The 53057-nt window shown below is 37.3% G+C and overlaps 1 protein-coding gene across 3 annotated transcripts; it reads right to left on the reverse strand.

Moving 5' to 3' along the window:
- Positions 1–13650: 13650 nt before the first annotated feature.
- Positions 13651–52042, reverse strand: ICE1 (interactor of little elongation complex ELL subunit 1). Of its 3 annotated transcripts, XM_077179529.1 has the most exons (19): positions 51842–52042; positions 51035–51093; positions 49426–49461; positions 48962–48979; positions 48095–48206; positions 46943–47019; positions 41735–41772; positions 39798–39880; positions 39503–39542; positions 39358–39414; positions 37614–37703; positions 31122–31474; positions 25557–30005; positions 23639–23807; positions 20601–20761; positions 17814–18004; positions 16499–16605; positions 15476–15574; positions 13651–14544 (listed from the first exon to the last, which is right to left on the reverse strand). In XM_077179529.1, the coding sequence occupies exons 1-19, from the start codon at positions 52025–52027 to the stop codon at positions 14363–14365; spliced, it is 6507 nt and encodes a 2168-aa protein (XP_077035644.1). In that variant the 5' UTR covers positions 52028–52042; the 3' UTR covers positions 13651–14362. The 3 variants fall into 3 exon arrangements, with proteins under 3 accessions (XP_077035644.1, XP_077035651.1, XP_077035654.1); XM_077179536.1 differs by lacking the exons at positions 37614–37703; positions 39358–39414; XM_077179539.1 differs by lacking the exons at positions 46943–47019; positions 48095–48206; positions 48962–48979; ... (1 more) ...; positions 51035–51093; positions 51842–52042 and adding an exon at positions 41870–42708.
- Positions 52043–53057: the final 1015 nt, after the last annotated feature.

A 53057-nucleotide genomic window follows, 5' to 3' on the forward strand; every position in this document is an offset into this window, starting at 1 on the left:
TTTTTTTGACTATAGGGACAATCATGAGAAACTATTTTGAGTGAAATGAAATAATTTTACCTAAAAGAAGTTGTGTGTCTTTTATTAAAATAAAATTTCCTTTGGAATTCTTAGGGAGGAAATGCTTGTCCCTCTTTGTACCTTCATGGCAAAGTAATTCACATTAATTTTCAGTCAATGAACCTTGTTTATATGCTGCCTACATGTTGCTTTGCTTTTTGGGTTTAATGTTAAAGTGAGCAAATCACATAAAACATCTAGGGAAATCCTGCCAGCTTGCAGAGAAAAACGTACCAAATGAAAAAATAATATGCCAGATCTACAGACAGGCTGATTACATGAGAAGAACCTGTCTCTATTTTTGCTCATATTTATTGTAAAAAAGGGGTATAAGGAGGGCCAAAAGGACTCATAATTTTTTTAACATATGTAGGGATCGTATCTTCAGCTGAGACTTGCTTTTGGGCCAATATTCCAGCGGTTATGAAGCTGACTACTAATATTGAAGCATAGAAGCAGTGAGCAATTTGTCCCTAAAATACTGTGATTTAAAAAACATCCTCAAACAAAACCCAATCGGGTTACTGCCTGTGTATTCAATAATGAATCCATCATCATTCAGCAAATTAGAGAGGGGAAAGCCCAGTTAGAACTCAAACTGGCAACTTCTGTGAAGGACAGTAAAAATATTTTCATAAATACATTAATGGCAAAAGGAAGGGCAAGGACAACCTCCATTCTCTATAAGATGTGGGAGGGAATTTAGTAACTGAAGATAAGGAAAAGGCAGAGGTTCTGAACACCTTCTCTGCCTCAGTTTTTAAGAAAGAGACAGATTGTCCTCAGGAAACTGTCCTCCTGAGCTGCTAGATGGTGTCCGGGAGCAGAATAGCCCCCCTGTTATCCAGGAGGAAGCAGTCAGTACCTGCTGAGCCGCTTAGATGCTCACAAATCTATGGGACCAGATGGAATCTATCCCAGAGTGATGACGGAGCTGGCAGATGAGCTTACAAAGCTGCTCTCCATCATTTACCAGCAGTCCTGGCTCACTGGCCAATGTGATGCCCATCCACAAGAAGGGCTAGAAGGAGGATCTGGGAAACTACAGGCCAGTCAACCTGACCCCAGTACCTGGCAAGGTTATGGAGCAGATCATCTTGAGTGCCATCACATGGCATCTACAGGATGACCAGGGAATCAGACCCAGCCATCATGGGTTTAGGAGTGCTTGACCAACCTGATCCCCTTTTATGACCAGCTGACCAGCCTGGTGGATGCAGGAAAGGCTGTAGGTGTTGTCTACCTGAATTTCAGCAAAGCATTTGACACTCAAAGGTCTCCCACAGCATATTCCTGGAAAACCTGGCCACCATGGCTTGGAGAGTTGCACCCTTCACCGGGTTAAGAACTGGCTGGATGGCCAGGCACAGAGAAGATGGTGAATGGTGCTGCATCCAGCTGGTGACCAGTCACCAGTGGGGTCAGTGCTGGGCCCAGTCCTGTCTAATATCTTCATTGATGATCTGGATGAGGGGATTGAGTCCACTATCAGTAAATTTGCAGATGACACCAAGCTGGGAGCATGTGTCGATCTGTTGGAGGAAAGAAGGACTCTGCAAAGGGACCTGGACAGACTGGATAGATGGGCTGAGTCCAATAACATGAAATTTAATGAGTTCAAGTGCCGAGTCCTGCACTTTAGCCACAACAATCCTCTGCAGCACTACAAGCTGGGAACAGAGTGGCTGGACAGTGCCCAGGTGGAAAGGGACCTGTGGGAACTGGTCAGCAACTGACTGAACATGAGCCAGCAGTGTGCCCATATGACAAAAAAGGCCAATGGCATCCTGGCTAGTATCAGGAATAGTGTGGCCAGCAGGACCAGAGAAGTGATTCTTGCTCTGTACTTGGCACTGGTGAGGCTACACCTTGAATGTTGTGTCCATTTCTGGGCCCCTCAGTTTAGGAAGGACATTGAGATTCTTGAAGGCATCCAGAGGAGTGCAATAAAGCTGGTGAAGGGCTTGGAACACAAGCCCTATGAAGAATGGCTGAGGGAGCTGGCATTGTTTAGCCTGGAAAATAGGGGACTCAGGGGTAACCTCATGTATTTGTTTTGGTTTAAGGCAATTTTTGGAGAAAAGCTTATAAAGGGGTTTCTATTAGAAAGTAAATTTAAGGGGCTTCTCTTCTAACTCGTTTGGGAAAAGTGGAAAAAGTTGTTTATTTAACAGGTAAAGTATTTAGTAGTATAAAAAATGAATAATATTATACAATAAAACTTCTTGCTGCTTTAAAAGAGATCATAAACTCGGAAAGTCCTCTTTGTGGGCTGTAGCTCAGTTTACTTAGTCTCTTATTAGGTTTTCTAGCATTGGAAGTGCTGCAGCTTAGGCCTGGCCTGGTGGGCTAGAGGTGTGAGTTGCCGGTGCTCTTCTGGGTGTTTAGTCTAGAGTAGGTTTAAAGAAAAGAAAAACTACAGTTTAGGGTATTTTTTGCCTTAGTTAGCTAAAACTAACTAAAAGTAGAGATCTGTCTTGTTGTCTGTTTATCTGCAGACAACACAGTTTAGCAGTAGGAATGTGGAGGAGTGAGTGCAGTGTTTGAAAATAATTTTTTTTGTTTCTTCTCTCTTCTTCTTTTCTTTTGGAACTAGTTTTGAAGGTATAAAACTTATTATCTAGTATAAATAGAATAGACGACTGGGGATATAAGTATTCTATAGCTAACTCAGGACATTCTACCCTTTATCTCTATATTGTTAGTTTGTTACTAAAATTATTATATATTCTAACTCTACAAATACATATATAAAAATATAGAGCTATATATAGACAATAGTAGTAATACTTAGTAAATAGTGACATTTATTCATAGTTTTCACTTAACAATTAGATCTCTTTGAGGTATACATTGTGTTGTTTTATCTTTCAGTATTATTTACTATGTGCAACTTGGTCTCTGAGCAAAGATAACTTTATGAATGGGTTTGCTTGTACTTGAGGTAGAATTTATTTAAATTGTCTTTTTAAACAAATTTTTGATATGCTCCACTGGGAATTTGTCTCTACTGTATGCAAAGGCTCAGATTCAGTAGGGTTTGTTTGGCTGGTGGAATTTTGGGTGTTAACTAATTAGGTGGTTTTTGTTAGATATTGCTCTTAATTTTTGAAAGATTTCTCACTTAATATTTTTAAGGTAGTTTTTAACAGTTTATTGTATTTTTTTATTTTGCTTGTAGCTGGTGTATGGTAGGAGTTACTTAATGTTATGTTCTCTAGTCTAGGTGTTGATAAGGTTTTTGAAATGAGTTTTGTTGTTTGATTTAATCTTCTTAAGGGTACAATGTTTCTATAGGATTTGGTTTTTTAAGGTTTAGGATGGTGTTTTGAATAGTGTGAAGTACAGGGTAGGTTTCTAACTATTTTGCACTGTTTTTTTTTAATTGTGAGCACATAGGGCTTACTTTGGTGTGTCTGGGGTAGTGTAATTTAATTAACTACCATGGCGGCATAGATGGTGGGAGTACCATGACCTTCCTGAAGAAGCGTCTTGATAACAGCTCTAACATCTCCGGGCACAGGCACAATCCCAGCCGGTCAGCTCTCAAGGTAATGCAGAAAAGAGGGACTAGGGCACTGTGTGGCAATTCCACAGAGTGGAGGTCTTTATTAGAAGTACGAGCCTCTGTGAAGAGAGCCAGGGACAACAGCTCCCTCTCACAGGGCAAAAAGGGGGCTTTATACAGGGAAAGAGAGGGGCGGGGAGAAACTGGCAACAAATAGGATACAAGTAGCTTGGTGGGGTGGCAGGGAGAAGACCAATGGGTTACAAGGAATCAACATATAACTTGCAAAGGATTCTGCCTGGGAGATTTTCTCACCCTGACTAAAGGTGTCTTGCTCAAGGGTTGGCTCTCCAGGGGATGGCAGCAGCCATTTTGCTGGCTGATTCTTCGGCCCCCACAATTATTAGGTTTCTCTATATATTTGGACTACTGCTTATTATAATGTTATAGGGGTTTTACTCGGTTTGTTTGATGGTGGTATATGTCTTATAGACATGGATAACTTGAGAAGTATTGTTTATAGTTAGATTTACTCTTCGGTTTCATGCCCATTTACAGGTAGCATTTTTATTTTGATAATTTGAGGTATTATGAGCCCATCTAACTAGGAATAATGTTTTTTGTGTTGTCAATTTAAGTTTATTTAAGTTTATTTTTGATACTTCTATTTTTGTAGCTTGATTTATTTGTTGATTGTTTTGGTGGTTTTTATCGGTTTTATTTTGGGCACATGGGTATTTATATGGTGAACTTCTACAGGTAATTTCTTCTAGTAGTGATGTCTTTCTACTCATTAGCTTTATCTGTTAATTAGTACAGTACAGTACTCTTTATAGAGTACTGGCTGTTATTTATGAATTTAGAAATATAGTATGTGTAGATATACAGTTTTGGTTACTTTTTTAGTAATGTTTAGGGTTAGGTGAATGGTTTTGACTTTAGTGAGTTGGCTTGATTTCCTTTTTTCTTTAGGAGCTTTTGTGATATGTTATGTGGGGTTGTTTTCTATTTTAGTTTTATTTCTATAATGTGGTAAGAACTATCAGTAAAAAGAGCATAATGTGGGGATTTTGTTGGTAGTTGGTTGAATGGTAGAGTTTTTTAGTATGTATTGTTTCTTGGGGTTTTTGCCAGTGACACTAAAGTTTTTATTTTTAGGTAAATTTGTAATGATTTCTAAAATTTCAGGGTGATTTTGGTTTTTAATATGGGTGTATTGTGTGATGAGGGTAATCTACGTGTTTTATGTCGTATTGGTGGTATGCTGGGTAGAGGGAATTTTTGAATATTTACTTTAGCGTTGGTAGTTGGGGTGTCAGGAGGAGTTGTACTTCAGTGTTTATTACTTTTAAGGTGGTTTGGATTTTTTTATAGGTTGCCTTTTTTTTTTTTTTTTAGTGTAGTTGGTTTTAGATTTTCTGTATTTTTGATTTAAAAATCATAGTGGTTGGTTTTGAGTCTTATTAGGTATTTTTTGTTAAGGGCCTTAGGATAGATTATAGGTTTTGGTTATAGAGTAGAGCAGGTTTTTTACATTTGGTTTTGTTTTGATTGGGTTATTGTATGAGTGATTTTTTGTTTGTTTTGGGTAAAGGTTTGTTGTCATTTAGGGCTCTATTGGAAAGTGGGTTTTTTTGTGGGTGATTAGGTAGAGAGGGTTTACAATTTGGTTGTATTCAGGAATATGTATTCTTTAAAAGTTTACGGTGCTTAAGAAAGTTTGTGGTTTTTGCTTGTTGGTTGGTGGAGACGTGATTTTGTTGATGATATTGGTGGGAATCTGATGTTGTTTGTCTTGTTATTTTATTTTTAGGAACTATCTTTTGAGTAGGTTTCAACTTTTATTTTTTGGATGGTAAAATTGGCTTTTAGGAGAATTTGGATTATTTTCTCTCCTTTTTTAAACACTTTTGTTGTTGTGTTTTCTCACAAAATGATGTTATCAATGTATTGTAGATGTTTTGGAGCTTTACTTTTTTTTAGTGTAGTACTTTTTTTTAGTGTAGATTAGTCTATGGTAGATGGTGGGGTTGTGTTTCCACCCCTGGCGCAGTCAGTTTAGGCATATTGTACGTCTTTCTGGGTGAAAGTAAACTGAGGCTTGTATTTTGTTGCTAAAGGAATGGAGAAAAATATATTGGTAATGTTAATAGTGGTGTACCACTTTGCTGCCTTGGACTTTAGTCTGTATTGGAGTTTTAATATGTTTGGTACAGTAGCTCTTAATGGTGGAGTTATTTCATTTAAGGCACAATAGTTTACAGTCAATCTATTTTCTTTCAGATTTGTGTATAGACTAAATGTGGCTGTGCAAGGGTGAGTGGTTTTTGTTGACTACTCTTTGGATTTTAGTTTACAGATTATTTTGTGGATGGGGATTACAGTATTTTGAGTTGTTCTGTACTGTTGGTGGTGTATTGTTGAAGTGGAAATTGGTACTCATTGCTGTTCTGCTTTCAGGAGTCTTATTGAAGATGGTTCTGATAGTCTAGGTAAGGAGTTTAATTGCTTGATATCTTTTGTTTTTATAGCTGTTATCTTAAATGCTCACTTGAGTCTCTTTGGGTCTTTGAAATACTTATTTCAGAGGAAGTCTCTACCCAAAATGCATGGGGCTTTTGGGCTGGTTGCAATAGGATGTTTCTTTTATTTATTTCTAGTCAGGTTCACTTTAGCTTCTATTAAAGTTAAATTTTGTGATCCCCCTGTCACATTAGCAATAGAAACAGATTCTGCCCCCACAGGTTTTGATGGGATTAATGTGCACAGTGCACTACTGTTAACTAAGGCTTCATATTTTTGTGGTTTTGATATGTTAGGCTAATGAGTCTACACAGTCTAAAACCCACAGTTTTTCCTTGACTCTCCCTGGCTAGAGGCAGGGCTTCTGTAAGCTTGTTTTTTTTTCCCCGGACATATGTTTTGGTGGTCCTTTGAGGGGATCAGACATGTTGTCATTATCATAATACATGGCAGTTTGGTTATGGGTTATTGAAGCTGCTATTTTTGGTGGAACATTTTCTCTGAGTTTTGCTGTTTTTTAATTCACACACCCATTGTGTTAGAGTAGCAGTAGATTTTCTATCTTATCTCTTTATGTTTTCTTTACAATTACACAGGAAGGCCTACAGCTCAGCTCATGAGGTGTACCTTCTCTCCCCATCTGCGGGATGTTTACTTGTGGTACTAGAACCGCTGATCTGTATTGTTGAGATTTGGAGAAGGTCTTTTTTAATCTCCTTTCTGAGTTTTTTGTGATTTTATCTTTTAATTTCTGCATAAGTCTTTTTAAAGCGGTGATTTTTGTATGTGTTGGATTATGTACGGTATTTGCATGTTTGGAGCTTCTTCACCATATTAAGTACCTCCTCCCTGTCATCCCACTTCATTATTGCTAAAGCAGAAGTGTATCTTTGTGGTCTAAGTCATATAAATTTTTGCTACATCATGGATGTATAGGTGCTAAGTCTGGATTTACAGTATGTAGGTTATTTGAGAAGACAGTATCTGCTACTGCCATTTCTCTCGAGTGTGGAATCTCTTGTTTTACAGTCTTCTATTAGGTTTGTTGTATATAGAGATCGTCGGCACACAGATCTCTTTGTCACACACTTCTCAGGATCTGTGTCCGAGACTGTGAGAGTCAGCTCCCTTCATTATTCTTTGGTTGATAACTGGATTATGTGACAGGGATCCCAAATGCCTTGCTTCAGTACCATCCAGAATTGTAGCCTTGCCTGCAGGATCTCAAAGATGGACTAACTAACTAATTATAGATTTATCAGGTCATTGAGTGTAATTATTTCTTAGGTTATGAAGGTATTACAGGGAAAAGGACTCAAGAGTGACCTCTCTAACTTTGTTTTTGGTTTTGAGGGTCTTTTCTTCAGATCATCATTTTCTATTAGTTGATTGGTTTTAAATGTGTGTTTTCCGCCTGTCATGATAGGAGCAACAGCTATTGGTTGAGGCTTATTGTTTGGTTTAGTTGTGGGCTTAGGTTTATTGTCTGGTTTAGATGCGGGCTTAGGCTCACTGTCTGGTTTAGCTACAACCTGAGTAGCTGGGGTGTTGCCTGTAGTCTGAGTGACTGGGGTAGTTGTTGATTTATCTTTGCTCTTCTGCCTCTATCTGTTGCCTTACAGTATCTAGCAGTGTGTGGCTTAGGCCAGGGCCCAGTTTATTGCAATGATCTTTTTCTCTTTAGAGTCATCATGACAATTTTCTTTTAGATATTTTCATACTTCATCTGGGTTCTGAATTTGTTCATGTGAAAATTCCCAGGCTGGAGGATCAGAAAATTCCTTCAGGGCTTGACCCATTCTCCCTCATTGTCTACACCACTCAGGATTTTTTACACCTGGGTCTATTTCTGGGTCAGGGGTTTCATCATTTCTTCTGGACATCTCAGCCCTCACTTTAGACAAGCTGTAAACTATATAGAGGAAGTTTATTAGATTAAATATTAAGAAGGTGGTTTCTTTAACATTTAGGGGAAATTGAATATTCTTAAAAAGTGACTTAGGAGATTCGAAGGAATAAAAGGAAAGGAAAGGCTGAAAAGCCTCATCCCCTGCTCCTCCTCTAACAAACTGGGTGCAATTACCTATAAACCCCTAAAACATGTTATTGGAACTAGGACGCAGAGTAGGACGAATAAACCAGAAACCATACTTATCTTGACCAGAATCTGGTACCTTTGTGTCCTTATAGAGCACGACACAGTACAAAGTACCACGACTCCATCAGAAGGGTGCAAGAGAGATTTATTACAGCAACATGTTGTATAGAATATTAATCCCAATGTTTCCGGGTGTGTCCTGCCTGGCTTCGTCTAGCCCTTGCTGCTGGACCAAAGGCTGCAGCTGTGGCGTTTCACCCCAGAGATACCTTTGGCCAGCTGGATGCTGCAGCTAGGCACACGGAACAAATCCAGGCAAAGTAGGAACTCAGTTTACCTCTGGTGGAAAAGGTTCAGGCGACGGTGAAGAGAAAAGAGCAGATTCTATTATAGAGTCTTAATCCAGAGTTTTATTTTAGGATGGTAGACCTCTGAATGTTGTAACAGCTCTCAATAGAATGGCCGACTGCATGGTCTCGTGTCCTTTTAAGCCCCGGGGACAGGGGGAGGGGAAGGGACAGGTGAGGGCCAACCAGGTGTGAGGAGGGGAAGGCTCAAGGGATAAAGACACTTGGACAGGCCAATGAGCCTGGCATCTTTTGAACTTCTGCCAACCACACGATGCCCTTGCTGGAATGTTAAGATTGATGGACAGCTCTTAGCAGAAAGGTAAAAGGGGGAGGGGGAAGGTTGGCACACCTGAGAGGTTAGGATAGGTGAAACAGGAAATCACACTGCAACAATGTTGCTTGTATACTTTTTCAAGATATTTACATTCATCCAACATATACATTCACTGCCCATTGGTTATAGCAAAGAAACAAAGTTCTCAGTGAGTGACCAAGGAGCCACTTCATTCTGTGAACCAGCTAGAGTCTGTATCTCTTAACTTTCTCTCCTTCATCACATCTCCATGGTGACAACCTTGGTGTCTTCCTCAGGAGAGATATGGGGCTTTCCTTTTTCTTCAGGAGGCCTTTGCTGGCTCACAAGAACAGCACAGAATGTCTCTCCTACACCTTTGTAAACTCTCTATAAATCATTATTACAGAGATTAGCAAAATAGCTATTCTGTGTCCCTGTACTGTAAAAACTACTTTTTAGGGAGAATATTTGAGTTATTTTTGGATAGAAAATAATCCTAGGGACCAGAAAGGTATTAAAACCTCAAGAAAACTAAGGGATCAGAAATACAAGAAGGCCTCCACCCTGAGAGACATTATGAATTTCAGCAACATGGTTACTGATTGCTTTATCACAATATAGAGTAAGTACAACTAAAATGTAATCAGTACAGGATTCTTCCACTTTCTGGAGCTCCACATTGGGCGTTAATAACTGTATTTGTCTTTGTTTAGGGTAAGGCAATTGGGCAATTTTGGGAGAAAAACCCCTAAAGGTGTTTCCTCTAGAAAGCAAATTCAAGTGGCTCCTCCCCCAGCTGGTTCAGGAAAAAAATTTCTTTGGAGAAAAGTGGAAAAAGCTGTTTATTTAACAGGCAAAGCATTCACTAGTACAAAAAATTAATATTAAACAATAAAACTTCTTGCCGCTTCAAGGAAAGAAAAAGAAATTACAAACTCCTTAGTGGGCTGTAGCTTGGCTCACTCAGTCTCTTATCAGTCCTTCCCAGCACTGGAAATGCTGCGGCCCAGGCCTGGCCCGCTGGGCCACAGGTGCGAGCTGCCGGTGCTCCTCTGGGTGTTCAGTCCAGAGCAGGTTTAAACAGGTCCAAAGAAAAAGACAAACCACAGTCCAGGGAACTTCACTGCCTCAGCTAGCTAAAACTAAAAGCAAAGGAGAGCTCTGTCCTGCTGGCTGTCCATCTGCAGAAAACACAGTCCAGCCACAGGCATATGGAGGAGTGAGTACAGTGTCTGAAAACAAACTGCACGCTTCTCCTCTCCCCTCCCTCACTCTCAGAACAAGTCTTAAAGGTGCAAAGCTTATTATTCAGCACAATAGAACAGACGGTTGGAGATACAAGCGTTATATAGCCAATCCAGGACACCTCATCACTCTCTACAACTTCCTGAAAAGTGATTGTAGTCAGGTGAGGGTCAATCTCTTCTCCTAGGCAACAACTGACAGAATGTGTGCACAGTCATAAGCTGCACCAAGGTAAGTTTAGGTTAGATGTTAGAAATTCCTCACTGAAAGAGTGATTGTGTGCTGGAGTCGTCTGCCCAGGGAGATGGTGGAGTCACCACCCCTGGACGTGCTTACAAAAGACTGGAGATGGCACTTAGTGGTTGATGAGGAGGTGTAAGACCATAGGTTGAACTAGATGATCATTAAAGTCTTTTCCAACCTAGTTCATTCTGTGATTCTGTGATCATCAAAAGCTTTTTGGAGACAGGCTTGTGACTGTAAGCCCCAGGAGACAAGTTGTGTCAAGTACTTGGTTTTCTCCTACTTGGTGCTTAAACCATGTCAGAATTCATTCTATTCTAGTCAAAGCATGGCAACAAGATGCAGGTTTTATTTAGAAAACACAGGCAATTCTCAGTAGCAAACATTTAGACATTTCTAGGATGATGTGGCAGCTGAAGGAATTTGAGCCATTTGAGACTAAAATTCAAAATAATCAAACTCCAGGACATTTGCATAAATATCTATCTTATTTTCTTTCCAACTCCCATTACCTACCTATTTTTTTAATTAAGTTTCAGAATGTTTTTTTCTAAATTTGAACTTAAATAGACCAAAAAGTAATTTTGTAATGTGAGTTGCATTAAATTGAATGCAATAGATGGGCTCAGAGCACCCAAAATCATTAGCATTTCATGGATTTATAAACTCCTGAACAGTTAAATGAGTTTCAGAATTTTGCAAAACAAGACTTCAGCCTATTCAGGCAAGTAACAGTGCAATTGCAAACCCTGTCTCTGAAGAAATCCTTCTTGCTAATTTGTCCAACTTTTGAGAGTAGTCTCTGACTTTTCTTGAAGTGAAAAATGAGGTATAGTGGGAAGAATGCAAGCTAAATGGTGATACTCCAAAGTGTTTTAACCATGTAATTTCAGCTTCTTTATAACACATCTTCAGGTTTTCTGGACTGGTTTCCACTCATACATGCAGTTTCATTAATTAAAACAGAGTACATCATATAATTTCATTAGTCATTTCAAACTGGAAAACTCGCAACTGCTTTGGTTTTATTCTAGTGTCCAGATGAGAAATCCTTTTTGTTCAAAACAGGCAGGTGAAAGCAAAAGCTAGGACAGACCATACATTAGTATCAGAGGGTTTGATAAAATAACTAGAGATTAATTTTAAGCAGTCTAGAGTCCAACATTTTTTTATTTTATGAAGAAATAATTCACACTGAAAAATATTTCCTACTATACCTTGAGAGGCAAAATCATCCAGGAAAATACCCTAATGGCGTAACATATAGCCAAGCCCAAAGATGCTACTTTTTGCAGAAACAAATAAGTGGTATGTATGTCCAAAATTTGTATTCCAGCAATGGATGACTGAGTAAACAATCAAATAATTCTGCCAGTACAACGTTAGGATTCAGACACTCTAAAAATAAGTTTTAGTATGAAAGCAACTAAACAAGAAAAATAGATAAATAAAATTTTTTCTTTAACAACTTATTCCAGTATCCTGTTCATCTACACATAGACAAAGTTACACTGCTCTCCAATATTTATGACAAGTTTCTTTTCCTGGAGTCAATACATATCAAATAATACTGTTATGAACTCAGAAGCCTATAGTCAGAATTACCCTTATAAATAAACTATTATAGATGTTTACTGTCTTCTGTATTGAGTCAGGAGAATTGCTAGAGCTGAGTATTTTAATCTAACATGAATTTTGACTGTTAGCATTTTGTCTAGCCTTGTATTGTTGACAGTAATGTCTTAGCAGTTAAGACAGTTTTTCATGTTTTAGTTTAGGAATATGAGAAGGCATGGAGGAAGTGGAAACTTGAACATTTCCTGATACACATCGTTTTTGACAGGCCACACGCTCAATACTTGTGTGAGAACAAAAAAAGAGCAAAAATCTGCAAATGATGATAGAAACCTGTAAATCCCTGTTTTAATGGCTATTTTGAACAAAATGGGACTTAAGTATTTTGAACAAATATTGAGATGGATAAAGCATTCCATATACTGAAAATCACTATCCTTTATGGATATCAACATTTTATAGCTTTTTAAATATGGTAAATTTGACACTGTGTGTGGGAGTTACAAGTATTTTTTGATGAATGATGAGTGATTAGTATTTAACAGAAGCAAACACCTTCAGGGTATCAATTATTCTAATTTACTTATTCCAATGCAGTTTGATTGGGCAGGCAGCAGAGAGGGACACAGAATTAAAATCAGTTTTATGTTTCCAGTACACACAAAAATTTTTCTTACATAAGCAGAATATTTCTCATGAAAATGGTTTGAGGGTAGGTTGAATTTTTTTTTCATTTGGTTTTAAATTAGTATAGTTTTAGATTTTTTTGTCTTGGAAAATTCTGGTATTTCTCCTGTGAATCTCACATACTTCAAATGCCAGTGTTTTATACAAATTCTAAAGGAAATGGGTTTTTCTATTTGCTGTAAAGATTTTTGGGTTGCAATATTTTTGCACTGAAGCATCTGTGATCCTCTACTCACTTTGTTTCTTACTTTGTTTTTTTATTTGTTCTGTATCCCATTTCCTTTAGTTTTCAGATTTATGATCCATGCTTTCTTTTATTGTCAACCTGTGTTTTCTTTTCACTTCTTCCACTTCAGATATTTTGTACTCATTTTAGTGCAAGACGGGTAAATGAAGGCTACACATAAAATCCTCAAAGGCTTCACAATCACCAAAATGTGCAGAGTCCCAGACATCATACAGTTACAACCTGAGGCAAATTGGAAGCCTTCATGACAGACATCTGTAGCAATGGCTATTGTGCACAGGTATCACCAATACTACTAGATTATTTTTCATTGACTGAATTGTCTGTGGTAAGCTCACTGAGGTTAATTTGATGTCCAGAGTGCAAGCAGCTATAGCTGCAACTAAAATCAATGGCCACTTTGCTCTACACAGTTTCACCTCAGAGGAGAGAAACTCACAGAGGGCTAGGAGACTCCACTGATAGTCACACTTAGAAGAGGCACAAAAATCACAATGCATATCAGCACCACAAAACTCTGTCAGAAGCTAGGTCCCATTACAATAAGAATCTGCATTAGCAAAGCTCACCCCTTCACATGGGCACAACCACAGAGTGAAAATACAAATTTTCAATAGTATTTTGAGGCTGCTTCCCAAGCCTCCAAAGCATACCAGAAACTTTTGGAGAGATGTCCAGAACTGCAATGTTATGGACAATTCATTCTGTGTGAATGAAATTACCTCAACAGGCAATTTCCTGCTGCCCCCCAAAACAGTATTTTTATAAGCTAGAAACACAGTTAACTCTGGGTTATTTAAAAGGTCAACAAGAACACAATAGTATTCATCTCTTTTATTATGAGAGATACAAAAACAGAGTGTAGTGAAGCTATCATTAGAAACATGAACTTTTTTTCAACCAACTCTATTTACATACACAAAATTCTCCAAGTGGAAAAAATATCAAATGTGAGACACATCAGAATACACCATATATACAAGTTTAGAGATTTAGTATCTGTTACTCCATACACAATGGCTACAAAAAAAGTCAATTCCTACCTGTTTTCCACAAGTATTTTAAATTAAGTTTATAAGACAACCCAAGCAAAATAAAGCAGAATCTGGGGAATGTTCTGCTATCTGAATGGTTACTTTATTAAAATAGTACAAAATAATAGAGCCAGGTTTTCAAGTCACGCTGAATATTCTGTCAAATAGTCCATACTCCAAACTGATGTAGGTAGAAAAACAAAAACTGTTACTGATTTTTATTGTCATCAAACCAGAAATATATCAGAAGTTCAAGATGCACTCATTTTCAGATCACTAATCAGCTACTAGGAAAAGCAAGTATTTTTGTTTATTTTATAAAAACTCTTCCTTCAAACAGAAAAGCCAAATAAAATACTTGACCTTGCTTTGTATGATCAGACATTCTGATTAAAAGCATGAAATACAAGAAGACACACCACTTGGTATGATTCTTAACTGGAACCAACTACTGCTTAATAGGTAAGGCACTTTTTCCTTTAGATCAGTCCACTTCCCTAGTTTAGCTCCATTTCACACAGAGAGGTGATTTCAGCTATGCCATCTGTGATAGCAGAAGGGATGTTGTCATGAACTTTTGTTCTCCAGGTATGGATGGCCTCAACAATACCTTCTGGATTGCTTGAACCCAAGTCACATAGTGAATATACGGCTGCCAGCTGCACACCCCAAGGAATAGCTGCAAAAAGTTAACAAAAATCAGCTTATAGATACTTTTTGATAAGCAAAAATGTTTTAGGGAATCTTGAATCTATAGAAACTATTATTCAAGAACTGAAAATAAAACACATCAGCAGTTGTGATGTCTAACACCATAATGTAGAAAGATGACAACGTGCAAACAAATTCTGTAACATCTCATTTTATACTAACACTTTCCAGTTTTCTCAATTCAGCAACTTTTTAGTACTCAAAGGGTGTACAGGAATTAAGAATCTAGTGACTTTAGCTCAGAGTAATCAGACTTAAGAAAGCAGTCAGGCTTACACTGAGTCAGAAAAACAGGCATACGCTGTACACTATACACTACCATGTTAGAACTTGAGATTGCAAGGAAGAGAAGTTATACAGGTGGTTCAAAACAGCTCCCAAACAATAACAAATGCTTCACTGCAAAATGTACTTAACATCCAGAGTAACTTAACAATGTGGATTTCTGCTGCTCTAACTGCCTTGTTTCATCTCATCAGGACCCTGAACTGTCCGTCTCCCAGTACAACAATTTTATTAGTAAGCTTCAGCATAAATTGCTCAGTTAAAAAATTAGTTATTACTGCTCAAGTTAGAATCACCCTTCAAGTGATCTTAACTTGATCACCCTTTAAGTGATCTCTAATGCAGCTGGCAGGCTCTTACATGAAACAGTCCAATTCCAAGGTGTCTGAAACCATCTCACATTTTTCCCCTGTCTCAAACAGAAGGTAATACTGTTAATAGCTCATTAACTTTGTAACAGAAAGGGACTCAAACTGAAAACTGTTTGACCTGTTATATACTAATAAAAACTGCAAGAGCAGGCTGTTTTCCCATGTGTGCCTTAAAATATATTCTGGCATTGCAGAACTTCACATTGTGGATGTTACACTCAAGTTCCTCTAAAAGAACATTACCTTCCTCTTTTGCATGCTGTACAAACAGTCCAATTACTGAACTAATATTCTTCACTGCAGCAAGATAGCCTTCCTTCAAACCTATTTGTCCTAATCGACCTGAAAGAAAAAAAGTGTTACTACATATCTGACTATTTAGACAGTCAACTTCCCAGCTTTTATACTTCCCAACTGTCTGTCTGTCTGTTGAAATATCAACAGAAAATGTAAATTTTAACTACAAAAAATTCCTGTTACCATGTTGTCTTCGGAACAACAGTTGTCTTATTCCTTGTGTAACTGAAGACCCCAATGCATTTTTCATCAGACTGATTCAACCTCCTATAGGTTTACAATTTTTAAGTGTAAAACTCAGAAAGAATGCAATTTTTTAAATAAACCCTGTCATATAGCCTACATACTGAAAATATTTATTGAAACTCAAATTATATATATTTACATCAAATGCCACCTAGATCCCAAATAAATTAATCTAGCTTAAATTTATTATGGTATTAAGTTGCATAAAAAACCGCATTTTATACATTTTGCTGGAAACTATATGGCATGAAGCTGTGTCATGGGAGGTTTAGGTTAGCTATTAGAAAAATATTCTTCACCCAGAGGTTGGTTAGGCACTGGAACAGGCATCTCAGGGAACTGGTCACAGCACCAATCCTGTCTGATTTCAAGATGCATTAAGCATGTGGTGTGATTCCTGGAGCTGGCCTGTGCAGGGTAGGAGTTGGACTTCAATGATCCCAGTGGGTCCCATCCAACTCAGGATTTCTATGATTCTATATGTGGCTACAGATAATTTTATTTTAAATACATAAAACATGTTGGTATTTGTTATCATGAATCAATATGACATCTCTGAAAACTTAAGTACCTTCTTTCCACAGGCTGATAAACAGAAAATACCTGCAAAAAGATCCAATAAAATTCAATAATACTTCAACCCCCTTTCCAGATAGGCCTGACACTTTCATAAAGACATACTTATACAAAATAAAAGTTCAACCAAGAATTTAGTTTACTTACCAATTAGCCTGAGTGTCAATGCTATAACACTATCACGAATTGATTGAGCAGTTTCATGCCCCTTTCTCTTCTTTATCCAGTTATCCATAGAAGGCCAAAGCACTTTGCTGTGAAAGAAAAATTAATTTGAAAATCTCATACTGCATGAAGGGGTAGTTATAGTATTCATACACAAATGACTCTTTTGTTTGTTACTAACTTTACGTAGACTGACTTGACAAATGTATATGAAATCATGTTGCTTTCAAATGTCATGCTGATATGTTCTGTAAGTTTCTTATATGACTGAAAATTCAGTTTGTTTTTTACGAGTAGGATGTGATGCTTGTTTTTAAACCTAAAATGACCCAAAGTAAGACTTTTTTAATCCTTAAAATTATGCTGATAGACCTAGTTACCTAGGTCTAGGTAGAGTTACCTAGGTCTAGGTCTAGACCTAGTTACCTAGGTCCTATTACCAGCACAACTCAAGAGACAATCATCTTGGAATGGCTTTAATTAAGACTACATATGTTTCACTGAAGCTATTTTGTATTAATTCTGAAAGTATTTCAACAAAAAAATCTTCTTTACTATCTGAAGGTATGGAATTTATATACAAGACGATGATTATAAGTATCACTTATTATGTTATGTCACAGATAAACAAATGTCTCCTAAGTCATGTAACCTCTATAGGGAAAATCAAGGCTGTCAGATCAGTGTAGCAGTCAAAATGGAGTCTTTCAAACAAGGTTAAGTATGGTAGCAGTCCATATCCTGGATTTTAGGTTCAAAGAAAAATTAAGACATTGACTCTAAGTATTATAATTATTTTAGAATTAAAATCAGACTGAAATCAACATAATACATTAATGAGTATGGATATATTTCACTTCCAGCACATAAGCAGTGTTATTTTCATATCAGAAATTCCACCTTCATTTTCTACAGTGGGGGAAGGGGAATTCAACAAGTGCGTTCAGAAGAAGACAATCACTTTGCTTCACTGACAGACAATCTCAAAATCTTATACAGCTATTTTGAAAGCAATTCTTTACTAGAATAGCTCTAACAGGGTTCATTTCTTGGGACAATACCATAAAATACTACATTTCTTCATTGATAATTTCTCCTATCTTAAAATAATGCACACATACACAGTAATCTAGGTCTCATCAGGCTGAAACATCCTCATTTTCTAAATACCTACGCAACATTTTATTATGTTAAAAGCTAAGTCATAATGAATTTGGGAAACAAAAAAACACCACCAAAACAAACCTCAGAAAAAAACACAAAGGAAAACATTTGAAAGTCATGATCACCACAATACCTTATAACGTTATCATGTGTCCAATCCCACTTCATATGAGAGCAGAGTAAATCAACAGCAAATATATACTGCCAAGCATCTTCACTGAGATCTTCTCCATACTGCTCACTCAGGTGAAATTCTACTTTTGTACATGACTGCATTTCTAAAAGCAGGTTTGAGACCATAATACCAGCATCTAAAGATGAACTCTGGAATTTTAGAAGGTAATTATCTTAATGCATAAAAAATTACCAGCCCAGAACCAAACTCTTTACAAATATTTGATACTGACTGTGTACAGCATCTTACACCATATATCCAACTTTTGGGTTGAATTAGCACAAACAAATAGAGTACATAAACCAAAACCTTCAAGTACTAGGTATTTTTTCTGACACTTTTACTAAAAGAAGAGTTTGGGAAAAAAATACCCAAACAAGAAAACACACAGATCTCACACCCACTCTCTCAACTTCTCCTACAATTTGGGGATTTTTATTTCTCTCACTACAGGTAAGAAGTGTGTTTTTCCAGTGCAAGAAGATTAGTCTAATATAGTCTAATAATTAGTCTAATATAAATAGTTTTAAAATTTATTACTATTTATTCTTCATTAGGGGAGAATTTGCAAGCAAATACTTTCAATAGTTGAGGTAAATAAATATGTCATGTGAAACCATTCTGCCAATTAAACAGCTAAGGGAAGAAAGGAAATTTAAAAACAAACATTTTTTGAATATCTGACATATAAAAAAAGTCTAAGCTTATCACATAAACAGAATAGGTGCTTGGCAGATCTCCTCAGTACAAAACCTCATCTAATTGACAAGTTGTGCCATGGTGCAAGGCACTAAAATGACATGCTTTGACCAAGAAATGAATACCCATCCCAAGTGAGCTTTACTTTCAGAAGTAGAAAAATCTTCTCCTAGAATTATATGTATAACAGACTGTTAATCACAATCTACTTGAAATTTTTATCTGTATTTCTACCCAAGTAAAACAGAGCTTACAGACAGGATGATGTCATCTCCTATCTTCAATATAGAAAATTCTGAAGTATTTCTCCCCAGCTGCAGTAGCTCTCATATTTCAGAGATCCATTAATAAAGTAGGTAGTGTGAGTGCAAAGAATTAATATTTCCAGGAACATTTACTAGGACATTCTTATGTGTATCTCTACTGGCATGATACTAAAAGCTGTAACCTAACAGAATGGAGAATACAAATTCTTTGCTAAACAGGGACTGCAGCACAGTGTAACTGAATACCAGAGATTAATGCTACATCACAACTGTGATATAATAGTAAAAAAAACCAGATACAAATCCATGCCAAATTAATTCACTCCTGCACTAAAGCAGGTTTAGGGGGCTGTAATTTCAGTAATACCAAATTAAATTCAGGGCTGGTTTCAGAGATTAAAGAAAAAAAAAATCATACAACACTGAAAGGCTATGACGACAGCAGTAAGACTACTGCATTCCTCAAGGCAGTTGTAGAGCAGCATGTTAGGATAGGGAATAGATGAGCTATTGTCATAGTTTAGGAATGGTATTCTCCAGATTAGTGCTCTCACTGAAACCAAGCACAGCTAGCTTCCTCCCTCCTCTCCCTTCCTATTCTCTGTGGCGGGATGGAGAGGAGAATTGGAGGCACAAATATAAAGATCACAGGTTGAGAGAAGAACAATTTACTGGAAACAGCAATGAGATAAGAATACAAACAGTAATAACAATAAATACTAATGATGGAGGGTACAAAAGAGAGACCAACAATTCACATGGAAACAACAGTACACAACCTCTCCCTCCACCACACTATGCTGGCCTGGAAGGGACTCATTCTCCCTGGAAGATACCCCCTTCCCCACATCCCTGGTAATGATGTGAGGTGGTACAGAATTAATCTCCAAGTCCTAGCCATGCTCCCTTTTGGCAACTAGGACAGCTATGAATCAATATGATTTTGTTCACTTGATATATACAAAATTATTTAATTTCCAGGAAGCAAGCCTGGCATTAATATGGAGTTTTCAAATATATGGGGCCCTAGCCTTTAAACAGACACACCAGCCTGTTACACAAACTCCTTTAGAAGCAAAGCACCTCTGGCTTTCCATTTGCATGATATAAAATTGCTCCCAATTATTTCAATTTTCCTTTCTTGCAACATTCTTTTCAGGATGGTAATATGTGCCTGCTGAAAACTGATAGAAATTGAATGATTTGGCGAATGCTAAAAGGCTTGAAGTCAGCTCTCACTGATCATCCTTCTCCTGGTATCACTGGTTTTGTATTAATCACACCAGCTGCTTAAGTAATTGAGTTTTTTGTGATAAACAAGTATTTACAGTCTACCTTGCAAAAAGATCATGAGTAAAAAGAAACAAGCTCATCTTGAAAATAACTGTAGTAACATATTACCTGTTACACAGAGAACTACAAAAGACAAAACAAATACATATTTTAAAAAGCAACAATATAAAGCAAAAGAAAGAAACATCTCAAAGAACAGTTCCAAAGATGGAAGGAATTCCCTAGTCCAACAATGCTCTAGTTAAAAGTTTAAAAACAACTTTTACTTTTAATGTTCAGTAGATGGGAAAACAAGAAAAGTATTGTATTCTAGTAGGGTCTAGACAACTAGGGGGAAAATGCCTGAAGCAGCATTAGTTGTGCAGCTGTACAGCCTCCATGGGATATTCACACCTTTCATTAGAAAAGAAAGTTGCTTGATTTGATTCAGCCAGCAAAGTGACCAATGCAGACAAAAGATGATATTGACAATGAAATCAGACATTACCTCTTCCCAGTTGAGATAAGCACTTAAACAGGCCAGCATCTCATTGCTTGCACTCCTCCTGACAACTAATTGCATAGCTTTGTTAATTGCACCTTGGAAGACAAATATGTCAGACCATACATTTGTGATAAATAAAATCAATTTTTCTGAGTCTGGATAGTCTAAGGAAAAAAAGAAATAATTAAGTAAATTTTTAACATTTTAAAACACAAAAATGAATATATTTTGGCATTAAAAGCTAGTGCATTCAGCAAGGTAACTAGGAAAAAAGGCACAGAAGTCACATCAGAACTGAAGCCTAAGGGAAGGGAGTCATACTAGCACATCTCAGTCCTGAGACTAAATAAGAAGAAAATATCCAATTAAAAAAAACAAACAAGAAACACCAGCAGAACCCCAACAAACCTTAAGCCACCTCCCCCATTGTAATTTCACTCCCTCTCCCTTCATCTTTCTTACTTCACTTTAGTTCACTAAGGAGAGTGGTCTTAGAGCATTGAAACTGGATTCTTTTAGGATTCAATTAGACTGGAAGTTGCACTCCAACAACCTACCTAATACATTCCAGTCACAAATAAGCACTCTGATCACTGGGCCAAACTAGAATTAGTAAAAAAACAAAAATCTACAGTGCTTGCTAATACTTTGCACCCATACACCTGTGAAATTATATGTAATTATATATCTGGATATATATATATAAAGCTTGCAAAGAACTTTCACATAATTCAAATCTGATATTCCTCAGCAGTTTTCCCAGACTTTGTCAGAGAAATTGCATATTATGCAAGTTGTATGTAAGCATATATGAATGTTGCATGCTACTATTTATACTTCCATACATGTAAAAATTTGTGCTACTCCATATAATTGAAGAATCCTCATTCAATAAAGTAATTCAGAGCAAGTATCTGACAACTATCTGTTGACAGGACAGTTCCAGACCATCAGTGGGAACCCAAAAGACCCTTCTGAATACCAAAGCTGAGAGCTTCAAGGCAAAATACTAAGATAAAACATGAATGTGTAGATTGCAAGCAATAACAAATACACTGGAATAAGTAAAAAAGCAGATACTACTTCCATGCATGAAATGCTATACTGGAATGCATATGCCTGAAACACAATACAAAAAACAATGAAATCTAAAAGCTGAATTCACTTTTCACTTCAGCATAACATCTACATTTTTTGAAAGATCTTAAGTACTAGAAAACATATCAAAATATATCAAACTAAGAAGCGTTAATGAACATAAAGGATATACACTTCAATGAGGTGTTTTGGATGGAACTTCTACTCTGAAGCTGCTCATCATGTGAAGAATTCAGTTTTTTCTATCAGGACTGCTGGTGAACTAGAATTACTGGCAACTAGAATTGCCTGCCCAGGAATTTGAAACACTTATAAAATTCACTCAACAATGAGTAGAGTTCAAGGGGCATAAAAAAAAATTAAAAAAAGAAAAAAGGGAGGGAACAGAGGAGAGGTGAAAGGAAAATTAACCAGAAAGGTAACATTTTATTTATAGTCACTTAAGGCAGAACACTTGAAAGGAGAACAGAAGAAAAACGATGGACAAGTTATCAAGACAACAAATGATGTTGGTCTAAAGAAGCAATACTGACTGTTCATAGTGAATCTGGTAATTGTGTAGCTTGGGTTGCAATAATTCTGATGGGAATATGTGAAATTACATGAAAGAGAAAACCCAAAAATAAATGCATAGTAATCAAATAAAACCAAACAAATTTTAAAATGCCTAAACAGAACTTAAGATGTGTTTACAGCTGTCCTCACTCAAAAAATTACTATAAAACCACAGAACAATGACAATAGAAACTTATGCAATTCAATGTATAGAAGATAAAATAATCCAATAAAAGTCTGCATTAAGCTATTAAAGTTTGGATCTTAGAAAGGAAAAAGAAAGGAAAAAAGGGGAAATGTTTAATATTTGCAAGAGCCCACAAAAAGAAAAAACAGTAAGATACTGCAAAACAAAAAGCTTAATTATTATTTTAGATGCAGAAAATATATATCTGACAAGTAATAGTTTCTAACATGGTGCAGTATTAAAACTATTAACATGAAAGAAGTAAAAGTAGAATTATAACAGACTGAAGGATAGAAAAACAGAGGGGAGAACAGGAATTTGAAAAAGAACTCAAACAAAAATATTACAGCCCCTCAAAAAATGGTAACTAAGAACAAAATGAAATCACAAACCTTTTTAAGATTAAAACAAAAAAAAGATGGGAACGTTATATGAAACATAGCAAGTAATTGAAACAATCTCAAGCTTTAGCACTTTGCTTGTCAGTGCTCTTGAATTTTATTTTAATGTTAAACACAGATACCAGTATACTATTTTCAAACTTAGTGAGTTTTAATCTTCCAAAACTAAGATTCTTAACTTTGCAATAGTACATATGTGTTAACTTTGTTCCTGTGACCAAAAGGCAGGGGAGCAAAGGAAGGGAATGAAAATGGAAAAAACTTCTCAACAAAGCAAGAATTTGGATAACAGAAAGTAAAAAGATTTTAAGGAGGACATATTATAAAAATATCCTGGTTTTGATCAAGTTATTGTCCAGCTCCTGACACTGTGTTAAATACCTGGTTTTAAATCACACTTACTTTATGAATCAATACCTACTCAATTAAAATAAGAAAATACTAATAGGCTAAAAGGACGAAATTCACAGAAATCACATTATCATTTTGGAGATGGTGAGGAAATGAAAGCACAGAGTGTCCTAAATTAAATATTTCCTTGGAAAATTAAGTAGACTACTAAGAGCCCAGGTCACCACAAAACTACAGTACAGATGTGGTGGAACTATGAGAAGGAGAATTTCTTCTAGAACAGTCTATATTTCTGCATTACAGAAAAAAATTCTGGAAAACAAGCCTTGAAGAGGAAAACAACCCTTGAACAGGATTTCTGTTTGTTTTTACAAACATAATAATTCTGACACACTGCAGCAAAGACACACAGCACATTTACAATATAAGGCCACTAAACCACACTATACCTTCTTTAAGTAGACTATAGCAGAAAAGGCGGGCTCTTTCCAAATCTCCCAACTGTCGACAAATTCCTGCATAGAGTCGACACAAAGCCTGACTGAAATTATAATTTGGGGCATTCTTCTGAGCCTTCAGCTTATTGAGAATAACACACAGCAAGGACTCTGCTAAATGCTATAAGACACAAAATATATTGTTAGACTGTTACATACTGAAGAATACTTGACAACACTGTAGTCGTATAACAAGTAAAAAAACTACTATCTTATTTGCAAGAATACTGTTTGCATATATATAAAACGCAGGAAAGTAAATCAGAGGCAACCAGTGAAAGAAAAAAGAGGGAGGAGCAGGCAACTTCCCAGAATAAACATGCGATAAACAAATGAAGAACAGGGCTACTACTGTTTTAATATAAATTGTTTGTTTATGTGATTAACAACAGTCTTCCTCTAAGAACAAGGAGAATAATGACAAGTAGAAGGAACGAGGACAGGAATAATGACAGGTAGAGTAACCAAATAACCTAATCAGAGCAAAGGTAAGCACCCTGACTTAGCTACTTCCAAAGATGTCACAGAAGGACAAACAGCCCATTGTTCAGGTGTGAGATTTACTAGGAAAGCTAACGGCAGTCTTTCTCCAGATCACTGTACACACTGCAGGAGACGGGGAGGAGATGTTGCTGCCTATAGTAACATGGGACTTAATATGAGATGCAAGGAAAAAGAACATTGAGTTTGTGCAGAGCGTGCATGACTTATTAGGGGATGCTTAGAGGGAGACCTCAAAGTGGGGAGTAGAATGAGAGGTTTAGGAGCCAGGTGCTGGAGAGTACACAGTTCAGACTGGGCAGCTGTGAACCACAGGGATTCTGAGTGTTAACTTTGGGAGGAACCAGAAGATCTAAGCCAGCCACCTGAAAGACCACAAGTCTGAGGCCCAGACACAAGTCCAGACCAGCTGCTGGAGGAATGTGTGTATACTTCTGTGTCTCTAAGTTTGTCAGTACATGAGAAGTTAGAAGAATATCAGTCACCTACTGAATATACTGAGTGCCTAATGTTAGCTGCTGGGGGAATCCATATTATCTGTATATATACGAATGTATTTTCCTCTGCCAGGATTTCAACCTGACTAACCAGACAAGGGAATAAGAGTAGGTGTGTACTGTGTGCATGTCTCTCTACTAGGAGTGTGTACTCTGGCTTGCTACTGGCTGGACCTGAAAACATAAAGCTACAAGCCTTGCTTCTATGAACTTAACAGACTTGACAACTCCTAACAAAGAGGTCTGAGATCTTGGTAGCAACTTCTAAGGAGAACTTAATTACGTACCAGGACTGTAACAGGACAAAATGCTGCCATGTACTAGTCAGTGAACTGCTCTGCTGTAAACTACAAATTATCTATGAGAAAGATGGCAACTGAAGCAAAATTTTTCAGCACTGATGCTAAGGAAGTTCTGAGAAATAAGGGAAGAATTTTCCAATAAAATTAAATTTGATAACCTGATGTAGAATAGTAAAGGTAAACATAGAACTAAATTATATACCAGTATATAGATTAAAGTTTATTTTTTTAATTAAAAAATTAGAGTAATTTTGGAAAAACTCCTACAACTGTTAATACTGTCCACTTCAAAAAATGCTGCAAAAATAAAGTGGTTTATGCACACATCAGAAAAGCATATGTATTTATAACTGCAGTTTTGCATCTTGGACACCACTGAAAAGTAATTTCTTGTGCAGTTCTGTATTTTCTTATGTTATAAAAATTTAGATTTCTAATAACCTTTCAAGACTACACTTTGGCACAGGACATTGCCACAACAATTGAGAATTCAAATACTACAAACTTAGACTCTTTCCATCTACACAGAAGTGATTATTAAACAACAAAATTTAAAATTATGCTACTTACCTTGTTTTTTATACCAAATTCATAGACAACTTCTCTCTCTTCATCTCTCATTACTGGAATCTTTGAGATATTACCAACATACACATGACCTTTGATAACTGGTAACAAGTCAAAACAGGATTCAGCAACTTTCTTTAATGCCAAAGAAACTTTCTGGCACTCAGAATCCTTCTTTACTGGTAGTGATTCTTCTAAATTGGAACACTGTGATGAATCACTGATTTCATAGCTTATACCATGGAAAGCCTCCTGCATTTCAGAGATGGTATTTTTAGTATTTCTGACAGCAGTAACATCACTAGGCTCCATCCTTGGTGGTTCACTCTCCAGCCTCAGTCTTTTGGCACTTCTTGGCATAGATACCTGCAGTAGCGTCCTTTTTCCAAGATGATTTGAAAAGAATTGCTGATTTTGCACATCTTTGTCTTCATCTTTGCCACTATCAGATTTCAAATTGCTCCCAGCTTTAAGAAAAGCAGTTGATGTAGATGCAATTGCTTTGAATCCACCTACTTGAGGCACAGGTCCTGGAAAACTTTGGCTGTCTGAAAAAGTACATCGGTTAAGCTGAATATTGCCTTTCAGAATGTTTAGTGTCCTTGCCCTTGCAGACAGCTCTGGATACATAGTGTCCAATATTTTCACAGAGTTCTCCTGAAGGGCACCTGGACCAGCACTAACTGCTGCAAAGAGAGGAAATCTTCCTGGAACGGGAAGTGCATGCTTTGGAATGGAAGTACAAAATTTCAAAGGTGAGGAGCGAATCCTTCTACCTACTGCCATTTCTGAGGGTGAGGGAGGAGAAAATAAAATAGCAGATTTTACTGCTGGAGTATCTGTTAATGGGGACATGAGAGGAAGAACAGGAGTTTTGCATAGTGGGGATATTAGATCATCAAGAGGGGAAAGCAGAGAGAATTGACCTGTAGAAGACATTACTGGGGACACAGTACAGGCAGTTTTTGGAGGAGTAGCAATCAGAGGCAGTAGCAAGGGGGGCAGAGGAGGACCTATCTCTTCCCTGATTTTATTTATCATCTCAGATGAGCATTTTTTTGCCACAGAAGTATTAGCATTTGCAAGAACTGGCTGGGTAACTTTAAGAGTCTTTGTTTTTCTTTTACCTTGAAACAGTTTCTTTGATAGCTTGGTATGCATTACTTGGGCAGTTGTTTTGGCAGAAACAGTCAACATTTCAGATGGTTCTTGCTCTTTACACTTCCACTTATTGCTCTTCTTGAGAGCAGAAGACTCTGATTCCACCATATGTAACTTCTCTAATACTGTCTTTTGTGGTTCAGAAAGCTGACCAACTGTTTGACAACTGCACCTTACATCAGAGAGGGCTGGACTTGGGAGATAATTGAGTAAAATGTTTTTTGTACCACTATCTATGATAACATCAGTGCTGCTTTCTCCTGTATTGTAAGCAGTTTGATTATTATTATTATATTCTTCAAACACTGAGACCCCCGTATCAACACTGTGTAATAAACCTTGTTTCCCATTTGACTGAAGTTTAGCAAAATCATTTTCTTCTAAGAAATTGCCAAGTGCTAGCATTCTTGCATTTAATTTACTGGTTTTTACAGTCAGCCTGCAATTTTCTGAGAATCTGCTTAACATCTTGCATAGTGGCAACCTATTTTTTGAAGCATTTGGCGTCACAAGGCTTTCTTTTGATGTTCCAGATTTTAATAGACTTTCCTCATTGTGACTGATGCATCCAGCTATGTTAGACTGCATGAGTTCATTAGCACTCTCAGTATTTTGAGAGGTTACTAATATACATTCTGTTTTCCAAGAGGCTGAGTCTTCAGGACAACTCTCCCCAGTCACACTTGACCACTCATTTGCAGTATCTCCAGAGTTATTTGGTTCACACTGTGGATTCATACCCACGACAGTGTCTGCTTTTAGGTGACTAACTGTGAAAGTACTTCCTGGGTGCATCATTGAATGAAGTTCACATACTTGGTAATCAGCATCAACAATTGCACCGGTTTCCAGAGCACCCAATGCAATTCTGCTGGAAGCTCTCAGTTTGTTTCTAAACATTGGAACACATTCAGAACACTTCACGTACTTAACTTTTTGTATAGAACAGTCCTTTTCTTCAGAGTCATTGCTCTGCTCTGGCATATCAAAATCACTTTTACAATTTATTATGGCATTTTTCCCAGAACCCACAAAACTATTCAGTTCTTTACTTTCTCTCCCACCTGTTAGTGAATAAATTCTAGAAGGACCTGTTCTAACCTTCCACATAGAAGTCCTGCATCCCGATTCTTGACAATCAAACTTTTGGAGAAAAGCATTCTTCTTATAAGTGTTTGCATATATGATCTGAGATTTAACAGATGCTTGAGGTTCTTTATCTACTGACTGCTCCTTATCTGAAGTTTTCTCTTCATTTTTGTGTACATATTCTCTCTCAGGGCAACCTGGCTCTTTGCCCATGTTGACTTGTTCAGTAGACAGAATCTCAGCACCCTCTTCTAAGTTATCTGAAGAACAGTTAAATATACTACTCATAATGGAATCTTGTCCCTTGTTTTCCCAAGTACAGGAAAAAGCAGCCTTTCCTGCTAAGTTAGTTTCAAGGAAACTAACAACTTTCTGAAGACTGAAATTTAGATCCGGAGATCTTGTGGATTCCAAGCCAATTCCCACTTGCACAGGAGAATTGGTTTCCTCATTACTTGTACAGCATTTCTCCAAGTCCTTTTGAGTAGAAAAAGCCAAGCCACTTCTATATTCCATTTCTGAAGTAGGATGGCAAATGATCTCCAAAATATCATTTTTCTTCAAAACATTCTTTTCCTGCTTCAGTGAACTGAAGCAAGTCTCAGTCACCAATTCCTTGCTTTGTTTATTTAATTTCCCTTTTATTTCATCACATTTAAAATCTTCAGTTATCAAGAGCTGAGTCAGAGGTTTTGCACACTGTTCCTGAGAAATGGGATTACTTTCTCTTAAGATAGATTCAATTGTATCCCCTCTTGCTAACAACTCACTGATTTCCCCTCCACAATCTTCTGGATTAACTCTGACTTCAGTCTCTAGAGATTCAAACAGTCTAAAGTTTTGAGATTTGGACTGCCCACATTCTAATGTCTTACATAAGTTTTCAGATTGTTTTATTTCACCTTTCACTTCTGTAAAATCTAATGCAGAAGATCCACACTTAGCTACACTGCTTTCTGCACCAATAATGCATGCTGTCTTTGATAGTGAAAGTATATTTTCTAAGTTTGACTTCCTTTGAGATAAATTACTACCATCTTCCTCGTGATGTGGTTTGCTTTGTAAACCTACCACCTCCTTTATATCTACTAGTTTTACATTTTCTGCACTATGGAGTAGCTCTGACAATTCAGCTATTTCTAGAACACTTCCTCTGTTAAATTTCATAGGTAGTTCAGGAGTTAGAGCTCTGGTTATATTCATGTCTTCAATTTTGAGGTGTTCATCATTTGGAAAGACTGACAAAGTTCTGATTCCTTCAGTAGCAGATACAGGTAAATAATGCCTAGAGACTTGAACAGTCTCTGGTTCACATTCTCTGTTCACTTTGTCTTTTGTGTGCATATGTTGTTTCTCCAGAATCTCTTCACTGTCATATTTTATTTCAGAGCACTGAGAGTGTGCAGAGATCTCAATAGCTCCAGTCATATTAGTTAATTTGACTGCATTTTTTGATTTATTTTCAACCACTTCATTTTCTATCAACTCATCAGATTTTTCCTCAGCATCTTCTCTTTGAAGCACAATGCATTGCTTAGATAGGAAATGAGAAACACTCTGCAGAACAGATGCTTCTCTGGAAGCTTCTCTCTGTGCTACTAATTTATCTCTCTCTACATTTACTAATTCACCACATTTTTCATGTGTACCCTCATTATCAACAGCTCTAATTAAGGTTACATTCTCCTCTGTTTGCTCTACCACACTACATTTTTCTATCTGATTCTGAGACTTGAAACTTTGTAACACAAAATCTACTGAAGAATCTCCCTCTTCACTGTTCATGTCCTCACCATCTCCTTTCTGTTCTTCCATGTCTCCCAATTTGTGTGCTGTTGCTCCAGTTAGTTTTCTGTTCTCAGTTTCCACATCCCCAGAATTCTCCTCCAAACAATATTTGTTAGTTACCATGTTTGTCATTAGAGTAGCACCTTCGGCTTGCTTTCTTTCAGCATCTCTCTCCTTCCTTGACGTCTTAGGACTGATATGAATATTCTTTTCATTCCAACTCAGATTAAGTGAGATTTCTGCATCAAAACCATGCTCACATGATTTGCACTGTCTGTTACACTCATCACCAGGGCTGATTACATTACAACTCAGAGGCTGAACTTGGTCTTCTTGTAAAATATCCTCCAGTGCAGAAGTACTGCAATCATCTTCTTCATCACTGGAACCTGTGACTTCTCCCAAGAACATATCCTTCAATCAAAAAAAGCAAAGTTAATAATCTGAACCCTAGTATCAGTTTTAGGACCTACTTTTCTAAGCAAGTACACTTAAGGCCCTGACATGCAATGGTTTTGAGAGATTAAGGCTGGTCAACAAAATTACAACCCTCTCCACCATTGATCTTCATAGTGAATGAAAGTACCTCTGTAAAAATAGGAGACTTCTTTATCTACCTACTTGCATTCTAAAATTACCGGAAAAGAGCATTTGAGCAGAATCTAACTTTCAAGCTCTGGAATTTTGCTATGAAAGCCAAGCTTACATTGAACACAAATTGGGACTTAAGGTCTACACCACTAGGAAATTATGATAGCAAGTTGAGACATAGGTGACTGTATACTGGTTTTGGCTAGGATAGTTAGTTTTCTTCACAGAAAAGGGGGTATGTTTTGGATTTGTGCTGAAAATGGTGTTAATAATATAGAAATGTTTTCATTATTGCTGAGTGGTGCTTGCACAGCATCAAGGGCTTTTCTGCTTCTCCTACCGGCACACTGGTGAGAGCACTAGGGGGATGCATGGGAAGCTGGGAGGAGACACAGCTTGGACAGCTGACTCCAACAGACCAAAGAGACATCCCATACCATTATGGCATCATGCTGAGCATATAAAGAGAGGAAAAGAAGGAAGGGTGGACATTTGGTCTGATGATATTTATCTTCCCAAGTCACCATTATGCATGATGGAATCCTGTTGACCTGCCTGCTCATGTGAAAGAGTGAATGAATTCCTTGTTCTGCTTTGCTTGCATGCGCAGCTTTTCCTATTAAACTGTCTTTATCTCAACCCACACATTTCCTCACTTTTACTCTTCTGATTCTCCCCAGCATCCTGCTTCCTCACTTTTACTCTTCTGATTCTCCCCAGCATCCTCCCTTCCTCACATAACCATATGCCACAAGGTTAAAGTATCCATACAGATCTAAGCACACAGAGACCTTTTCAGTGCATGAGTAAGTAATACTGATACAAACAAACAAACAAAAAAAACAACAACCAAACAAACAAAACATCATTATTTCTTTAGTATCTTTAGTAATTTTAAGACCAAGTTAAGTGCCAAGTCAGACGCATCCTGAAACTCACCTGTGTAGTAAGTGGTGAAAGCTGTACTGGAGAAAGTAGAGCAGGAAGAGGTCTGGCCCAATTCAATATATCCATCACATTTCCACCTGGGTCTCTCTGCTCCTGACTGGAGAAGCCTGAAGTGCTGTGCTCCCTGCCTGTCTGTATTATCACATCTACATTTTTATCCTCACCACTGTGAAGTTGTTCTTCAGTAGTCCTGTTCACAGCACAATCATCTCCAAAGGGCTCAGTACTTGTTTGAATTATCATCGCTGTTACAGAATTTTGCTTTACAGCACTTTCCCCTGAAGAACACCAAGGTAGTGTTTTTCCATCACTCTTCCTGATCTTTTGGTGGATTTGTATGGTGTCTAAGACAGAAAAATATCATTAAGAATTTTTGCCCTCCCATTTTTGTTTACAGAGATAATATATAATAGTAATAAAAATGTAATACCATATTTTCAAGTGACATTTCTGTAGAAGATCTTAGTCACTTTCAGAAATGCTTTCCTTATTTTTTAATGAAAAAAGCGTGTGCAAAGAGCTTTTCCCCAAACTCCCTGACTTGGATCATTAAAACATTCCCAATTTTGCTCATCAGGAAGGGTCATTCATGGTAGGATTGAAGGTCCATATGTTTTGTCTCAGTCTTTGCCCAGTAACTCACAGTCATAAAAAGCAGAATAACCGTGCACAGACATTCCCCAACCAGGCTGTAATTCTCAGCTTAAAGCAACCTGCAGGTTTGAACCAGCAGCTGTGCTTCCAAGCAAGTTACAATTATACCCTGCCATAAATACAACAAGGAAGCTCTTAGCTGCATTTCTAGTTTATGATTTAATATGCATATGCTTTTGAATTGTTTGTTCTTTAAATTTAAATATTGAATCTAATCACACAAGATTTTGCTTTAATGGTATTATTTAGTCAGTTCTGAAGCCTTAATTAAAAAAAGCACCACAACGTATCCTATGCACAAAGTTGTTGGAACAACTAAGATAACGATACTGAGCAGTTGACAACCCTTCCAAGATGTCAACTATACAGTTTTACATTTATTCTAACAAGAAGAAAGCATGTCCAAATGCTCTGTGTGATTCTTTGCAATACTTTTGTTTTGTTACTTTTCAAATCGCAGTTTTTACTATTACACAGTAACTCATTTATTATGCAGACAAAACACATTCATCTAGGAAAGTCTAAAGACAAATAATTTAAATTTATTATAATTATGCTAAATATTTCAAAAAGGGAAAAGATGGCCCAGTTTCCTGAAATTTAAATTCTATGATTTTATGAAATGAAAGTTTTACCTCCAACAAGACAGTAAAAATCAACAATTCCCAAACCCCAGTGTGTCATATGGAGCTAAAATCTACTCTGTAGTATTTGCAATTCTTATATGACATTGTATGTGCGATCTTGTTTATAGTATTCACAAACACTACTAGACACCAAATCAGCGGTATTAAAGCAAGAGATCAAGCCTATTCTGCATACACATGAGTACACCATCTGCAGTGAACCACTTAAATTTTGTGACTAAATTTTGCCTTAAAAAAGCTAGTTTAGATTTAAGAGAAACCGCTGTTAAACAATTTAACTGCACAGGCAGGGTAAGGGGTTTTTTTATGACAGTTTCACTCATCATAAGCTGCAAAACTCTGAAAGTTTACTCAGAACCTTTGTTTAGAAACTTTGTCCAACCCCTGAACACACACTCTCACACCCCTGCTTGGCACTGCCGGATTTCCATGATCTTCAAGAAAGAAGACTGTACATGTCTGGAACTCCTCCTGGAGGAGGTATTTGGGTGTTTACTGGAAAGATGAGGGTTATAAAAACCCCAAATTTTGATGCTTATGCAGGCCTCCACCTCTGACAGACTCCTACTGCATATCACAACCACAGACCACAATCACCCACACCTCATTGTAGCCACAGGTGGTGGTTATCTTTGTCTTTTCTCCTCTTTTTTCTTTACAGTTTTCCTCCTTAGGGTGATCACACACTTCAGAATAGCTATATACTCCTTTCCATTCAAATCCATTACAGTGTTTTCCATGTATAGCTTCAAAGCAGTTCTAATAAAATTTGTTGTTATACCAATTATTTAGTGGTTTTCTACTTTAATCCACCCCAAGGGATCCTTCAGCAACAAATCTGATTGCCCTGCCTCAAAGGCAAGTCACACCATCCCACAGTAGAAATAACAGCACATGCATAAAACGGTTTTGAGTATAGGATGTACTAATTTAACTGGCACAACTTGCATTCTGTTAGGGGGAAAAAAAATAAAATTGTGTGCTTCATTACTGCTATCTGTGTTAATCCACTACTAGAACTTGCACAGATATTTCCAAAGCAACATCAATGGTAGTATCATATTCAAAAACATTAATTAAACTTGATAGGTCAAAATAGCCTCCTCAGCAATCAAAAACATTTAAGCACATTCTGATACATCAGCACCACTAAAGGAGTAAATCAGAAAAGTTGATCAATAACCCTATTTCAAAGATCCATCTCAAGTCACTTCATGTAGCAACTCCATGAAAAGATCTCAATTACTGCACTGGACACCAGGAGGAGGGAGAAATTGATCAACCTGAAGGACCCTAGCACATCATTTTCACCAAAGATAAGAAAGCTTTGCCATTCCCTTTACGTTTTATAAGTATTACAACAATACATTGTTTTATAAAACCATTTACAAGCCACAGTCACATAGAGCTTCCAGGATGTTCTAAATTTTCTCAGGACAAACCTACATTCTTTTTACAATTTGAGTTCCAATCCAAGGCAAAAGGAGCTCTTTGACAAATAGAAACAAAGAAAATAAGGAAAATTCAGAAGTTGGTTGCCTCTTAGATTTTTTTCATGTTGTTTTGTGCCAACCATTTCAAAGCTCAGAATTTACCCTGCACTGAAGCAGGCAGCAACACAGTTACAGATTTTGCCCCTATACAGACTCAATTTAGAAAATTAGGAAGTTTACTTTTCACAGTGAACTACACAATAGTACTGACTTATTAGGAACTTTACATCCTATCTATACTCTCAAAATCAGTCATGCACTTACATCAAGTCCAAGAATATTGATACGTACAATTAATTTAAATGTTTCCCCTGAACAATGGATCAAAGACATAATTTCTGAATAACTAAGAAATTCTCCAAACTTCTCTACTCATCCTTTTCCAACCCAGTCACTGATAACTGCATTTCTTTGGCAATGAGATACCTTTCTTATAGTTACCCACTTAACTGTAGGAAGGGTTTTCATAGCAATTTTTAAAGATTCAACATAAGTTTCTTCATTCGAATTGTCAACTCTTTGGCACCTTGGTCTGAACCTCAGGTCCAGGAAAAACCTTATTAATATTGAGCCCATCTCATTGGAAGGATCCTCACAAAGATCATATTTCACAGACAAATTTTACTCTATCCAGGGAATCACACTCTTGTTTGTTATGTGACTCAATGAAATGATAAAGTTTTCTCCTGAAATCTATAACCTGGAATCTAGTTCATGTAGCTTTGAACCCTTACACTGCCGCCTTCTCTCACTTCTGAGACATTAAGATTACTCTGATTTGAAAATACCATCAAAATCTATCATGTACTACTTGAAATATCTTCTTCATGCAAAGTGGAGAAAGAAGCAGAGATTACATAAGTGATCCAATGCTAAAATTAATTGCCTTGGTACTAAACAAACTGAATTTTACAACTCAAAACTTTACTCTTGATTGGGTACATTGCAAGGCAATTCTCTGTTGTAAGTTGTCCTCTACTCACTCCAAGCAACAAAGCAACTTTTTGAAACAAGTCTTGTGGTTTTTTCATCTCAAGAAGGACCAGATTAAGATGTGGTATTTTATAAAAATAAATAATCTAGCCATAGAATCTCATCTGATTTACAGCAAAAACTCATCAGCACAGTGATTACAGATGCCTGGAAGAAGCAACTGCACACTTCTCAAGAACAGTGGTGTTTCTCTGAGAAAAAAATTCCTCCACTGAAATTTTTAATGCCCTGAAAATGAGGCAGAATGTTTCAACCTGTATCCAATTATGTGAATTTCAGGATGCTTCATACACTAAATATTCTTTGAAGCTACAGGCAATATTCTGTTTTCTGAGACAGCAAATCTGATATTAAAGCAGACAACTCAAGTGCACTCCTTTCCATCTCTGCATTTAAGATCTACATGCAGCTTCTCCCCTATCCTGTATCCCCAAACAAAAAGATGAGCAGATAAGATGGGTATAGCTCCGTAGTAAGCCAAATTTAGCTCAGAACCCAGTTACAGAACACCTTTTGAAGAAGCTTGGCTCCTCCCAGACAGGGTCTTTACTTTTCTTCAGTGTCATCTCACCATTGCATATGAACAGAGCATGTTAGAGAACCCAACTTAGCAAAATATTCAGCGCCCAGCTGCAAGATTCTTCAAATGCTTCATTAAATGTTTATTCACAATGTAGGTGATTTTATGTCCCAACTATATGAGATAAAGTTTTCCAAAGACTAAAATACTATCAATGTTAATAATAACCTTAGATTATGGCCCAAGGTTACTGGACTGATGGTCAGATGCAGGTATTGTCAACTTTATTACTGGTAGATTTGTAACAGTACTACCAAATGCTTTTAAATTAAGTTTGGCAAACCTCCATTATCTTATGAGGCTTTCACAACAGCACATTTGGAAAGCCTCATGAGTCTTCCAATTTTCATATATGAACATATTCTTCAAGAAAACCATTCAAAGTAGTATCAACCTTAGCAGAACAGATAAGATGCTGATCCATAATGCAAAGCTTTGGGTATTGCGCAGCACATTTGAATATACTAAGAAATCTGTTAGAAGAAGTACATTTCTGAAAGGCTAGATCCAGGCAGCAGATGAACTGACATTCTCTGGAAAATATACTACCATCAAGCTGATCCGCTCTCTAGGTTGAAACTATTATAATATGGGCAAACTCATTAAGATCCTTTTTTTCCTAGAAGATTGCACCTGTAAACATAAGCACTTTGTTATTATGAATTCAAGGTAAAGGCCAGTTTCATAAGAGGATGAATAACCATATAGCTGTTCTAGGCTTGATGAGGGAAAAAAACAAACCAGTAAAAGGACAAAAGACTTATTTCTATGAAATCTAGCCATTCCAACAAAAGCATGGTCTAAGCTTAGAATTTTCTCCATACTGAAGTGGGAAGAAAGAAGGACTGGTTAGAAGAGACAGAGATAATTGCTTCCTTCTATGAAAGTACTGTCGTTTCCTTGAGAAGATATGAATAGGAAAGATGGAAAACAGTTTCTGAAATCTAAAGTTCCTCTTTTGGTGGATGGCAAAGGGATTACTGTGGAACCTGATACCCCTAAAATCATATATATTTTAAACTCTTCAGTTTCTTGTGCTTGTTCTTGTCACTTGATTGATCCTTGATCAAGACATTAAATTCAGAATTGCAGGGCACAAGTGCCTAGCTCAGTTTTAGAGCTGAAGCCATATGTTTGCTGCATTAAACTCATGGAAGTAAGGGTGACTACCAGGTTTATGAGCTGGTCCTTATATTTCAGCACCTCTTAAGCGGATTCCATTGGAATACATCTGAAGGCAGATTCATTGGGATCTACACTAGTAGCACATTTTCAGACTTAACAGGGTCTTTGAAAAGTTTATCTTCAAAGCTCTTAATGCTGCTGGGTACCTATCCCAGGCAGTATCTCTACACCTTTAGTTACAGAAAAATCAAAGTCGTAGAGTAACTGAAAAAACTAATAAAGCTTAATAAAAACATTCCAGAGATGCAACACAGAAATTAATGCAGTTTCAAGGCATCTATTACTCTTGAGTGCAGAAAGAAAATATCTGCTGTGTAAAGTTAAAGCAGTTAAAGTTTGCTGTGAATATGCATGTGGATAACTACTCAGATTATTTTTTATCATTATCTGAATATCACATTACAAAGAAGAAAATGGAGGTAACAGCTTCTTAAACCTTATAATTCATCTATGTTACCACGTATTTGTTTCAGACTAAAAGAGCCCATATGCACCTTCATTCACATTATATACTACAGATTTGATAACAATATAATAATAATGTTTTAACCATGAGATGAGTTTTGACTACTTACAAACAGTAAAAGAATTTGATTTCTTGATTGCAACAGGAAATTACAACAGCTTTTTAACAGAAGACAGTTCAAGTGTACTTACCCATTCAAATTAATATTTGTATTATTTTCAGATAATTCAGATTCTAATCACACATGTAATTGACCAGACAAAGACCAAGGAAAGTATTTAAGTCTTTCAAAAGAGTGTTACACAGTTACTACCCAACTGGAACCTATTCTCTGTAACAGTTAGTCTTCTTTTGTTGGATCATTCCTTATCCCAAATAGAAGCTGAAAGAAAATACCAACATTGCCTTTTGGTCAGAAAAGGAGAGAGTATCAAGAAAATTTCAAGACTTTGCATGCCATTGTACCTAACACAGGATCATTTTTCTCATTCTCTCTTTTTCCTTTTGCACTGTCAATGCACATCCGGAGTTGTTCTAATAAGAACATCGCTCTTCCTGTTAAAATAAATAAATAAAAAATCTATTATTTTAAATAAATTGATAGAATTGAACTAAGAATTTGTGTTTATTTTACTCAGAACACATACATGCCTACAACTAAATACAAAATACCTACAAAAATTAAAACAAGGCACAAGCTTCAGTGACAGTGAAATGCTAGATGCCATTTAGGGAATAGATCCTTTAGTCTGCTATGGGGATATGGCCAGTACAGTAACAGCTGGAGAATGCTTTACCTTTTCCTTTTCATAGGGAGTACTGCAAAAAGTTATAACAGCCCCCAAAGTAAAAGGTAAAACAGATTCAAATGTAGCATTAGCGAAATTAAACAGCTCTGTAAAACAAATCAAATTACATGAACCTGGGAGAAAATCTTCTACGAAGATGCGTATCACACTTCTGCTCACTCAGTAATAATTAATCTTAGTTTTATCATGTAATAGCACCATGTATCTGAACTAATTATCAGGCCACAACACTAGGAGACTGTCTACAGTTCTAACAGCACTATTGCTAGGTGATGTCAAACAACCTAGTTTCAGAGACAGAAGAGAAGTGGAGAGGGAAGAAAAACTCAAAACTGCAGTAAGATACAGAAGCACCTTATATACTTATGCCAAAAGTATCATAAATCCAACAATCAGGAACTGAGACTGTTTTTGTGCAAATTCTGTAAGTCAAAGGCCATGGCAAACTGCTATTATTTTATGAAGAGACATATTAAAAAACAGTCAGCATATACAAGGCAAACCTACCAAATTTTGCTAAAGAGCTAATAACAACACTACCATTTACTCATTATTAAGAAATCCTTGCTGCTATTTGAAGCTCAAATTAATGTTCAGATATTAATTTTCCTATTTTGCCATTAATTAAAAATCAAAGGATTAAATTTGGTACCAATTCAGTACAATCCAAAAGTAAAAAATATGCCAAGACACACACAAACTGACAAGGTGTGGCTTTTTTAAAAACATTTAATTTCTGCAACAAACCTATTTTGCAAAGCAAGAAATAGAACAGTGAAGTTCTTTTGCCTCAAAACAGCCTTCAGCATATCTAAACAGTTCAAAAGCAGTACCAGCACTTTAAAAGACTGCAAAAAATACAAAAAATAAATTTGCCTAAAGTTTGGCCTCAGTACTTTGGAGGAAGTTTTCAAGGAGTTTGCTCCATTAGAGTTAGATTCAGGAAATTTGTAGCATGTATTTTAGATCACTAAAACAAAGTCAATAAGATAAAATACAACTATACCTCCTGTATTTCCACTTGATTTTCCAAGTCTCACATAGAAATTTTACCGTATTACTCTCCTATTTGGTGCTTTATGATTTCAGTAAGCTTCAGAGGGATTGTTAGTGTTTTTTTTCAGTGTTTGCATTTTGTTTTATAATTGCACATCAGCTGACTTCACATATGCACAGGGTAGACTAGTCATTTTTATGAATCAAGAGTTTTCCTTGCTGAAAAACTGAAAATAGTAATCTATTGGATTGGTCCTTCATCAGTGTAACCTACTTGTATCAACCACATCTGCTCTTATAGCACTTTAGCAGTATCCCGTTTCCAAAATTGCAGCTCCAGAAGAGCTGCGATAAATTCGTAACAATTGGTTCCACACAGAGAATGGACTTGCAAAAAGTCTTACCTTTGTCTATATACGTTGCAAGATCTTCACTTGAACTCTGAGTTTCTGCATGTTTAACTATTAAAAAGAGGAGAGGTGGAAAGAAAATATTCAAATGGAACAATACCACATACAAATTCAAAGGCATTCAAACATAAGCACTTACATTTTCTGCACTTCTCTTTAATTACACCATCAAGTTTTCCCTGTTAAAATGAAGAAGTACAGAATTTTTATGCCATACATATTTCTTAGAACATCAGTTCCTAAAGAGCATGAAATCTATATCAACATTTCTGAAGTTGGAAAATTTCTCTCTTACAGTGAATTGCTAATGTTTAATATTCAATATTCCCCCAAAAATGTAATTTTACTATTTCAGCACCTATTACACTAATAGCTTCTTTCTTTCCCCCAAAAATACTAAAAGAAGTTTCACACAAAGACAAGGAAAGCCTTACTTGTACTTTTTTCAGCTCCTTTTCAAGCCTTTTCTTTTCAGTTTTTAGTTGTCTGAAGTCCTGTGTATGTTTTGTTGCAGCCTCTTCAAAAAAGAGAACCAAAATTCAATTTAAAAACTACACTGTAAAGAGGCCACTAATTTAAGTGGTGCTGGTATAGTAGTTCCCTAGTTTGCAAATAAAGTCACCAGAAAAAAACAGATAGTGTGAAATACAGATCTACTGAAGTTATATATTGGTTCATTCGGACAATATCTCATGCATAAAAGTATGTTGCCTTCTACTGTATAATTACTGTTTTGAACCACAGCAATACATTTATTAGTTTTCTCAATTATATGCAAGAATGAAGAGTGGGTCATATTGTAATGATATTGTACTGTAGAACAATAAATATACATCAAGTATATTGTTGAAAAAAGGAGATAAAATTGAGTTGCAAGGGTTTTTTACAGTTTTACTCTCTTATTTAAATAAGAGCTCTGGTTCAAAGATGAACACACCACAGCCAGCTGCATTAGAAAGATACATAAAGCACTCAAAACTAATAGAGAAGAGGACCTTATCTCTTAATGTCTAACAGACACCAGGCAAGAGTGCAGATGGGTGGAAATAGAGGGTATAGGGTAGGTGAGAACTGAATGCAAGGTTCCTAGGAAAATTCTTAGGTGACAGAGTCAGCAGAGAGAACTCCTGAGAGTTCAGTTTGATTACTTATATATGGATAGGAAAGAAAAGAAATGGAATCTTCCTGCTGATCAATCAGAAGAGAGCCTATTAAAATAAAAGGTTTTAAAAAGGAACCTTGAGTGGTAAGCTAACAAAAAAACCAATAATGGCAAAATTTCATACTGCCAAAAGATACAATGTTTGAGATATTTAATGAACATAGAAAAAACCAAAAGAGATAAAATAGTCACTGAAATTGGACCTAACACATACTGTCTCTCAGTATTTTGTTCTAGTTCTGCCAGAATTTGAGATTTTGGAGGCAAGTGTGTAAAAAGCCTGGCTGTCCTGCAATGGAACTCCAAAATTCTCATCAAAATAAACACCTTGTACCTGCACTTTACAGTAAGATTCAGGGGGTTTCTAACACTAAGATATGTCACTCAGTTCACTGTATTTTGAACTATGGTAAGCACAGCTAAAATATGCATGATATGAATGCAAATATCTGCCTTGCCAATTGATGACACAGCAAGTGAAGTCTCAGAAAGTCTTCCTCACAAACAAGAAAAACACAGGGCCATGAAGCCAATGCTTTTTCTCCACGTAAAAAAAAGCAAACAAACTAACTAACTAACCAACTAAAATACAAGTGCCAGACCATTTCAAAGTCAGAAAACACACATATATTTGTGTGTTTTGGAACACCAAATACTTTAATATGAACATAAACATGAACAATCCTGCCAGGATTATTAGAGCACATGGAGCACATGGCCTGTGAAAACAGTCTTATTGAACTAGACTTAATCAGCCAGAGGGGAAAACATAACAAATCATAGAAAGAATACAAGAACAGCTTTCCTGTACAAAGAGGTATCAAGAAGATGGAATGAGACTGTTAATGAGATTGTTCAATCAAGAAGATGGAACGAGACTGCTGTATGGCAGACATTAGGTGTAAACTGAAACATGGGAGTTTTCAACATGTTACTGAACCAAGTTGCCTACAGATGCTGGTAACACTCCATCCTTTGAAGTTTTCATGACTAGAAGTTCCCTTCCAACTTCATCTGAGTCATGCCTAAGACACTCAGCAGAAAATATTCTGGAGGAGGGCTGATATAAATCAGAGACTAAGCACCCCACATAGTACTGGCCTGCCTTGTTCCTTGGGCATCAAAGTTAAAGTCACAATTCCTCTGGACAGAAAAGGAAAAAAGAGATTATCTTACTGTACTGTTGTCCTACTCAATGTAGAAAGTTACCTTCAAGTTTTTTCACTTTAGTTTCCAGTTTCTTTCTCCTGTTAAAAAAACCACATTAACAGAACATTTTTTAAAATAGAACTATGTTGCATGAAAAGTCAGAAAAAAAAATCTAGCCATTCAAAGAAAACACACCTCCTATACCCAGGACCTTGTGAGATCAATGAGTCCCTGAAGTTGAAAAATCAAATTGGTGCCATGTTGCTGGCATTCTCACACAAACAGCTGTATCTGTTACAGAGGCAAAGTTTGCTTTTAAGAGAGTCAATCCACTAAATATACCTTTAGCAACAACCCAGTATTAGAAATACAACCGCAGAAAACTGACTTCGGTTTTTGCATTTCTAAGATGTAATGCAGACAGGTTAGCTTTACTCCTTAAAAACAATCAACAATCATTGCTTACAATGAATAATATCTAAGCAATGATATAATCAGGAATAACCCTCAGGATGACTTATGTCCCAAACCTTTTTGTTCAGAACATCCAGATACTTTAGACTAAAGTCAAACCAAAGGAAAAAACATGAAGCATCCCAAACAATTTTTACTTCAACATTTCCAATCCTACCTTATATGTAAAACACACAGAACTGGAAAATAAATAAATAGAAAATAGAAAAATACACATTTCTATTATTTTCTTCTACTAAATTCTAATATTCCAGAAATTGTTTTTGAACTGTTGTGGTAAGTAGACAATTCTACCAATGATCACTGATCACTTTCATGAAGCAGAACAGAGTTAATTTATTCCCCATATTAAAACCTGTGTAATAGATTGAGACTTACCATCTAAGCCTTTCTGGATGTTCAGGCTTTAATTACCACTTCAGACAATAACCAAAATATATTCAAAAATCCACTCATAAATTGTATGATTGACCACCTTTTGCATGTTCAGTAGTCAAAGTATTTATAGTATAAAGTAATAGACCAAGGATTCTGTGCCTTCTCAGCCTGAAGAGGTTCATACTTACTTTCCTATATGATGGCTTTGACAGTCAAGCCATAGGTGAGAATTTCAGCAAAATTCCTCATAAAATACCTTTATAGAAAGAAATAAGGGGAGGCAGGGGAGGGGGGAGTTGTCCTTTAGAAAACAGGACGTAATAAACTTCTGTTTCTCTGTAGATTATCTTCAAGTGAATGCACAGAAGTACTACATATGCAATGCATGGACACTGGAAGCAAGATAAGTTGACACAGGAAGACCACAGAGATGCTGTTTACCATTGCTGGGAGAAGACTCATGCAGCCAAAGCTCAATTAGAATTCAAGCTGACCAGTACTCTGAAGGACACAAAAGGGGCTTTTTAAAATATCTTAACAGCAAATGGAAGATCAGAAATAACATCAGTCCATTGCTTCATGAGGTTAGTCACATCACAAATAGGGATGCAAAGCAGAGATATTTAATGCCTTCTTCACATCTGTCACCAATGACAGACCCTGGGACTCCCAGAAACCTGTGCTGGAAGACCATGAGTGGCTTGTTTAGCTCAGGAAAGAGAAGGCTGAGGGGTGACCTCATCACAGTTTACAACTTCCTCAGCAGGGGACAGTGGAGAGGAAGGTGCTTATCTCCTCTCTCTGGTGACCAGTGACAGGACAGAAGGAAATGCAGTCAAGCTGCACTAGGGAAGTTTAGATGGGACATCAGGAAAATGTTCTTCAGGCTCCCCAGGGAAGCAATCATTGACATCAAGCCTGACAGAGTTCCAAAAGCACCTGAATGATAGTCTTAGTCTTACAGCTTAGTTTTAAGTAGTCCTGCGAGGAGAATGGAGTTGGACTCAATGATCCTCACAGGTACTTTTCAACTTGAGATTAAAAAAAACTAGGATACAAATAACAAGAATCTGAACAAACAGAAACAAAGTGCCAACATTATCATTGCAATAATATTTATAAATTAAGTAATTACATTTACATATACAGAACTATACTAATTTCATCAACACACAACTACATGAAGAAAATAGGTAGATGTTAAATCTAGCAATTTACAAAAAGCAGTTTGCAGATGATGCATTTGGGCAGAACTCCTTTTATGTTACCCAACTCAAGTTCCTATCTGATCCTTAAGATACATGCACAACTGCAGCTGACAGAATGCTATGCTAACAGAAGTTGTACTCCATGGGAACTGCCATCCCTGTAGAATATTCAGATCTCAAGTAGACAGTCCTGAGCAAGCTAACTTTAACACTGGCTCTAAATAGCAGACTGGACCAAAGGACATGAGTGATAATTTCTCACCTAAGTTTTTAATAGTACCTGTAAATTAACAGTAATTTTATGCACTATTCACTATTACTCTGATTTTGAAAAAATTCAGCTTTCAAATTACTGAACTCATATGACCTACTGCTTCAAATGGCCTCAGTATCAGAGGTATACAAAACAGCTATGGCATCACAGAATTGAGGCTGAGGTGGCAAGAATCCACTGGAAGTTATGGTGTTCAACCCACACTGCTCAAGCAGGGCCACCTACAGCTCACTGGCCAGGACCATTTCCAAATGGCTACTGAATATTTCTAAGGATGGTAAGGCCACAAACTCCCAGGGCAATCTATGGAAGTACTCAGTCATTCTCACAGCAAAAAGTGTTTCCTGATGTTCACAGCAAACATGACCTTCTTTGTCTTATTCTGTTCCCATTGCCTCTTGTCCTATCACTGAGGTCCAAGGAAGTGAGCCTGGTTCTTTTTTCTTTACACGCTCCCTTCAGGTATTTATAGACATTGGTAATACCACCCCTGAGTCTTTTCTTCTCTAGACTTAACAGTCCCAGTTCTCTCAGCCTTCTGTCACGGGAGAAATGCTACTATTCCTAATCATCTTCATGGTCCTTCACTGAACTCACTCCCATATATCCATGTCTCCCTTGTATTGAGAAGTCCAGAACTAACATAGTATTTTAGGGGTGGCATCAGAAGTGCTGAGCAGAAGAGAATAGCATCTCCCTCAGCCTGCTGGCAAAACTCACTGAAAACCAAGATACTGGTACCTCTTTGCCACCAGTGTGTATCGCTGGCTCACATAATGAAATCATCCCAAGCTGCTGTCCACCAGCACATACTGGTGATTGTTCCTCATCAGGTGCTGGGCTTCACACTTCTCCTTGCTGAGAAGTTACCTCATTTCTTCAGCCTGTCAAGCTTGTGCTGGATAGCAGCATGCCCCTGTGGCCCATCAGCCACACGTGTGCCATTGGCAAGTTTGCTGACAGTAGGCTCTGCCCCATCATGCAGATCACTAACAAGATGTTAAACTGGAGTAGACTCACTGTGCAGCCCTCTCTGTCTCCCCCTAGGGTAGTATTATCTACTGGTCTCCAACCAGACTTTGCACAGTGTTCATCATCACACTCAAGGCCCAGCCATTCAGCCAGTTTTTGTTCCACTGTCTGCCCATCCAGCCCCTACAGCACCAGCCTAATGGGCTATGATGAGGCTATTATGGGAAATGGTGTCAGAGATCTTATTCCCTGTCAGACACTAGCCACTGCTCTCCCCTGATCTAGAAAACATGTCAATTTATAAGGTCAGTGAAGCACAACTTCCCCTTGGTGAAGACATGCTGTCTACTCTAGAGCTTCTTGTCCTTCATGTGCCTGAAAATGAGTTCAAGGATGACCTGCTACATCACCTTCCCAGGGATCAAAGTGAGGCTGACTAGTCAGTAGTTCCCTGGCTCCTCCTTCTTGAAGATATGAGTGACAGGGACAAACATTATATCTATACTGACACAATAAATTGCCAGCACATCAGAGTGGTCAGTTCCCTCTTAAGATGCAGTTAGCAATGGGGTAGCTGCTCTCTGCTCTCTTAGATAAGACAATGTACTGAACATTTCATAAAGCTCACAGTACATTGAGTACGTCTATATGTGAAGTTAGTGCAGAATGGCTGAAGAAATGACAACAATCCTAGTCTCCTCATACAGTCTTTTGGGTAATGGCTTGCTGCTCTGCTTGTGAACACTGTATGTTTCACAAGTCATGTAAAGAGACTAGTGTACTTCTTTGGAGAAATGCTTCAGTCACTTGATCATCTCTGTGGACCTTCATTAGACTCTCTCCAGTATACCCATAAACCTGTACAAAAAAGCCCAGAACTGGGCACAGTACTTCAAGGCATGGCCTACACAGTACTGAGCAGGAGAGAACCAATCACTTCCCTCGACCGGCTGGTAGCACCAAAATAGCTTAGAAACACCAAAGTTAAAAATGATAACCAGCTTATATGGAAGCAAGGAGTCAGCAGCAGGAGTCCCATTGGGATGTGTGCTAGAACACATCAGAAATAAAAGTTGACTACAAAATCAAAAGGGTCTTAGAATTCCAAGTCATTAGAGTGCAATTTGCTTGTGTAAATGCAAAGTGATGCACATGAAGAAAAATAACCACAACTACCAACACCTTGCTATATATTAGCTGGTTCTCTTTTGAGAGCATGAGAACCTTCCCACACAATACTGAGAAGTCACAGTTCCCTGATATAGGTGATTTAAAGGTTAAAAATATTAGAGGATTAAAAAGCAATTAGACAAGCCCATTAGAGTATGTATCAAGAGCTGTAAGAGTTAACACACACATATGCTCCAGGCAAGGAAACCTTTGACTGACTGCTTACTGGAAAAACAAACTTTGGGAATTAACAAGGCACAGTTTCAGAATACTCTGTATTATGGCAGCAAAAATTACTTTTGCACTTTTGGTGCCAAATCCCTCCTGCTCATTTCCAAACATGGCAGACAGTTCACTATGAATTGCTGAGCTGTTACATTAAAATAATTATTTTAAGGACTGATTTTAGTACAGACCACTTTGGCAATATTATTCTTATACTGCCTCAGAGACTTAACAGCAAAACTGAAATGGATGGCAATAACAAAAAGCTGAAACTAAGAACCATTTAGAACTGGAGAAACTACAGCTTTTTTTCAATTTCATCCTGTTCTTAAAGACTTTCAATAAACAACCACATAAAGCCACTTCATGTCAAGACAATAAATAAAGTAACACTGCACTCAAAAGAGTTTGCTACAATACTTAGGATCATTCTTCCATCAACTCCTTGTTCTAAGAACCCATAAGTACAAAAATTTTAGTGAGATGGAAAGCATAACTAGATAAGGTACATTATCAAGTTTGGAAGAGGTAAGAGAGGCAAAGAAAGGTTGAGAAAAAACAACTCACACAGCATCACTGTTTAATATTTCTTCTTTAATTTTAACATATTCCAGTTGGGTCTCCTGATAAATCTTGAGAGAATTCTGAAGAAGGAAAGCACAGTTAAAATATGTCCATTCTGAGGGCAAAAAAAAATGGCAGACATCTTACCTCTTCTAATGAAAACAGTGCCTGGCCAAAAAAGTATAAGTATATTCAATAAGAAAAGAAGCAAGTTGGAAAGTCAGGTTATCTTCTTTCTTTAAAGGCAAAAGTTATAACAAACAAACACATTAATCTCTTTATGTCTATCTTTTGAGTACATGCCTTCAACACCTAGCTGGATAGGAACTTGAAGCTGAAATCAAGATCTTAACTATTATACACTATACATTTTTCTGAAAAAGTGCCATCAGGACATCAGCTACGAATGCTTGTTGAGGGAAGAGCAGTTATAAAATCATTCTAACACAGAACACTAACTACGTACAGCAACAAGACAAATGTTAGTATCTTCATTATAAAAAAGCTACAAGAAAGAAAGTGGGGTATTTTCTTCAGGAATTATAATAATGTCTAGAAAATACATACATGTAGGTAATTTGAACAATCTAAACCTTCTTCCCTGTAGACTAAACCTCAGCTAAGCGATGGGAGAGAAATTAGGAATAAACTTCAGAAGCTAATGATGTAAAACATATGTTCAAAAAGGTAACAGAAGCACAACACTATTCTGCACAGACCCTCTTTCTTGGCACCTTTCCACTAGTGCAAGTTATATTCAATAATCTGACAAGATCAGAGCAGAAAACCAAAGGAGTCTGAATGTTTCTCATTCCTTCCTTCCTTCCTTCCTTCCTTCCTTCCTTCCTTCCTTCCTTCCTTCCTTCCTTCCTTCCTTCCTTCCTTCCTTCCTTCCTTCCTTCCTTCCTTCCTTCCTTCGTGAGGAAATAACCAAATAATCTGATCAAAAATTTTAAGAACTACAACAACCTAAACTTATTGCCTCACTGAAACCTGAAGTAATTTAATTAATTTCACCTAACTTCACCAGAGCTACCTGTCCCAGTGAGCTGGAAGTAAGAACAGAGCTCATTAAAAGTCAGCTTCATTAAGATGAGCATTAGGAATATGCATTTCTTTCAACAGAAAAAGCTCAAGTTATTTAAACAAGCACACCTTTTTTTCTTCCAACTCTGCCTTCAAGGAACCCAACTCTTCCTGACACTTTTCCAGAGGCAGAATTTTCTGTAACATCTTCTCCACTTGGCAACGAAGAGCAGAGATCTCTCTGAAATTAGATGTGCAATTAAAAAAGTTGCCAAAACCACAGATGCTTTGAAACTCACCATTCTGATTCTTCAATCAAACATCGGAGTATTTTGCTTTTATCCTATGGAAAAAATGCTGTAAGAGATACCTAAAAACTTTAATAGTTTCAGTGTTCTTATTTTTCCACCTATTTAAAGAAAATCCAAGATCTGACTTAAAAGCACTACACTGAACCCAAAGCTAGAAGCAAGCAGATGGCATGTGCCACAGAAGTATGCTGCCTACATTAAAGTGCCAGTAATAAGTGTCTCTGCATACACAGTGCTGTAAAGTAAGAGCAGAGTCCAAATGCAGTGTTTTTCAACAGGCAGGTTGGACTCCATAAAAATTATATGCTGCCTCTTCCTCTATAACCACAGAGTAAGCAAGGGCACACAGACCCAACTCTTAAGTCAAAAGGCTTCACACAAATATGGACGCTCGAAATAGCCATACATTTAACTGCCACCAAAAGATGAGCTTCACATCTCCACTTGGACTCTCACTAGCCCAGGGCCAGGAAAGAATCCCACACATGTATTGTAGAGGAAGGACAGATTTTTCTCCTCATCATACCTTTGCTAACTATGGCCTAGGAAGCATGGTAAAAGTACCATACTAGAAGTGCAGCTTAGACCTATGGCTGTTGCTATGACACCGTCAGACTCCTAAAACTAACCACAACACAGAGAATATAGTAATACATCTTTAGTAGACAATATAAATCCAACTTACCGTTCAGCAAATTGAAGCTGTAATCTCTTGTTAAGGTAGAAATTAAAAACAGTTTATCAAATGTCCTTAAGTATATTTCAATCCAACTGCAACTTGCAAAGAGACATCCAGTAAAGACTTCCTCCCAGAAAAAAAACTCCCCAAGACTTGCAGAACTAAGTGTTTATATATGCATTTCAATACATTTGAAGTGAATAAGAAGAGTTTCTTCTGTTACATGAAAAAGATTGAGTAATTCTCAGCAACTCAGATTTCAAATAGACTACCTTAAATCATATAGCAGAAATAGGCGTATCTTAAATGGATAGTTTTAATTCCAAAGGCCTGTTTTCTTTACAAAATCCACCCAGTTTGTTCTTTATTAGAGACATCATCTCATAACCTAAACAGAAAGCCTCAAGCCCTTTTATAAATGTTTTAGGTATACTAATCCTGTAAGAACACAAAGAGAAAACTAAAGGATATCAGTGCATTTCTGTTGATACTCTGTCAGCAAACGACTGTAAGAAAAGAAAAAACCCAGACATTACTCATTTTCTCATCTGATTTTGACAATCATATGTTAGGGTATCTTTCCTTTTGCTTTATAGATAAATAGAGAAAGTGTAAGATTGGTTTAAATTTTCTGATAGTAGTCAATACAACCCTTTGATTTCATTAAGCCATTCAAACCTCAAATCAAACTGCTTTAAGTAGGAAAAAAAAACAACTGGCGATTACATGAAGTTGTAGTCATTAACTAATTGCAGCTTTAAAAAAAAAGTATTGCTTAGATAAAGGAAATAATATACATATATATATATATATAAATATATATAAATATATATATAAAACACGTTTCCATACTTGAAAGGATGTTTTCCTAAAAAAGAACACACATCTCAGAGAAAGTTTGAAAGACCCTAAAAGGCTTTAATCTTTATATTATTCTCCTAGCAGCCATAAAGGGTAACATTTAGCCTGATGCAAGAAGGCCATGGGACAGCACCAAGGAAAGCTACTCCTTTCTTTTCTCAAATATTATGTTTTTTAAGAACCGAGAAAAGAAAGGACAAGAAAGAGTAATACCATGGGAGTTACCCTAATACAGAGAGGGCTGCATTACTTTCTATTGCAATAGTTAAGAGCAATCCAGTAAAGCAAAAAAGAAAGGCTGAGCTGCAAGTAGCTAAAGAAGAGGCAATTTCCTCAAGAAATATATGCACTGGCAGAAAGAAGAGGGACACAAAATTCAGAGGTCAGAAAAGAAATTACAACAGAGTAAAGGAGCTTTGAAAAAAGGATCCTAGCTAAGAGACCCAGTGTGTGCTAGCTGAAATACTCTGGAAATAGAATGCAGAACTGTCATTTAGATTCACTAAAGCCAGATTGACATGCATCTAGAAAAGGATACATAAGAAACAAACCACTAAAATTAGGAGCCATTGCATGGACATTAGGGCCATAGTATGGAGGTAAACATAACATATCTTGATATATTATTCCATACAATATGTTGATGGGTTTTGAGAAGAATTGGAAGCAAGCACAGAAAAGAAAGCAAACTGTAAGAAGGATTTTATAATCATATCATTCTGAACAATGTTCAGCTTCACTTTTCACATTCTGATATTTAATCCCAACAGAATTTCAGAATTTAATAATTAGACTAAATTCTGCTGCAAAAGTTCATATCTGTACTAAACTTTTAGTTCCCACATTCTTCACCACAGAAAAATTAAATAAGCAAGCACAATTAAATGAACAAAATGAATATCAATAAATATCATCTGCTTCTGCCTTAAATAAATAAATAAATATCTTCAAAGAGTTGCTTCTGCCTGTACTTCTAATAATATTACAGGTACACAAAATAGCTCTGTTTACTGTCATTATACACAGATGTTTTACAGAATAAATTAGTCTTACAGTCTAGATTTAGGACATGTTCATGAAGAACTCTCATTTTGAGAAGCATTTAGTGTAGTGCACAAGCGAATATTCACATTCCAAAAATCATATCTCCTGCATTGCTGTAAGTACTTAAGAATAAAACCCAAACAAACAAACAAAACCGCATGCAATTGTACTTACTCTCCATCAATTATTTTTTGCTTCAATGCAATTAATGCAGCTACATATTCATTCATATTCTGTAAGGAAGAGTCTCAAGTCAGTAAAGAACTTACACCCCAAAAATCAGTACTGTAAATAACCCCTAATCCAATGGCTAATTTTATAGAAAATACAATAAACTGTCTTTAATCACGCAGAGAATGCAGGCTCCACAAGTAAGTATGCATCTTTAAGTGAGGCTTTGCTACAAAAGCTCTTCAAACTTTGCCTCTGCAGTAGATTATGTACTAAATCCCTATAACTTTTTCCGTCAAAATTCAATTGACCTTTGGCAGAATATCAGCAATAAACATTAGCTCACTTGAGTCTACAGATTTTCCAGTTTCTCATCCATACTCATTCTAAGTGTGTCCTATGAAGTCTCAACAGGACCTTCTCTTCATTGAAAGGAAAAATAAAAATTACCCAAAGCGTAATACCATAAAAATACACACTCTCTTAAGAGCCCTCAAGGAAGTAAATTCTAAATCCTTATACTGCATCGAAGCAAAGCCAAGAGGACACAACTAGAAATTCCCTGATAGATCCCACTAAGCACGTCGCAGAGACACGAGCTAATTTTCCACACTTCGCCTAGCTAAAACTCGACATTGCTGCTACTTTGAGATCCCGTTTACCACGCACGCTATCCGCGTTTCCGACGGCACAGGGAGTGGTGACTGTGGTACCCGACACTTCTCGCCAGCGGCCCGGCGCTGATCCACTACCTCGTCTGTGAGCAAAAACCCCACTCCAAGCGCCACAGGGACGGCGGTCGATGCCTACCTGCTGGAGAACACCGCAGTTCGCGCAGGCCCTGCCGGCGGCCGCAGTTCCGGCCGGCGGCGGTGGCGTCTCTCCAGGCATCATCGTGCCCACGCCTCCGTGCGGCCCCGAGAGCGATGCGTGTGCGCCGCTCCATGGCGTCACACACCGCGCCACCGCTTTAGCAAGGACCCAGCTCGCCTTCATCTCCTCAAGAATGCTGTCCACTGCTGCCTGACTATTAGCAGCAGCAAAGAGTGGTCTCTGCAGAGACTGAGCGTTGAAAGCAACTGGTGGAGAGCGACTTAGTCCAATGAAAGGCACGGCCTCAGCCACGCCCTTCTACCACTACTAATATTTTGCCTTCTTCTAGGTGCGGGCACTTTTGGTAAGGGAACTACTGTGGGCCTGACGCAGGTGCGGAATAGGGCAGCTTCTTTCACCTGGCACGAGAGGAGGGACGGAGCCGCCGCTGGAGCGTCGCGTGGGGGGGAAAGGTGGGGCTGCGCGCGCAGGGGCGGCTGTTCCGTGACAGTGCGGCCGCGCTCTGTAATAAATTACACGAGGCCAGGCCGGGCAAACCTGAGCTCCCCTGCAGCCGGAATCACCGAACATTGGTCTCGGTGATCCGCGACGAGCCTGAGGTGATACCGAAATCGGCCGGAAAATAAACTAATAGAATTTGAAAGCCGGCATTCTTTATTACAGCTTTGGGAGGATAGCTCCTCTAATCGGATGTGTGTAATGAAACTACTACAGGGCATTAATTCTATCATGATCATACATATTCATTACAACTTGCTTCTTAGCTAATAGGTAAACATCACTGGCGTAGAACTAATTTGCATGCGTCCGCCTCCTGTTGGAATTCCTTTTATAGTGCTAGACGGTCATCTAAAGGGGTCTATGATGCTCGTACTCACTGAGTGTCCCAATATTACAGATGACCTTCCTTTGAACATTTTTTTTTGGGCCCGCGTTGTTGCTTCTTGTTACGTAACTTTGCCAAAAAATCTTACTATATTCCTCATTATTTATCCACTGGTTCCAGCCACGTTTATCATCTTGTGCATACTTTTACATTCTTTTGGGTTTGGGTTGGTTTTTTTTGCTAGTTTTCAAACTCTATCTAGGAACTGAAGGAGAACTGAAAATTTAGATTCTCTGTGTTATCTCTCAGGAGCTAATCACCCTTGTTACAGGGTGATTCTCTCTGCTCCCATGCTGCCAAGCTAGA

The sequence above is a fragment of the Agelaius phoeniceus genome, chromosome 1, assembly GCF_051311805.1.
Source record: "Agelaius phoeniceus isolate bAgePho1 chromosome 1, bAgePho1.hap1, whole genome shotgun sequence".
Taxonomy (NCBI): domain Eukaryota; kingdom Metazoa; phylum Chordata; class Aves; order Passeriformes; family Icteridae; genus Agelaius; species Agelaius phoeniceus.

Coding starts and splice junctions, on each gene's coding strand:
- ICE1 (XM_077179529.1), bottom strand. CDS start 52,027: ATGAAGGCGAGCTGGGTCCTTGCTAAAGCGGTGGCGCGGTGTGTGACG. Junction 18,005..20,600: donor CTTATCTCAACTGGGAAGAG/GTAATGTCTGAT, acceptor CTAAAATTCCAG/AGTTCATCTTTAGATGCTGG. Junction 14,545..15,475: donor ACAGCATGCAAAAGAGGAAG/GTAATGTTCTTT, acceptor AACTTTTTGCAG/CTATTCCTTGGGGTGTGCAG.